The sequence below is a fragment of the Cottoperca gobio genome, chromosome 14 (assembly GCF_900634415.1).
Source record: "Cottoperca gobio chromosome 14, fCotGob3.1, whole genome shotgun sequence".
NCBI lineage: Eukaryota > Metazoa > Chordata > Actinopteri > Perciformes > Bovichtidae > Cottoperca > Cottoperca gobio.
In genome coordinates, this window is record NC_041368.1 from 18,768,102 (window position 1) to 18,828,129 (window position 60,028).

A 60,028-nucleotide genomic window follows, 5' to 3' on the forward strand; every position below is an offset into this window, starting at 1 on the left:
TAAATTCTAAGATAAATGAATATCTACTACTAGAGGTAATAAAAGCCTCAATTAATATCACATTTGTAGTAACACAAATTATTTAAAATCCAATACAGCTTTGCTCAACAGGATTTGGTTTACTCCATATGCCCAGATAACAACCATCATTTTAATATCATCTTTTTGTTTTGTCTGTTTTTAGCTGCCTTCACCAAACATCACTTCCCACAAGCCAAACACCTTTGTGGGAATATCCATGTATCTAGAATATGGAAGAAGGGGAATCCAGATTTAACAAGTGAAATACATCGTCTACCCGAATACGTGTTACAAATCAATTCAAATTACAGTTCATTTAGCTGATGCTTTTGTCCAAAGTGACGTACAAAAAGTGCAAACAATCATGGAGATACAACTCCGAACAGCAAGAATCTTGTAAGTACAATAGCCTCAAATAGGTACAATCGTATAAGTGAACACTGTCTTCAAATAGCCAGTTTAAAGTGCAACATACAGAAACAATAGAATAGAAATTCAACTATTAGCTATAAATAAGCCAAACCAATATAAGTGCAACATACAAAGAACAGTTATTAAGTTTTCTTCATTCGCCGAGGTGCAGCTGAAACAGGTGAGTTTTCAGTCTGCGACGGAAGGTGTGAAGACTCTCTGCTGTCCTGACATCAATGGGGAGCTTGTTCCACCATTTTGGAGCCAGGATAGCAAACGGGCGGGTTTTGTTTGTGGGAAATCTGGGTAAGGAGTGGCGAGCCGATTGGTCGACGCAGAGCGAAGTGAACGTGCTGGGGTGTATGGTTCGACCATGGCCTGGATGTAGGAAGGGGCTGATCCATTCAAAGCACGGTAGGCCAGCACCAGAGTCTTGAAGCAGATTCGTGCCGCCACTGGTAGCCAGTGAAGGGAGCGGAGAAGCGGTGTAGTGTTAGAGAACTTGGGTAGATTGAAGACCAGTTGGGCTGCTGCATTCTGGATGAGCTATATAGGTCGAATGGCACATGCAGGCAGTCCGGCGAGGAGGGAGATGCAGTAGTCAAGGCGTGAGATGACAAGAGCCTGAACAAGAACCTGCGTCGCCTTCTGATTCAGTAGGGGACGTATCCTCCTGATGTTGGACAGAGTGCATCTGCAGGAGCGGGTTGTTGCAGCGATGTTGGGACCGAAGGACAGTTGGTTGTCCAGCGTCACACCCAGATTCCTTGCAGTCCGAGTCGGGGAAACAACAGAGGTGCCGATGTTAATGGTAAGGTCTTTGATGAGAGAGCCCTTACCTGAAAAGGAAAAAAAAAGGAAAAGGAGCTCGGTCTTGTCAAGGTTGAGTTTCAAGTGATGTGCGGCCATCCACCGAGAGATATCAGCCAGACAAGCCGAGATCCGTGCCTCCACCTGGGTTTCAGATCTGGGAAAAGACAGAATCAGTTGAGTGTCATCTGCGTAGCTGTGGTAGGAGAAACCATGACAGTGAATGACAGAGTCAATTGAGTTGGTGTACAGTGAAAAGAGGAGAGGCCCCAGGACAGAGCCCTGAGTCCTGGGGTCCTGGAGTCCAAATGTATTTATATAGCGCAAAATCCCAAATTACACATTTGTCTCAGTGGACTTTACAGACTGTACAGCATCGGACACCCTCTGTCAAACAACAAACAACTGTAAAGCACTCTGACGATGGCTGGATTACTGATCGGGCCTACAAGGCACAGAGGTACAAAGTCTCAGGGACTTTCCCGGCCTTCCCCTACAAAATGTCACTCGAGACACGTACCAACCAGGAAGAGACCCAAATGACCACAAGGAGACATAAAGGAACTACAAAAGACACAAAAAGACTGAAACAACAACAAAGTTACACAAAACAAATACAAAACCACAGAGAGATGTGTAAGGCCAGTGGCGGGCCGTCAGGGCCAGCAAGGCCTTCTCTGCTGGCCTAAACATCACCAGAATATAAATTTAATTTTGAAATATTTTCACCACAAATATGTATTAAGTTACTCCCCATAGTCTATTCTCTTCATTTCATAGCTTTCCTCTTGGTTGCGCTGCTTCCAGCCTCAGATGGAGATTTGGAGGTCTGGCCTTTATGTTAGAGCTTTTATCCAATCATATTTCAGCCATCATGTGTTGCCAGGGTCCAAGAAATCTGCCCTGAGGCCTTCAGAATCAACAGTGTGGGCGCCTGTAGTTTAAAGTGAACGGAGACCAAACTGTGGCGTTAACCAATCAGATTTCGAGTTGGGTACATCGGCGCCAGCTAGAAGGCGTACGATAACGTCAGCACGTGCACGTCTTTTGATTGGATACGCACTATTGAGAGGCAGAGCTATGCAGTGCTAGCAACCATGAACGAGTTAATTTGTGTAGATTTCTACAAGCTGTTTTTTCAACCCACAATGGCTGAAGGAGGAGAAGAGATCGATTTGGTCGCAGATATAATTACAACGCCATTTTCAAGACAAACTTTTCAAGAAATGCTAGATATCGTTAGAAGAGAAAGGCCAACCACGACGCTAGCGAGTCTATCCCTGTGTCCACTGCTTCTGCCGAGCGGTCATTCTCGGCCTTAAAGCGAATTAAAACTTATGGCAGAAATGCTACTGGACAGACTCGGCTTTCAGCATTAGCCTCCATGTCTATAGAAAAGGACTTATTGGTGGAACTGAAACGCACAGATAAACTGTACAACAGTCATTGAAGTCTTCTTGAGGAAAGAAAGGAGGATGGATTTTGTGTTCAAATAATCAGTTGTTTTGGTAACAAGCATTTAGTTTTTTGACAAATATATAAAATGTTTGATGCTTCTGCAAGAGATGTAGAGATGTGTGTGGTGCACTGGCTCAGCTGTGCAGTAAAAGTACTCAAGGAGACTTCTTGAATTGTTTTGGTTTAACCTTTATCAAAGTGGACATTCAAGGCTAGGAATACACTTTCACCACTGTCGCAAATATATCCTCATGAACAAATGCAAATTATTTGTTTGTTTTCTTTTATTTTCAGTGAATAGTTTATGTGTCTTTATTCTTTATCGTCACGTTTCTTAAATGAAACTGCTTTAGGTGCTACAATGCGCTGTTTAGTGAACACACTTGTTAAAGCTCACATACTTTTAGTGGACTTAATAAAACTTTGTAGACTAATCCCTTAAAAACGCCTTTTATTTTTAAGTTTTGACAGTATCCTAGCTGGTAGTTTAACACTCTTAATTGTAAATGCGGATTTATTGATTATAAAAGCTTCGGAAATATTAATATAACTCTGTTATACTTGAATATGTTAAGGGGATGCAACGCCCGGTTATACTGCGTTTCTGTCTAAATGTATAGTTTCTAGAGCCATGGCGTCATAATGATGGTATTAAGAGGGGGAATAATTCAGGTAGGACTGTGTAGGACATCACTGAAGGCCTAGGTGTGAAATGCACGGCCCGCCACTGTGTAAGGCATACCTGTCAACCCTCCAGTCTTTCCCGGGATTATCCCGTATTTTTCCTTCTATCCCGCTGTCCTCCCGTTTAAATATGTTCCAGTAATTATCCCGTATTTCTAACCTTTCAAAAATAAAAATAAGCCTAATTTAAAAAAAGTGTACAGTGGTAAAGTGGCTTCCGGTACAGCAGGTGGCAGTATTATGTTCAACTTTAGCTGAAAAACGTTATCCGGCATTAAACACAGAGAAGAAGAAAACAGGAACAATAACACAGAGAAGAAGAAAACATATGGCTGAGTCACAGTGAACGGGAGAGAGATGGAGACGCGGTTTAACCTGCCAAACAAGTTAAAACTTGATGCAAGTACCTAGACAAATGGGAGGAGACCTTCCCTCATTTAATAAAAAGCAGAGTCGGGTAAACTCGTGCTTTTTGTAAAGTGTGCCATTCAGATGTTAGCAGTCGCACACGGCGGAGAAAGCGTCCAAGCACAAGCACGCCCAAGAGGACACAAACATACACTGTCAATGACTTCATGTGTGACAAGAACTGTGTCGGAGGCAGACCAAGTGACCAAAGCTGAGGGAAAGAAGTCAATGCTTTGTGCCAGAGATAATGTAGCCTTCAGCTTCTGCGATGATTTCAGTCGCAGTGTAGCGGACATGTTTCCCGACTCTGAAGTAGGCTACTCGTCGGGGAAACAAAAGCCACACAACTCATCAACCATCAAATACATTGATGATAATAACTAATAAATAAAATACATACATCTTGTAACATGTATGTACAAGTATTATATACTTTAAATAGACATGTATTTCCTGAATGTATAAACCCGTCCTTTATGTGTTTACATGTACATGATATGGGGGCTGGGGGCTGAGAGCTGTTAAGGCAGGGGTCGGGAACCTTTTTGGCTGGGAGAGCCATAAAAGCCAAATATTTGTTTATGTATTTCCTTGAGAGCCATATATTTAATCAATTTGAACGCAACGTTATGCATGCATTTTTTTAAGAATAACACGTCTCCGAGTACTAATAGCAGGTATCAGTGTTGCATTGAACACGTGCTCTTTTATTAAATAAACTAAACGCTTACGTTATTTATCTCATATTTCAGTGTTTACTGCACGGGTGTCAAACTCAAGGCAATTATGACCTATTTAACCTCTTATGTCTGTTGTTGTTGGTGTTGTTTTTGTTGTTGTCCTGCATTTTAGCGCCTTGAGATTATTATTATTATTATTATTATTATTATTATTATTATTATTATTATTATTATTATATATCGGACCCGCGAGAAAATATCATGTCTGTCATAACTGGCCCGCCGGTTCTGGTAATTAAATCAATGCATGGCACAACCACGGGAAAAGATATTTGAGGAAGAATCTAAATGTGTGAATGAAATGAAAGTTTTTGGAAAGCAAAGGGAAACACACCACAGATCTCTGGGACGATGTGAGCTGGACTGTTTGTGCGACATAACGAAGCATCTCACTGTTAAACCTGCAGCTTCAGTGTGATCACGGACATGTGTGATGCCGAGCTGCCTGTGGGAGACTCTGATGCAGAAGGAAACTTTGGTCACTACATGTTTCCAAACACTGACAAACATCTCCACCTCTGTGTTCCCGACAGCATTCTGCTGATCAACTGAGAGCATGTGCCGACTTTGCTGCTCAGATATTTTAATTGAACTGCTCAGCAATCCGTTTGCAGTTGATTTAAATATGTTCCATATCTTTTTGCACTTTATGTGTACCCTGTTCAATACATGTGGACCGTGTCTGGCCCTCGACGTAGTCCCAGTTTTTAATGTTGGCCCTCTCTGTGAATGAGTTTGACCCCCCGGTCTACTGCTTGCTTTGCGCAGTTTCTCCTCAGCTGTTTTGCGAAGGGCAGGGCCACACACACACACACACACACACACACACACACACGTGTGTGTAAGTGTGTGCGCTGTGCAGTCAGAGACAGAGCGGAGGAAAGGAGAGGGGAGAACTAAAAACAAATCCACTGCTAAATGTTTTACTTTAAAATGACACCGTATAATTGTTTATTACTTGTTAATCATGTTAAAAAATGTCAGCTCAAAATTGTCTGCGAGCCATATCGCGTCATCAAAAGAGCCATATATGGCTCGCGACCCATAGGTTCCCGACCCCTGTGTTAAGGTATGGACAGAGTCCGCCAGAAAACTTTCCAATGTTGACAGTTAATTTATTCTGTAGTTATCTGAAAGGCAGACTAACTGAGGGCTAAAAACAGACTGCAACTCTCAAACCACTCCTCTTCCTGGAATGAAGGACAACTTCGTAAAACCCCACCCAGAGTTGATCTACTGGCTCAGCGAGGCTCCTCCTGCTCAGACATGTGTTGTTCCCTCCCCTTTAACAGATTTGAAAGTTTAAAGATGGGTGTAAGCACCATGTGATTACATGTAAGAGCTGTAACACACACACTGCAGATCAGTGAACACACAATGAGGAAATGAGCACAGCATTTATCTGAAAGCCGAGAGTGAAACTAACTGATACTCACTGTTGTCTACAGAAGAAATGGCGCAGCAAGTGATTCTGGATCGAGAACAACTGAGCTGTTCAATCTGTCTGGATCTTCTAAAGGATCCGGTGACTATTCCCTGTGGGCACAGCTACTGCATGAGCTGTATTACAGACTGCTGGGATGAAGAGAATGAGAAGAAAACCCACAGCTGCCCTCAGTGCAGGCAGAGCTTCACACCGAGGCCTGTCCTGGGGAAAAATACAATGATGGCAGAGTTAGTGGAGGACCTGAAGAAAGTAGGACTTCAAGCCGCTTCACCTGATCTTACATATGCAGGACCTGGAGACGTGGCCTGTGATTTCTGCTCTGGGATGAAACTGAAAGCTTTCAAGTCCTGTCTGGTGTGTATGGCCTCTTACTGTGAGCAACACCTGCAGCCTCACTATGAAGTAGCTCCATTAAAGAAACACAAGCTGGTTGAAGCCACCTCAAAGCTTCAGGAGAACATCTGCTCCCGTCATGACGAGGTGATGAAGATTTTCTGCCGCACTGATCAGCAGTGCATTTGTTATCTTTGCTCCATGGATGATCATAAAGGCCATGACACAGTCTCCGCTGCAGCAGAGAGGGCTGAGAGGCAGAAGGAGCTCGGGGTGAGCCGGGGAAAAGTCCAACAGAGAGTCCAGGACAGAGAAAAGGACGTCAAGCTGCTTCAACAGAGGGTGGAGGCTATCAATCATTCTGCTGATGAAGCAGTGAGGGACAGTGAGAAGATCTTCACTGAGTTGATCCATCTCATTAAGAAAAGAAGCTCTGAAGTGAAGCAGGAGATCAGATCCCAGCAGGAAACTCAAGTGAGTCAAGCTGAAGAGTTTGAGGAGAAGCTGCAGCAGGAGATCACTGAGCTGCGGAGGAAAGACACTGAGCTTCAACAACTTTCACACACAGAGGATCACCTGCATTTCCTAAACAACTACCCCTCGCTGTCACGTGTGAGTGAGTCTAAAGACTTACCCAGCATTGATATCTGTCCTCTGCGCTCTTTTGAGGATGTGACCGCGGCGGTGTCAGAGGCCAGAGATAAACTGCAGGCTGTTCTGAGTGAGGAGTGGAGACACATCTCACTGGCAGTGACTGAAGTGAATGTTTTAATGCCTCAAGCAGAGCCCAGAACCAGAGCAGAATTTATGAAATATTCTTGTCAAATCACACTGGATCCAAATACAGCACACAGGAGTTTGTCATTGAGTGACAGGAACAGAAAAGCAACATTAATGGCAGTAGAACAGTTATATTCAGATCATCCAGACAGATTTGATCAATGGCGGCAGGTTCTGAGTAGAGAGGGTCTGACTGGACGTTGTTACTGGGAGGTGAAGTGGAGCGGGTTTGTTTGTATAGCAGTTGCAAATAAGGATATTAGAAGAACAGGGACCATAGAAGAATGTGTATTTGGATTTAATGACAAATCTTGGTCATTACAATGTAACATTGGCAGTTATAACTTCAGACATAACAATATTTCTACTTCCATCTCAGGGCTTCAGTCCTTCAGAGTAGGAATTTACCTGGATCACAGGGCAGGGACTCTCTCTTTCTACAACGTCTCTGAAACCATGACTCTCCTCCACAGAGTCCAGACCACGTTCACTCAGCCTCTCTTTCCTGGATTCTGGCTTCAATCATCATATGGAGACACTGCTGAGTTGTGTGAGCTCACAGGAGTTTAAAGAGTGACTCGTCTCTATACAGTAAATGTTGAGGTGTGTCTGCTGCAGAGATCAAACGTAATAGGTGGGCCTGTGATGTTCTTTCTTATATTTTCAGTTTTTAATGTGTCAATTCAGTAAAATTGTGAAATGGAAAACAAATAATTTCTCTTTTTATTTGGATTAAACAATGTTGTTTATTTAAATTTGATTCTATTATATATATTTAGTTATATTTACTAAACATTTCCATTATATACTGTGCATGGAAAAACATTGCATATACAAAATATCTAATCAGTTTTATATATACAGACGTGATTATGTAAGATAAACGAAAGAAATCAATAAAACAAAATCATGTATGTAAAAATGTATCAATGGATTTGGATCTTTGAGCTTCTGTCAAATTAATGTCATAATGTCATGTTTTTAAAATGTATTTTTATTATGACATATCTTCATAATATGTATATTTAATGTTTACTTTGTATTACTCTACATAATGCTGTTTGTACTGCACACTGTGATGCTGTTGTACCAATATTACAAAATCACATCACTTTTCTTTATTGTACTCAAAAAGTGCTAACATCATAAAACTGGTAAAAATGTAAATGTAACCTTGTGAAGAAGAGTTTGCTCATCATCCTTTTAAGAGTGAATTTAACTCTTTACATGTTAACAATCTATAGGAAACATTTATGAAAAGTCAATGTTCAAAACTCTACAAATAAATAAATAAATTGATTGTGAGAATCACAAAAATCTGTTGTTTTCTTCTTTAATTTCTTTCCAATCAATCAGTTATTTAAAGATATTTTCTAACAAACACACGGGGAGATTAATGCAGAGATCAGATTATCCTCTTGGCTCGTTTGCAAAGAAAAACATTTAAAGACAATGTTTCAGCAGAATGTGTTACTTTCAGATTTATTACACAACCTTTGAACGTTCCACAACAATCATGCAGGAATAAAATGTGAACTATAGAAAGCTTTACAGGCTTCACGTCGTCTCAAAAACACTCAACATGTGAGGTCAAAGTTTAGGAAATCATCGTGTACAGACAACAGACCACGTGTTGATTAAACGCTGATGATGGTGAGAGAAAGAAATCACTTAAACAATGAAAATAAAGGAAATATAACATAAACTATCAACTCCTGTGCACTGATTTAACTTGAAATATTACAGATAAAAACGACAGTAGTGTCAATAAATTAACCACATTATTGAGTCTATTTTAGGTGATCCACCTTCCATAATCATCCATTAATCTCTTGTTCCTTCTGCAGTGTCCTCCTTGGAGGGTCATGATTACAACATGTCAGTGCTGTCCATCAAGTAAACAAAACTCAAGAAAGAAACAGCATTTTGCAACATATAAGTTCTTACACCTTGTCCTACATTTAACAAAGCATGTGAAACAGATGTACACGGGGTGCTCTGAGGTTACACTTCACATGCTGGCAAACACATCAGTCATTACACTGTTATCATGTGAAGGTCTTTACTGTTTAAAACAAGTCTGCTAACAGTGAGGAAAGACAAATATCTCAGATGATATGACACAAAACTGTCGTGATGTTCAGACATTCTTATGGAAAAGGAAGTCCTGCTTAAATTCTTACCCCAATCTTAACAAAGTCAAACACTTCCATCTCTAATCCTGGTCGCAACCATGTTGTGCTTCAAACCAAAGTTGATCCATCTCAGGAGAGCAGGTGTCATCACTAGTCTTTCTAAAAAGATGAAACATTCATTTGGGTTTCTTTCTAAATTCTGAGATAAATGAATATCTACTACTAGAGGTAATAAAAGCCTCAATTAATATCACACTTGTAACACAAATGATTTATAATCCAACACAGCCTTGCTCAACAGGATTTGGTTTACTCCATATGCCCAGATAACAACCATCATTTTAATATCATCTTTTTGTGTTGTCTGTTTTTAGCTGCCTTCACCAAACATCACTTCCCACAAGCCAAACACCTTCGTGGGAATATCCATGTATCTAGAATATGGACCAAGGACCGCTAGTGAAACACGCCTTCAATGACAGATTGCATGGGTTTACAGAAGTTGGTGGTAGAGACGCTACAGACTGTTCTTTCAGGGAGCTGTTGAACGTTGACAAAATAATATTTTTTTCCACGTTAGTTTAAAGACAAGGTGCTCTTCAGTACAAGAGTAAATACCCAGTTGGCCTAGAATATGGATATACAAACCCCAAAACATGTTTCAGCTAAAATAACAAACATTAAGTTGCAGAAGCTAGTGGAGCAGAGGCTACCTAAAAGATGGAGCGGGACAACAGAAGGCCTTTTTCACAGAGGACATCTTGACTAGTAACATTAAGGGTATATTCAAATGTCTCAGTAAGCCGTGACTGTGATTTCTGTACTGTGACGTGTCAAAACGTCTTCTGTGAAAAAGGTTTTGCCAGCTGACAGTGCATTCAGCCAGCATGTATATCTCATCAGACTCCACCTCATCATAGGCATCAAAAAGACTGAACAACTAAATGAGTAATAACAAAAACTTAACAACCATTCAAACACAAACACTGTAAATAAAACGTAAGAATGTAAAACAGCCATAAACTCCATACATGTGAATTATATATAAAAAGAGAACTACTTTAAAGGTTGAATAACAGATGATATAAATACTATAAGATGCAAGGAACTAAGTTTACATTGTCAATGTATATCAATTTACAATGCATTCAAGAAAGTGGCATTTTAATGGCTGCAGATGCAACAATTTAAAGGTTTCTTTTACTAATTCAAACAATCATACTATCTTTGATGGGATAGTGGTCTCCAAGTGCTTTTACATTTACATTTTACATCTTAACTTTCATGCTTAGGTTCTTTTGTGAGGTGTCGGATTATTATTTTCAAATCAAATAGCGAAGTGCCTACAGTTAGATCACGTCATAGTCTTTGGTAAAGGAGGGTGAGAAGGATGTTTGTATGTGACATTTGGGTAACCTGTTTACACGACACACATCAACAAAAGAAGTGATAGAAGGCCTTGTACACAAGTATAAAAATACAACGATAATAAAAAGTGATAGTATCAAAGTTTCCACAGTACAATACAAACATACAACAGATTATTGCACCAAATTTAACCATTTTATATTTCACCATGACACAGATACGACATTTTGAATATCCCGCTGCTCATTTTCTTGAGGACAAATGTAACCTTAAAGCAAAAATATATCTTTATTTGTACTTAAATTTTGCTTTTTAGACAAGTTTCAAATAATGCAACCAGTGGTTTTAATGGATTAAAGATAAGAAGTAATTCTTTGGGTGACAGACTTTCCCTACAATGTGAAAAGACAATGTTAAAAACTCTCTTTAAATATATAGTAATCGTGGTTGCAAGGTGAAGTGCAAGGTAGCGTCAAACGTTACTTCGGCAGAGAGGTTCACTTGGAAAATAAGGACTATTATTTTCCAGCCATCCAAGTGAAAAAAACAAAAAAAACATTATTTCCTTTTTTGTTCTCCTGTCTGGTACTGGTACTGGTACTGGTACTGGTACTGGTACTGGTACTGGTCTTTCTCCCACCCCCCTAACAAAGGAAAAACTACACACATATATATAGGCATAGAGCCCGCCCTCTCAGTTCAAACCGGCCAATCAGATCAGCACTACAGAACAGAGAGTTTACAAGTTTACAAAAATATACATTGTTTAAACTTCATCTTAAACATCACAAGGCCTCAGTACATCCTTCAACATGTTAACACAAATACTGCACCCTCAAAACAACAAAACTACCAATACATCTTTCAGTATTTTAACCTAATTAGCTGCCAACACATCAATCAACTAATTACCTCATAGAGCCCGCCCACTCACACACCACATAAAATGCCTTCAGCTGAGGGCGCTTCCTCTTTAGGCACTGGCACAAGACGGCTTCCAAACAGGACTCTAATTCAGGTTATGCTTTCCTGACAGTTTATCTATTAATATGTTTAACTGACACCGCTCCTCTTCTTGGAATGAAGGACAACTTTATAAAACCCCACTCAGAGTTGATCTACTGGTTAGACAATGATCCTACTGCTCAAAGTCTATTCAGCTCAGACATGTGTTGTTCCCTCCCCTTTAACAGATCTGATAGTTTAAAGATGGGTGTAAGCACCATGTGATTACATGTAAGAGCTGTAACACACATACACTGCAGATCAGTGAACACACGATGAGGAAATGAGCACAGCATTTATCTGAAAGCCGAGAGTGAACCTGACTCATACTCACTGTTGTCGAGAGAAGAAATGGCGCAGCAAGTGATTCTGGATCGAGAACAACTGAGCTGTTCAATCTGTCTGGATCTTCTAAAGGATCCGGTGACTATTCCCTGTGGGCACAGCTACTGCATGAGCTGTATTACAGACTGCTGGGATGAAGAGAATGAGAAGAAAACCCACAGCTGCCCTCAGTGCAGGCAGAGCTTCACACCGAGGCCTGTCCTGGTGAAAAGTACAATGATAGCAGAGTTTGTGGAGGAACTGAAGAAAGTAGGACTTCAAGCCGCTTCACCTGATCTTACATATGCAGGACCTGGAGACGTGGCCTGTGATTTCTGCTCTGGGATGAAACTGAAAGCTTTCAAGTCCTGTCTGGTGTGTATGGCCTCTTACTGTGAGCAACACCTGCAGCCTCACTATGATGAAGCTGCATTCAAGAAACACAAGCTGGTTGAAGCCACCTCAAAGCTTCAGGAGAACATCTGCTCTCGTCATGACGAGGTGATGAAGATTTTCTGCCGCACTGATCAGCAGTGCATTTGTTATCTTTGCTCCATGGATGATCATAAAGGCCATGACAAAGTCTCCGCTGCAGCAGAGAGGGCTGAGAGGCAGAAGGAGCTCGGGGTGAGCCGGGGAAAAGTCCAACAGAGAGTCCAGGACAGAGAAAAGGACGTCAAGGTGCTTCAACAGAGGGTGGAGGCTATCAATCATTCTGCTGATGAAGCAGTGAGGGACAGTGAGAAGATCTTCACTGAGTTGATCCATCTCATTAAGAAAAGAAGCTCTGAAGTGAAGCAGCAGATCAGATCCCAGCAGAAAACTCAAGTGAGTCAAGCTGAAGAGTTTGAGGAGAAGCTGCAGCAGGAGATCACTGAGCTGCGGAGGAAAGACACTGAGCTTCAACAACTTTCCCACACAGAGGATCACCTGCATTTCCTAAACAACTACCCCTCGCTGTCACGTGTGAGTGAGTCTAAAGACTTACCCAGCATTGATATCTGTCCTCTGCGCTCTTTTGAGGATGTGACCGCGGCGGTGTCAGAGGCCAGAGATAAACTGCAGGCTGTTCTGAGTGAGGAGTGGAGACACATCTCACTGGCAGTGACTGAAGTGAATGTTTTAATGCCTCAAGCAGAGCCCAGAACCAGAGCAGAATTTATGAAATATTCTCGTCAAATCACACTGGATCCAAATACAGCACACAGGTGTTTGTCATTGAGTGACAGGAACAGAAAAGTAACATTAATGGCAGTAAAACAGTTATATTCAGATCATCCAGACAGATTTGATCAATGGCGGCAGATTCTGAGTAGAGAGGGTCTGACTGGACGTTGTTACTGGGAGGTGAAGTGGAGCGGGGAGGTTTGTATAGCAGTTGCAAATAAGGATATTAGAAGAAAAGGGAACACAGAAGAATGTTTATTTGGATATAATGACAAATCTTGGTCATTAGAATGTGACAGTGGCAGTTATAACTTCAAACATAACATTATTTCTACTTCCATCTCAGGGCTTCGGTCCTTCAGAGTAGGAATTTACCTGGATCACAGGGCAGGGACTCTCTCTTTCTACAACGTCTCTGAAACCATGACTCTCCTCCACAGAGTCCAGACCACGTTCACTCAGCCTCTCTTTCCTGGATTCTGGCTTCCATTATCATCTGGAGGCACTGCTGAGTTGTGTGAGCTCACAGGAGTTTAAAGAGTGACTCGTCTCTATACAGTAAATGTTGAGGTGTGTCTGCTGCAGAGATCAAACGTAATAGATGGGCCTGTGATGTTCTTTCTTATATTTTCTGTTTTTAATGTGTCAATTCAGTAAAATGGTGAAATGGAAAACAAATCATTTCTCTCTTTATTTGGATTAAACAACCTTGTTTGTTGAAATTTGATTCTATTATATATATTTAGTTATATTTACTAAACATTTTCATTATATACTGTGCATGGAAAAACATTGCATATACAAAATGTCTAATCAGTTTTTATATATACAGGCGTGATTATGTAAGATAAACAAAAGAAATCAATAAAACAAAATCATGTATGTAAAAATGTATCAATGGATTTGGATCTTTGAGCTGTCAAATTAATGTCATGTTTTTAAAATGTATTTTATTATGACATATCTTAATAATATGTATATTTAATGTTTACTTTGTATTACTCTACATAATGCTGTTCGTACTGCACACTGTGATGCTGTTGTACCAATATTACAAAATCACTTTTATTGTACTCAAAAAGTGCTAACATCATAAAACTGGTAAAAATGTAAATGTAACCTTGTGAAGAAGAGTTTGCTAATCATCCTTTTAAGAGTGAATTTAACTCTTTACATGTTAACAATCTTTAGGAAACATTTATGAAAAGTCAATGTTCAAAACTCTACAAATAAATAAATTGATTGTGAGAATCACAACATTTTTTTGTTTTCTTCTTTAATTTCTTTCCAATCAATCAGTTTTTTAAAGATATTTTCCAACAAACACACGGGGAGATTAATGCAGAGATCAGATAATCCTCTTGGCTCGTTTGCAAAGAAAAACATTTAAAGACAATGTTTCAGCAGAATGTGTTACTTTCAGATTTATTACACAACCTATGAACATTCCACAACAATCATGCAGGAATAAAATGTGAACTATAGAAAGCTTTACAGGCTTCACGTCGTCTCAAAACACTCAACATGTGAGGTCAACGTTTAGGAAATCATCGTGTACAGATGATTTGATTAAACGCTGATGATGGTGAGAGAAAGAAATCACGGAGGCCGGGCAGGGTGCGGGCGGAGCCGCTCAGGAGGTCGGCGGGGAGGCCGGGCTGGAAGCTGGCGAAGCCGCTCAGGAGGCCCGGATGGAGTCCGACGGAGTAGTCGCTCGGGAGGCCGGGATGGAGTCCGACGGAGTAGTCGCTCGGGATGGAGTCCGACGGAGTAGTCGCTCGGGATGGAGTCCGACGGAGTAGTCGCTCAGGAGGCCGGGATGGAGTCCGACGGAGTAGTCGCTCGGGAGGCCGGAATGGAGTCCGACGGAGTAGTCGCTCGGGAGGCCGGGATGGAGTAGTCGCTCGGGAAGCCGGGCTGGAGTAGTCGCTCGGGAAGCCGGGCTGGAGTAGTCGCTCGGGAAGCCGGGCTGGAGTAGTCGCTCGGGAAGCCGGGCTGGAGGCCGGGACTAGGGGCCGGAGGAGCCGCTCAGGAGACCGGGTCGGAGTCACTGGGGTCTCGACAGTCGGGGGGGAACAAGGGGGATCTCGAGCGTCAACAGGGACACGGGGGTCTCAGGAGTAAAGGGGAGCACAGGGTTCTCGGGAAGAGATGGGAGCAAAGGGTCTCGGGAAGAGGTGGGAGCACAGGGATCTCGGGAAGAGGTGGGATCACAGAGGTTGGGGTATCGAGGGACAGAGGGAGCACAGGGGCTGGGGTCTCAAGGGGTAGCTGGGATACAGCTGGGACGGATGTCAGCAGAGATCCGGCAGCAGGAACTGGAGCCTGTAGAGGTTCAGCAGGGGGGGTTCTGCGGAGGTCCAGCAGCGGGGACTGAAGTCTGCGGAGGTCCGGCAGTGGGAACAGGTGGCTGTCATGGCCCAACAGCTGAAACAGGAGGCTGTTGCGGCACGGCAGCAAAAGCTGGAGGCTGTCGCAGCCCAACAGCAGAAACAGGGGACTGTTGCGGTCCAGCAGCAGAAACAGGTGATTGTCGCGACTCGCGCAGCAGGAACGGAGGGTTGTCGTGGCCCAACAGCAGGAACAGGGACTAGGACCTTGAGGGGCAGCTGGAGAACAGCTGGGGCCCCAAGGGGCAGCTGGGGAAGAGCTTGGACCTTGAGGGGCAGCTGGGGAACAGCTGGGGTCTGCAGAGGCGGCACGTAGATGGCCGGGGGTCTGCAGAGGCGCCAAGTAGATGGCCGGGGTCTGCAGAGGCGGCAGGGAGACGGCCGGGGTCTGCAGAGGCGGCAAGTAGACGGCCGGGGTCTGCAGAGGCGGCAAGTAGACGGCCGGGGTCTGCAGAGGCGGCAAGTAGACGGCCGGGGTCTACAGAGGCGTCAAGTAGACGGCCGGGGGTCTGCAGAGGGGTCAAGTAGACGGCCGAGGTCTGCAGAGGGGTCAAGTAGACGGCCGAGGTCTGCAGAGGCGGCAGGGAGATGGCTGGGGTCTGCAGAGGCGGCAGGTAGCCGACCGGGGTCTGCAGAGGCGGCAAGGAGACGGCCAGGGTCTGCAGAGGCGGCAGGCGGACGGCTGGGGTCTGCAGAGGCGGCAGGCGGACGGCCGGGGTCTGCAGAGGCGGCAGTGGGACGGCCGGGGTCTGCAGAGGTCCGGTTGCAGGAACGGAGGTCTGCCGAGCTGTCACAAAGGCAGAATGATTGGGAAAGTTCCTTACTACCTCAGGCAGAAGACTCCTCAACCAAGGCTTCTAGCTGCCTCGCTAAGGGTCTCTTGAAGAAGGGGCTGCTGGTCCCTTCTACATGCAACCTCTTTCCATTCCCGCATAATAAGTCTTAGCTCGACATAAAGATTTAGATAATCCTCGTCGTCAAGCACTGCTGGGTCCATCTTTGGTGGGATTGTACTGTCACGGTTCGGTGAAGGTGAGGCCCCAATTGTAGGATGCAGATGATGATTTAACCAAAATAGATCTTTATTTACAAAAACTAATAAACATACAGAAATACAAAGTAACCAAACAACACAAACAAATCAGGGGACGAGCAGGACACGAACAGACTGAGCAGAACAGGCAAACATGGGCAGGTAACAAACACGTAACATGAAATTACAATCCCACAAAACATACTGGGGCAGACAGGGCTAAATACACAGACACCAAACGAGGGAACAAGACACAGCTGGGGAGAAAGGCAGAAACACAAGAGCAGAGTAATGGACACAGGAGAAACCAATCAACAATCACAGAGTCAAAACACACAGACAGGAATTACAACTAGACATGAAATTAGGGGGAGTGAACACTTCAAATAAAACAGGATATACAAATATCCAGACTGTGACAAATATAACATAAACTATCAACTCCTGTGCACTGATTTAACTTGTGCCAATTTAACCAAATGTGCTCCAAGTACCAAAACTGTTGCATATTAAAAAGCTGGAAGTGAATGCTTTCTCAGAATTTTGTTAACTTAATCTTTAATCAGATATTTACTGATTCACATCAACATTTTGCTAATTGTACACTGTATTTTATTCAAGCAAAGTTCTTCTTCAGCTGCTTTGTGTTGAGTCTAAATTAAACACTAATGCTTTTGAGAAATTTGGTGTATTTTGCTAAATAATGTAGCAAAACAAAGTGATTTATCATTTTGGCACCCAGCCCCAGGCAAGCTGAGGAAAAATCTACTAGAAGTAGGATCACAAATATCCAGTTTCTGTAGAGGTTTTGAACTGTCGACATGAACCACCTCAAATAAAGAGCGAACCAGTACCAAGCAGAAAGTACAAACACCATTTATCCAAACGTTTATCCACAGACCGAGATCAGCCGCGGTCCACGTTGGTCAATTATAAGCAGGTTATAAGAAATTGCAGGAGATGAACTGAGTTGCTGTCAATGTTTATGCATTTTAGTTTTATACTTTTAGTAAAGAAAAACATTTGATGACATTGCATGCAAAGAATATGTAGACATTGTGCAATGTGACATTAGAGTGAACAGTAAGACATCATTAGCAGGAGTCATGTTTTTAAGTGTTCATTCTGGAGCCACGTGGAGAAAGTTGGAATTATTGGATTTCAGTTAAATGAAAAATCTTGGTCATTAAAATGTAACAGTGGCAGTTATAACTTCAGACATAACAATATTTCTACTTCCATCTCAGGGCTTCAGTCCTTCAGAGTAGGAATTTACCTAGATCACAGGGCAGGGACTCCCTCTTTCTACAACGTCTCTGAAACCATGACTCTCCTCCACAGAGTCCAGACCACGTTTTATATACTTTAAATAAACATGTATTTCCTAAATGTATAAACCCGTCCTTTATGTGTTTACATGTACATTATATGGGGGCTGGGGGCTGAGAGCTGTTAATGTATGGACAGAGTCCGCCAGAAAACCTCCCTTATTTTGAAATTCCATGTTGACAGGTATGGTGTAAGGTGCTATGTTTATTATTATGATTATCATTAGTAGTACTGTAGTAGTCGTCGTAGTATTAGGTATTCTTTAATTTATTCTGTAGTTATCTGAAAGGCAGACTAACTGAGGGCTAAAAACAGACTCTCAAACAGCTGCTCTTCCTGGAATGAAGCATCACTTTATAAAACCCCACCCAGAGTTGATCTACTGACTCAGCGAGGGCTCCTCCTGCTCAAACATGTGTTGTTCCCCTCCCGTTAACAGATCTGAAAGTTTAAAGATGGGTGTAAACACCATGTGATTGCATGTAAGAGCTGTGACATACACACACTGCAGATCAGTGAACACACAATGAGGAAATGAGTATTCAGCATTTATCTGAAAGCCGAGAGTGAAACTAACCTATATTCACTGTTGTCTAGAGAAGAAATGGCGCAGCAAGTGATTCTGGATCGAGAAAAACTGAGCTGTTCAATCTGTCTGGGTCTTCTAAAGGATCCGGTGACTATTCCCTGTGGGCACAGCTACTGCATGAGCTGTATTAAAGACTGCTGGGATGAAGAGAATGCGAAGAAAACCCACAGCTGCCCTCAGTGCAGGCAGAGCTTCACACCGAGGCCTGTCCTGGGGAAAAATACAATGATAGCAGAGTTTAGTGGAGGAACTGAAGAAAGTAGGACTTCAAGCCGCTTCACCTGATCTTACATATGCAGGACCTGGAGACGTGGCCTGTGATTTCTGCTCTGGGATGAAACTGAAAGCTTTCAAGTCCTGTCTGGTGTGTATGGCCTCTTGCTGTGAACAACACCTGCAGCCTCACTATGATGTAGCTCCATTAAAGAAACACAAGCTGGTTGAAGCCACCTCAAAGCTTCAGGAGAACATCTGCTCCCGTCATGACGAGGTGATGAAGATTTTCTGCCGCACTGATCAGCAGTGCATTTGTTATCTTTGCTCCATGGATGATCATAAAGGCCATGACACAGTCTCCGCTGCAGCAAGAGAGGGCTGAGAGGCAGAAGGAGCTCGGGGTGAGCCGGGGAAAAGTCCAACAGAGAGTCCAGGACAGAGAAAAGGACGTCAAGCTGCTTCAACAGAGGGTGGAGGCTATCAATCATTCTGCTGAGGAAGCAATAAGGGACAGTGAGAAGATCTTCACTGAGTTGATCCATCTCATTAAGAAAAGAAGCTCTGAAGTGAAGCAGGAGATCAGATCCCAGCAGAAAACTCAAGTGAGTCAAGCTGAAGAGTTTGAGGAGAAGCTGCAGCAGGAGATCACTGAGCTGCGGAGGAAAGACACTGAGCTTCAACAACTTTCACACACAGAGGATCACCTGCATTTCCTAAACAACTACCCCTCGCTGTCACGTGTGAGTGAGTCTAAAGACTTACCCAGCATTGATATCTGTCCTCTGCGCTCTTTTGAGGATGTGACCGCGGCGGTGTCAGAGGCCAGAGATAAACTGCAGGCTGTTCTGAGTGAGGAGTGGAGACACATCTCACTGGCAGTGACTGAAGTGGATGTTTTAATGCCTCAAGCAGAGCCCAGAACCAGAGCAGAATTTATGAAATATTCTCGTCAAATCACACTGGATCCAAATACAGCACACAGGTGTTTGTCATTGAGTGACAGGAACAGAAAAGCAACATTAATGGCAGTAGAACAGTTATATTCAGATCATCCAGACAGATTTGATCAATGGTGGCAGGTTCTGAGTAGAGAGGGTCTGACTGGACGTTGTTACTGGGAGGTGAAGTGGAACGGGTTTGTTTGTATAGCAGTTGCAAATAAGGATATTAGAAGAACAGGGACCAGAGAAGAATGTGTATTTGGATATAATAACAAATCTTGGTCATTACAATGTAAGAGTGGCAGTTATAACTTCAAACATAACAATATTTCTACTTCCATCTCAGGGCTTCAGTCCTTCAGAGTAGGAATTTACCTGGATCACAGGGCAGGGACTCTCTCTTTCTACAACGTCTCTGAAACCATGACTCTCCTCCACAGAGTCCAGACCACGTTCACTCAGCCTCTCTTTCCTGGATTCTGGATTCCATCAACACTATCTGGAGACACTGCTGAGTTGTGTGAGCTCACAGGAGTTTAAAGAGTGACTCGTCTCTATACAGTAAATGTTGAGGTGTGTCTGCTGCAGAGATCAAACGTAATAGGTGGGCCTGTGATGTTCTTTCTTATATTTTCTGTTTTTAATGTGTCAATTCAGGGAAAATGGTGAAATGGAAAACAAATAATTTCTCTTTTATTTGGATTAACAACGTTGTTTATTGAAATTTGATTCTATTATATATATTTAGTTATATTTACTAAACATTGTCATTATATACTGTGCATGGAAAAACATTGCATATACAAAATGTCTAATCAGTTTTATATATACAGACGTGATTATGTAAGATAAACGAAAGAAATCAATAAAACAAAATCATGTATGTAAACATGTATCAATGGATTTGGATCTTTGAGCTTCTGTCAAATTAATGTCATAATGTCATGTTTTTAAAATGTATTTTTATTATGACATATCTTCATAATATGTATATTTAATGTTTACTTTGTATTACTCTACATAAAGCTGTTTGTACTGCACACTGTGATGCTGTTGTACCAATATTACAAAATCACATCACTTTTCTTATTCTACTCAAAAAGTGCTAACATCATAAAACTGGTAAAAATGTAAATGTAACCTTGTGAAGAAGAGTTTGCTCATCATCCTTTAAGAGTGAATTTAACTCTTTACATGTTAACAATCTTTAGGAAACATTTATGAAAAGTCAATGTTCAAAACTCTACAAATAAATAAATAAATTGATTGTGAGAATCACAAAAATCTGTTGTTTTCTTCTTTAATTTCTTTCCAATCAATCAGTTATTTAAAGATATTTTCTAACAAACACACGGGGAGATTAATGCAGAGATCAGATTATCCTCTTGGCTTGTTTGCAAAGAAAAACATTTAAAGACAATGTTTCAGCAGAATGTGTTACTTTCAGATTTATTACACAACCTTTGAACGTTCCACAACAATCATGCAGGAATAAAATGTGAACTATAGAAAGCTTTACAGGCTTCACGTCGTCTCAAAAACACTCAACATGTGAGGTCAAAGTTTAGGAAATCATCGTGTACAGACAACAGACCATGTGTTGATTAAACGCTGATGATGGTGAGAGAAAGAAATCACTTAAACAATGAAAATAAAGGAAATATAACAAACTATCAACTCCTGTGCACTGATTTAACTTGAAATATTACAGCTAAAAACGACAGTAGTGTCAATAAATTAACCACATTATTGAGTCTATTTTAGGTGATCCACCTTCCATAATCATCCATTAATCTCTTGTTCCTTCTGCAGTGTCCTCCTTGGAGGGTCATGATTACAACATGTCAGTGCTGTCCATCAAGTAAACAAAACTCAAGAAAGAAACAGCATTTTTCAACATATAAGTTCTTACACTTGTCCTACATTTAACAAAGCATGTGAAACAGATGTACACGGGGTGCTCTGAGGTTACACTTCACATGCTGGCAAACACATCAGTCATTACACTGTTATCATGTGAGGTCTTTACTGTTTAAAAACAAGTCTGCTAACAGTGAGGAAAGACAAATATCTCAGATGATATCACACAAAACTGTCGTGATGTTCAGACATTCTTATGGAAAAGGAAGTCCTGCTTAAATTCTTACCCCAATCTTAACAAAGTCAAACACTTCCATCTCTAATCCTGGTCGCAACCATGTTGTGCTTCAAACCAAAGTTGATCCATCTCAGGAGAGCAGGTGTCATCACTAGTCTTTCTAAAAAGATGAAACATTCATTTGGGTTTTCTTTCTAAATTCTGAGATAAATGAATATCTACTACTAGAGGTAATAAAAGCCTCAATTAATATCACACTTGTAACACAAATGATTTATAATCCAACACAGCCTTGCTCAACAGGATTTGGTTTACTCCATATGCCCAGATAACAACCATCATTTTAATATCATCTTTTTGTGTTGTCTGTTTTTAGCTGCCTTCACCAAACATCACTTCCCACAAGCCAACACCTTCGTGGGAATATCCATGTGTCTAGAATATGGACCAAGGACCGCTAGTGAAACACGCCTTCAATGACAGATTGCATGGGTTTACAGAAGTTGGTGGTAGAGACGCTACAGACTGTTCTTTCAGGGAGCTGTTGAACGTTGACAAAATAATCTTTTTTTTCCACGTTAGTTTAAAGACAAGGTGCTATTCAGTACAAGAGTAAATACCCAGTTGGCCTAGAATATGGATATACAAACCCAAAACATGTTTCAGCTAAAATAACAAACATTAAGTTGCAGAAGCTAGTGGAGCAGAGGCCTACCTAAAAGATGGAGCGGGACACAGAAGGCCTTTTTCACAGCGGACATCTTGACTAGTAACATTAAGGGTATATTCAAATGTCTCAGTAAGCCGTGACTGTGATTTCTGTACTGTGACGTGTCAAAACGTCTTCTGTGAAAAAGGTTTTGCCAGCTGACAGTGCATTCAGCCAGCATGTATATCTCATCAGACTCCACCTCATCATAAGGCATCAAAAAGACTGAACAACTAAATGAGTAATAACAAAAACTTAACAACCATTCAAACACAAACACTGTAAATAAAACGTAAGAATGTAAAACAGCCATAAACTCCATACATGTGAATTATATATAAAAGAGAACTACTTTAAAGGTTGAATAACAGATGATATAAATACTATAAGATGCAAGGAACTAAGTTTACATTGTCAATGTATATCAATTTACAATGCATTCAAGAAAGTGGCATTTTAATGGCTGCAGATGCAACAATTTAAAGGTTTCTTTTACTAATTCAAACAATCATACTATCTTTGATGGGATAGTGGTCTCCAAGTGCTTTTACATTTACATTTTACATCTTAACTTTCATGCTTAGGTTCTTTTGTGAGGTGTCGGATTATTATTTTCAAATCAAATAGCGAAGTGCCTACAGTTAGATCACGTCATAGTCTTTGGTAAAGGAGGGTGAGAAGGATGTTTGTATGTGACATTTGGGTAACCTGTTTACACGACACACATCAACAAAAGAAGTGATAGAAGGCCTTGTACACAAGTATAAAAATACAACGATAATAAAAAGTGATAGTATCAAAGTTTCCACAGTACAATACAAACATACAACAGATTATTGCACCAAATTTAACCATTTTATATTTCACCATGACACAGATACGACATTTTGAATATCCCGCTGCTCATTTTCTTGAGGACAAATGTAACCTTAAAGCAAAAATATATCTTTATTTGTACTTAAATTTTGCTTTTTAGACAAGTTTCAAATAATGCAACCAGTGGTTTTAATGGATTAAAGATAAGAAGTATTCTTTGGGTGACAGACTTTCCCTACAATGTGAAAAGACAATGTTAAAAACTCTCTTTAAATATATAGTAATCGTGGTTGCAAGGTGAAGTGCAAGGTAGCGTCAAACGTTACTTCGGCAGAGAGGTTCACTTGGAAAATAAGGACTATTATTTTCCAGCCATCCAAGTGAAAAAAACAAAAAAACATTATTTCCTTTTTTGTTCTCCTGTCTGGTACTGGTACTGGTACTGGTACTGGTACTGGTACTGGTACTGGTCTTTCTCCCACCCCCCTAACAAAGGAAAAACTACACACATATATATAGGCATAGAGCCCGCCCTCTCAGTTCAAACCGGCCAATCAGATCAGCACTACAGAACAGAGAGTTTACAAGTTTACAAAAATATACATTGTTTAAACTTCATCTTAAACATCACAAGGCCTCAGTACATCCTTCAACATGTTAACACAAATACTGCACCCTCAAAACAACAAACTACCAATACATCTTTCAGTATTTTAACCTAATTAGCTGCCAACACATCAATCAACTAATTACCTCATAGAGCCCGCCCACTCACACACCACATAAAATGCCTTCAGCTGAGGGCGCTTCCTCTTTAGGCACTGGCACAAGACGGCTTCCAAACAGGACTCTAATTCAGGTTATGCTTTCCTGACAGTTTATCTATTAATATGTTTAACTGACACCGCTCCTCTTCTTGGAATGAAGGACAACTTTATAAAACCCCACTCAGAGTTGATCTACTGGTTAGACAATGATCCTACTGCTCAAAGTCTATTCAGCTCAGACATGTGTTGTTCCCTCCCCTTTAACAGATCTGATAGTTTAAAGATGGGTGTAAGCACCATGTGATTACATGTAAGAGCTGTAACACACATACACTGCAGATCAGTGAACACACGATGAGGAAATGAGCACAGCATTTATCTGAAAGCCGAGAGTGAACCTGACTCATACTCACTGTTGTCGAGAGAAGAAATGGCGCAGCAAGTGATTCTGGATCGAGAACAACTGAGCTGTTCAATCTGTCTGGATCTTCTAAAGGATCCGGTGACTATTCCCTGTGGGCACAGCTACTGCATGAGCTGTATTACAGACTGCTGGGATGAAGAGAATGAGAAGAAAACCCACAGCTGCCCTCAGTGCAGGCAGAGCTTCACACCGAGGCCTGTCCTGGTGAAAAGTACAATGATAGCAGAGTTTGTGGAGGAACTGAAGAAAGTAGGACTTCAAGCCGCTTCACCTGATCTTACATATGCAGGACCTGGAGACGTGGCCTGTGATTTCTGCTCTGGGATGAAACTGAAAGCTTTCAAGTCCTGTCTGGTGTGTATGGCCTCTTACTGTGAGCAACACCTGCAGCCTCACTATGATGAAGCTGCATTCAAGAAACACAAGCTGGTTGAAGCCACCTCAAAGCTTCAGGAGAACATCTGCTCTCGTCATGACGAGGTGATGAAGATTTTCTGCCGCACTGATCAGCAGTGCATTTGTTATCTTTGCTCCATGGATGATCATAAAGGCCATGACAAAGTCTCCGCTGCAGCAGAGAGGGCTGAGAGGCAGAAGGAGCTCGGGGTGAGCCGGGGAAAAGTCCAACAGAGAGTCCAGGACAGAGAAAAGGACGTCAAGGTGCTTCAACAGAGGGTGGAGGCTATCAATCATTCTGCTGATGAAGCAGTGAGGGACAGTGAGAAGATCTTCACTGAGTTGATCCATCTCATTAAGAAAAGAAGCTCTGAAGTGAAGCAGCAGATCAGATCCCAGCAGAAAACTCAAGTGAGTCAAGCTGAAGAGTTTGAGGAGAAGCTGCAGCAGGAGATCACTGAGCTGCGGAGGAAAGACACTGAGCTTCAACAACTTTCCCACACAGAGGATCACCTGCATTTTCCTAAACAACTACCCCTCGCTGTCACGTGTGAGTGAGTCTAAAGACTTACCCAGCATTGATATCTGTCCTCTGCGCTCTTTTGAGGATGTGACCGCGGCGGTGTCAGAGGCCAGAGATAAACTGCAGGCTGTTCTGAGTGAGGAGTGAGACACATCTCACTGGCAGTGACTGAAGTGAATGTTTTAATGCCTCAAGCAGAGCCCAGAACCAGAGCAGAATTTATGAAATATTCTCGTCAAATCACACTGGATCCAAATACAGCACACAGGTGTTTGTCATTGAGTGACAGGAACAGAAAAGTAACATTAATGGCAGTAAAACAGTTATATTCAGATCATCCAGACAGATTTGATCAATGGCGGCAGATTCTGAGTAGAGAGGGTCTGACTGGACGTTGTTACTGGGAGGTGAAGTGGAGCGGGGAGGTTTGTATAGCAGTTGCAAATAAGGATATTAGAAGAAAAGGGAACACAGAAGAATGTTTATTTGGATATAATGACAAATCTTGGTCATTAGAATGTGACAGTGGCAGTTATAACTTCAAACATAACATTATTTCTACTTCCATCTCAGGGCTTCGGTCCTTCAGAGTAGGAATTTACCTGGATCACAGGGCAGGGACTCTCTCTTTCTACAACGTCTCTGAAACCATGACTCTCCTCCACAGAGTCCCAGACCACGTTCACTCAGCCTCTCTTTCCTGGATTCTGGCTTCCATTATCATCTGGAGGCACTGCTGAGTTGTGTGAGCTCACAGGAGTTTAAAGAGTGACTCGTCTCTATACAGTAAATGTTGAGGTGTGTCTGCTGCAGAGATCAACGTAATAGATGGGCCTGTGATGTTCTTTCTTATATTTTCTGTTTTTAATGTGTCAATTCAGTAAAATGGTGAAATGGAAAACAAATCATTTCTCTCTTTATTTGGATTAAACAACCTTGTTTGTTGAAATTTGATTCTATTATATATATTTAGTTATATTTACTAAACATTTTCATTATATACTGTGCATGGAAAAACATTGCATATACAAAATGTCTAATCAGTTTTTATATATACAGGCGTGATTATGTAAGATAAACAAAAGAAATCAATAAAACAAAATCATGTATGTAAAATGTATCAATGGATTTGGATCTTTGAGCTGTCAAATTAATGTCATGTTTTTAAAATGTATTTTTATTATGACATATCTTAATAATATGTATATTTAATGTTTACTTTGTATTACTCTACATAATGCTGTTCGTACTGCACACTGTGATGCTGTTGTACCAATATTACAAAATCACTTTTATTGTACTCAAAAAGTGCTAACATCATAAAACTGGTAAAAATGTAAATGTAACCTTGTGAAGAAGAGTTTGCTAATCATCCTTTTAAGAGTGAATTTAACTCTTTACATGTTAACAATCTTTAGGAAACATTTATGAAAAGTCAATGTTCAAAACTCTACAAATAAATAAATTGATTGTGAGAATCACAACATTTTTTTGTTTTCTTCTTTAATTTCTTTCCAATCAATCAGTTTTTTAAAGATATTTTCCAACAAACACACGGGGAGATTAATGCAGAGATCAGATAATCCTCTTGGCTCGTTTGCAAAGAAAAACATTTAAAGACAATGTTTCAGCAGAATGTGTTACTTTCAGATTTATTACACAACCTATGAACATTCCACAACAATCATGCAGGAATAAAATGTGAACTATAGAAAGCTTTACAGGCTTCACGTCGTCTCAAAAACACTCAACATGTGAGGTCAACGTTTAGGAAATCATCGTGTACAGATGATTTGATTAAACGCTGATGATGGTGAGAGAAAGAAATCACGGAGGCCGGGCAGGGTGCGGGCGGAGCCGCTCAGGAGGTCGGCGGGGAGGCCGGGCTGGAAGCTGGCGAAGCCGCTCAGGAGGCCCGGATGGAGTCCGACGGAGTAGTCGCTCGGGAGGCCGGGATGGAGTCCGACGGAGTAGTCGCTCGGGATGGAGTCCGACGGAGTAGTCGCTCGGGATGGAGTCCGACGGAGTAGTCCGCTCAGGAGGCCGGGATGGAGTCCGACGGAGTAGTCGCTCGGGAGGGCCGGAATGGAGTCCGACGGAGTAGTCGCTCGGGAGGGCCGGGATGGAGTAGTCGCTCGGGAAGCCGGGCTGGAGTAGTCGCTCGGGAAGCCGGGCTGGAGTAGTCGCTCGGGAAGCCGGGCTGGAGTAGTCGCTCGGGAAGCCGGGCTGGAGGCCGGGACTAGGGGCCGGAGGAGCCGCTCAGGAGACCGGGTCGGAGTCACTGGGGTCTCGACAGTCGGGGGGGAACAAGGGGATCTCGAGCGTCAACAGGGACACGGGGGTCTCAGGAGTAAAGGGGAGCACAGGGTTCTCGGGAAGAGATGGGAGCAAAGGGGTCTCGGGAAGAGGTGGGAGCACAGGGATCTCGGGAAGAGGTGGGATCACAGAGGTTGGGGTATCGAGGGACAGAGGGAGCACAGGGGCTGGGGTCTCAAGGGGTAGCTGGGATACAGCTGGGACGGATGTCAGCAGAGATCCGGCAGCAGGAACTGGAGCCTGTAGAGGTTCAGCAGGGGGGGTTCTGCGGAGGTCCAGCAGCGGGGACTGAAGTCTGCGGAGGTCCGGCAGTGGGAACAGGTGGCTGTCATGGCCCAACAGCTGAAACAGGAGGCTGTTGCGGCACGGCAGCAAAAGCTGGAGGCTGTCGCAGCCCAACAGCAGAAACAGGGGGACTGTTGCGGTCCAGCAGCAGAAACAGGTGATTGTCGCGACTCGCGCAGCAGGAACGGAGGGTTGTCGTGGCCCAACAGCAGGAACAGGGACTAGGACCTTGAGGGGCAGCTGGAGAACAGCTGGGGCCCCAAGGGGCAGCTGGGGAAGAGCTTGGACCTTGAGGGGCAGCTGGGGAACAGCTGGGGTCTGCAGAGGCGGCACGTAGATGGCCGGGGTCTGCAGAGGCGCCAAGTAGATGGCCGGGGTCTGCAGAGGCGGCAGGGAGACGGCCGGGGTCTGCAGAGGCGGCAAGTAGACGGCCGGGGTCTGCAGAGGCGGCAAGTAGACGGCCGGGGTCTGCAGAGGCGGCAAGTAGACGGCCGGGGTCTACAGAGGCGTCAAGTAGACGGCCGGGGTCTGCAGAGGGGTCAAGTAGACGGCCGAGGTCTGCAGAGGGGTCAAGTAGACGGCCGAGGTCTGCAGAGGCGGCAGGGAGATGGCTGGGGTCTGCAGAGGCGGCAGGTAGCCGACCGGGGTCTGCAGAGGCGGCAAGGAGACGGCCAGGGTCTGCAGAGGCGGCAGGCGGACGGCTGGGGTCTGCAGAGGCGGCAGGCGGACGGCCGGGGTCTGCAGAGGCGGCAGTGGGACGGCCGGGGTCTGCAGAGGTCCGGTTGCAGGAACGGAGGTCTGCCGAGCTGTCACAAAGGCAGAATGATTGGGAAAGTTCCTTACTACCTCAGGCAGAAGACTCCTCAACCAAGGCTTCTAGCTGCCTCGCTAAGGGTCTCTTGAAGAAGGGGCTGCTGGTCCCTTCTACATGCAACCTCTTTCCATTCCCGCATAATAAGTCTTAGCTCGACATAAAGATTTAGATAATCCTCGTCGTCAAGCACTGCTGGGTCCATCTTTGGTGGGATTGTACTGTCACGGTTCGGTGAAGGTGAGGCCCCAATTGTAGGATGCAGATGATGATTTTAACCAAAATAGATCTTTATTTACAAAAACTAATAAACATACAGAAATACAAAGTAACCAAACAACACAAACAAATCAGGGGACGAGCAGGACACGAACAGACTGAGCAGAACAGGCAAACATGGGCAGGTAACAAACACGTAACATGAAATTACAATCCCACAAAACATACTGGGGCAGACAGGGCTAAATACACAGACACCAAACGAGGGAACAAGACACAGCTGGGGAGAAAGGCAGAAACACAAGAGCAGAGTAAATGGACACAGGAGAAACCAATCAACAATCACAGAGTCAAAACACACAGACAGGAATTACAACTAGACATGAAATTAGGGGGAGTGAACACTTCAAAATAAAACAGGATATACAAATATCCAGACTGTGACAAATATAACATAAACTATCAACTCCTGTGCACTGATTTAACTTGTGCCAATTTAACCAAATGTGCTCCAAGTACCAAAACTGTTGCATATTAAAAAGCTGGAAGTGAATGCTTTCTCAGAATTTTGTTAACTTAATCTTTAATCAGATATTTACTGATTCACATCAACATTTTGCTAATTGTACACTGTATTTTATTCAAGCAAAGTTCTTCTTCAGCTGCTTTGTGTTGAGTCTAAATTAAACACTAATGCTTTTGAGAAATTTGGTGTATTTTGCTAAATAAATGTAGCAAAACAAAGTGATTTATCATTTTGGCACCCAGCCCCAGGCAAGCTGAGGAAAAATCTACTAGAAGTAGGATCACAAATATCCAGTTTCTGTAGAGGTTTTGAACTGTCGACATGAACCACCTCAAATAAAGAGCGAACCAGTACCAAGCAGAAAGTACAAACACCATTTATCCAAACGTTTATCCACAGACCGAGATCAGCCGCGGTCCACGTTGGTCAATTATAAGCAGGTTATAAGAAATTGCAGGAGATGAACTGAGTTGCTGTCAATGTTTATGCATTTTAGTTTTATACTTTTAGTAAAGAAAAACATTTGATGACATTTGCATGCAAAGAATATGTAGACATTGTGCAATGTGACATTAGAGTGAACAGTAAGACATCATTAGCAGGAGTCATGTTTTTAAGTGTTCATTCTGGAGCCACGTGGAGAAAGTTGGAATTATTGGATTTCAGTTAAATGAAAAATCTTGGTCATTAAAATGTAACAGTGGCAGTTATAACTTCAGACATAACAATATTTCTACTTCCATCTCAGGGCTTCAGTCCTTCAGAGTAGGAATTTACCTAGATCACAGGGCAGGGACTCCCTCTTTCTACAACGTCTCTGAAACCATGACTCTCCTCCACAGAGTCCAGACCACGTTTTATATACTTTAAATAAACATGTATTTCCTAAATGTATAAACCCGTCCTTTATGTGTTTACATGTACATTATATGGGGGCTGGGGGCTGAGAGCTGTTAATGTATGGACAGAGTCCGCCAGAAAACCTCCCTTATTTTGAAATTCCAATGTTGACAGGTATGGTGTAAGGTGCTATGTTTATTATTATGATTATCATTAGTAGTACTGTAGTAGTCGTCGTAGTATTAGGTATTCTTTAATTTATTCTGTAGTTATCTGAAAGGCAGACTAACTGAGGGCTAAAAACAGACTCTCAAACAGCTGCTCTTCCTGGAATGAAGCATCACTTTATAAAACCCCACCCAGAGTTGATCTACTGACTCAGCGAGGCTCCTCCTGCTCAAACATGTGTTGTTCCCTCCCCGTTAACAGATCTGAAAGTTTAAAGATGGGTGTAAACACCATGTGATTGCATGTAAGAGCTGTGACATACACACACTGCAGATCAGTGAACACACAATGAGGAAATGAGTATTCAGCATTTATCTGAAAGCCGAGAGTGAAACTAACCTATATTCACTGTTGTCTAGAGAAGAAATGGCGCAGCAAGTGATTCTGGATCGAGAAAAACTGAGCTGTTCAATCTGTCTGGGTCTTCTAAAGGATCCGGTGACTATTCCCTGTGGGCACAGCTACTGCATGAGCTGTATTAAAGACTGCTGGGATGAAGAGAATGCGAAGAAAACCCACAGCTGCCCTCAGTGCAGGCAGAGCTTCACACCGAGGCCTGTCCTGGGGAAAAATACAATGATAGCAGAGTTAGTGGAGGAACTGAAGAAAGTAGGACTTCAAGCCGCTTCACCTGATCTTACATATGCAGGACCTGGAGACGTGGCCTGTGATTTCTGCTCTGGGATGAAACTGAAAGCTTTCAAGTCCTGTCTGGTGTGTATGGCCTCTTGCTGTGAACAACACCTGCAGCCTCACTATGATGTAGCTCCATTAAAGAAACACAAGCTGGTTGAAGCCACCTCAAAGCTTCAGGAGAACATCTGCTCCCGTCATGACGAGGTGATGAAGATTTTCTGCCGCACTGATCAGCAGTGCATTTGTTATCTTTGCTCCATGGATGATCATAAAGGCCATGACACAGTCTCCGCTGCAGCAGAGAGGGCTGAGAGGCAGAAGGAGCTCGGGGTGAGCCGGGGAAAAGTCCAACAGAGAGTCCAGGACAGAGAAAAGGACGTCAAGCTGCTTCAACAGAGGGTGGAGGCTATCAATCATTCTGCTGAGGAAGCAATAAGGGACAGTGAGAAGATCTTCACTGAGTTGATCCATCTCATTAAGAAAAGAAGCTCTGAAGTGAAGCAGGAGATCAGATCCCAGCAGAAAACTCAAGTGAGTCAAGCTGAAGAGTTTGAGGAGAAGCTGCAGCAGGAGATCACTGAGCTGCGGAGGAAAGACACTGAGCTTCAACAACTTTCACACACAGAGGATCACCTGCATTTCCTAAACAACTACCCCTCGCTGTCACGTGTGAGTGAGTCTAAAGACTTACCCAGCATTGATATCTGTCCTCTGCGCTCTTTTGAGGATGTGACCGCGGCGGTGTCAGAGGCCAGAGATAAACTGCAGGCTGTTCTGAGTGAGGAGTGGAGACACATCTCACTGGCAGTGACTGAAGTGGATGTTTTAATGCCTCAAGCAGAGCCCAGAACCAGAGCAGAATTTATGAAATATTCTCGTCAAATCACACTGGATCCAAATACAGCACACAGGTGTTTGTCATTGAGTGACAGGAACAGAAAAGCAACATTAATGGCAGTAGAACAGTTATATTCAGATCATCCAGACAGATTTGATCAATGGTGGCAGGTTCTGAGTAGAGAGGGTCTGACTGGACGTTGTTACTGGGAGGTGAAGTGGAACGGGTTTGTTTGTATAGCAGTTGCAAATAAGGATATTAGAAGAACAGGGACCAGAGAAGAATGTGTATTTGGATATAATAACAAATCTTGGTCATTACAATGTAAGAGTGGCAGTTATAACTTCAAACATAACAATATTTCTACTTCCATCTCAGGGCTTCAGTCCTTCAGAGTAGGAATTTACCTGGATCACAGGGCAGGGACTCTCTCTTTCTACAACGTCTCTGAAACCATGACTCTCCTCCACAGAGTCCAGACCACGTTCACTCAGCCTCTCTTTCCTGGATTCTGGATTCCATCAACACTATCTGGAGACACTGCTGAGTTGTGTGAGCTCACAGGAGTTTAAAGAGTGACTCGTCTCTATACAGTAAATGTTGAGGTGTGTCTGCTGCAGAGATCAAACGTAATAGGTGGGCCTGTGATGTTCTTTCTTATATTTTCTGTTTTTAATGTGTCAATTCAGGAAAATGGTGAAATGGAAAACAAATAATTTCTCTTTTTATTTGGATTAAACAACGTTGTTTATTGAAATTTGATTCTATTATATATATTTAGTTATATTTACTAAACATTGTCATTATATACTGTGCATGGAAAAACATTGCATATACAAAATGTCTAATCAGTTTTATATATACAGACGTGATTATGTAAGATAAACGAAAGAAATCAATAAAACAAAATCATGTATGTAAACATGTATCAATGGATTTGGATCTTTGAGCTTCTGTCAAATTAATGTCATAATGTCATGTTTTTAAAATGTATTTTTATTATGACATATCTTCATAATATGTATATTTAATGTTTACTTTGTATTACTCTACATAAAGCTGTTTGTACTGCACACTGTGATGCTGTTGTACCAATATTACAAAATCACATCACTTTTCTTTATTCTACTCAAAAAGTGCTAACATCATAAAACTGGTAAAAATGTAAATGTAACCTTGTGAAGAAGAGTTTGCTCATCATCCTTTTAAGAGTGAATTTAACTCTTTACATGTTAACAATCTTTAGGAAACATTTATGAAAAGTCAATGTTCAAAACTCTACAAATAAATAAATAAATTGATTGTGAGAATCACAAAAATCTGTTGTTTTCTTCTTTAATTTCTTTCCAATCAATCAGTTATTTAAAGATATTTTCTAACAAACACACGGGGAGATTAATGCAGAGATCAGATTATCCTCTTGGCTTGTTTGCAAAGAAAAACATTTAAAGACAATGTTTCAGCAGAATGTGTTACTTTCAGATTTATTACACAACCTTTGAACGTTCCACAACAATCATGCAGGAATAAAATGTGAACTATAGAAAGCTTTACAGGCTTCACGTCGTCTCAAAAACACTCAACATGTGAGGTCAAAGTTTAGGAAATCATCGTGTACAGACAACAGACCATGTGTTGATTAAACGCTGATGATGGTGAGAGAAAGAAATCACTTAAACAATGAAAATAAAGGAAATATAACAAACTATCAACTCCTGTGCACTGATTTAACTTGAAATATTACAGCTAAAAACGACAGTAGTGTCAATAAATTAACCACATTATTGAGTCTATTTTAGGTGATCCACCTTCCATAATCATCCATTAATCTCTTGTTCCTTCTGCAGTGTCCTCCTTGGAGGGTCATGATTACAACATGTCAGTGCTGTCCATCAAGTAAACAAAACTCAAGAAAGAAACAGCATTTTTCAACATATAAGTTCTTACACCTTGTCCTACATTTAACAAAGCATGTGAAACAGATGTACACGGGGTGCTCTGAGGTTACACTTCACATGCTGGCAAACACATCAGTCATTACACTGTTATCATGTGAAGGTCTTTACTGTTTAAAACAAGTCTGCTAACAGTGAGGAAAGACAAATATCTCAGATGATATCACACAAAACTGTCGTGATGTTCAGACATTCTTATGGAAAAGGAAGTCCTGCTTAAATTCTTACCCCAATCTTAACAAAGTCAAACACTTCCATCTCTAATCCTGGTCGCAACCATGTTGTGCTTCAAACCAAAGTTGATCCATCTCAGGAGAGCAGGTGTCATCACTAGTCTTTCTAAAAAGATGAAACATTCATTTGGGTTTCTTTCTAAATTCTGAGATAAATGAATATCTACTACTAGAGGTAATAAAAGCCTCAATTAATATCACACTTGTAACACAAATGATTTATAATCCAACACAGCCTTGCTCAACAGGATTTGGTTTACTCCATATGCCCAGATAACAACCATCATTTTAATATCATCTTTTTGTGTTGTCTGTTTTTAGCTGCCTTCACCAAACATCACTTCCCACAAGCCAAACACCTTCGTGGGAATATCCATGTGTCTAGAATATGGACCAAGGACCGCTAGTGAAACACGCCTTCAATGACAGATTGCATGGGTTTACAGAAGTTGGTGGTAGAGACGCTACAGACTGTTCTTTCAGGGAGCTGTTGAACGTTGACAAAATAATCTTTTTTTCCACGTTAGTTTAAAGACAAGGTGCTATTCAGTACAAGAGTAAATACCCAGTTGGCCTAGAATATGGATATACAAACCCCAAAACATGTTTCAGCTAAAATAACAAACATTAAGTTGCAGAAGCTAGTGGAGCAGAGGCTACCTAAAAGATGGAGCGGGACAACAAAAGGCCTTTTTCACAGCGGACATCTTGACTAGTAACATTAAGGGTATATTCAAATGTCTCAGTAAGCCGTGACTGTGATTTCTGTACTGTGACGTGTCAAAACGTCTTCTGTGAAAAAGGTTTTGCCAGCTGACAGTGCATTCAGCCAGCATGTATATCTCATCAGACTCCACCTCATCATAAGCATCAAAAAGACTGAACAACTAAATGAGTAATAACAAAAACTTAACAACCATTCAAACACAAACACTGTAAATAAAACGTAAGAATGTAAAACAGCCAGGCATCGTGTCAGCCATAAACTCCATACATGTGAATTATATATACAAAGAGAACTACTTTAAAGGTTGAATAACAGATGATATAAATACTATAAGATGCAAGGAACTAAGTTTACATTGTCAATGTATATCAATTTACAATGCATTCAAGAAAGTGGCATTTTAATGGCTGCAGATGCAACAATTTAAAGGTTTCTTTTACTAATTCAAACAATCATACTATCTTTGATGGGATAGTGGTCTCCAAGTGCTTTTTCATTTACATTTTACATCTTAACTTTCATGCTTAGGTTCTTTTGTGAGGTGTCGGATTATTATTTTTAAATCAAATAGCGAAGTGCCTACAGTTAGATCACGTCATAGTCTTTGGTAAAGGAGGGTGAGAAGGATGTTTGTATGTGACATTTGGGTAACCTGTTTACACGACACACATCAACAAAAGAAGTGATAGAAGGCCTTGTACACAAGTATAAAAATACAACCATAATAAAAAGTGATAGTATCAAAGTTTCCACAGTACAATACATACATACAACAGATTATTGCACCAAATTTAACCATTTTATATTTCACCATGACACAGATACGACATTTTGAATATCCCGCTGCTCATTTTCTTGAGGACAAATGTAACCTTAAAGCAAAAATATATCTTTATTTGTACTTAAATTTTGCTTTTTAGACAAGTTTCAAATAATGCAACCAGTGGTTTTAATGGATTAAAGATAAGAAGTAATTCTTTGGGTGACAGACTTTCCCTACAATGTGAAAAGACAATGTTAAAAACTCTCTTTAAATATATAGTAATCGTGGTTGCAAGGTGAAGTGCAAGGTAGCGTCAAACGTTACTTCGGCAGAGAGGTTCACTTGGAAAATAAGGACTATTATTTTCCAGCCATCCAAGTGAAAAAAACAAAAAAACATTATTTCCTTTTTTGTTCTCCCGTCTGGTACTGGTACTGGTACTGGTACTGGTACTGGTACTGGTCTTTCTCCCACCCCCCTAACAAAGGAAAAACTACACACATATATATAGGCATAGAGCCCGCCCTCTCAGTTCAAACCGGCCAATCAGATCAGCACTACAGAACAGAGAGTTTACAAGTTTACAAAAATATACATTGTTTAAACTTCATCTTAAACATCACAAGGCCTCAGTACATCCTTCAACATGTTAACACAAATACTGCACCCTCAAAACAACAAAACTACCAATACAGTATTTTAACCTAATTAGCTGCCAACACATCAATCAACTAATTACCTCATAGAGCCCGCCCACTCACACACCACATACAATGCCTTCAGCTGAGGGTGCTTCCTCTTTAGGCACTGGCACAAGATGGCTTCCAAACAGGACTCTAATTCAGGTTATGCTTTCCTGACAGTTTATCTATTAATAGGTTTAACTGACACCGCTCCTCTTCTTGGAATGAAGGACAACTTTATAAAACCCCACTCAGAGTTGATCTACTGGTTAGACAATGATCCTACTGCTCAAAGTCTATTCAGCTCAGACATGTGTTGTTCCCTCCCCTTTAACAGATCTGAAAGTTTAAAGATGGGTGTAAGCACCATGTGATTACATGTAAGAGCTGTAACGCACACACACTGCATATCCGTGAACACACAATGAGGAAATGAGCACAGCATTTATCTGAAAGCCGAGAGTGAACCTGACTCACACTCACTGTTGTCGAGAGAAGAAATGGCGCAGCAAGTGATTCTGGATCGAGAAAAACTGAGCTGTTCAATCTGTCTGGATCTTCTAAAGGATCCGGTGACTATTCCCTGTGGGCACAGCTACTGCATGAGCTGTATTACAGACTGCTGGGATGAAGAGAATGAGAAGAAAACCCACAGCTGCCCTCAGTGCAGGCAGAGCTTCACACCGAGGCCTGTCCTGGTGAAAAATACAATGATGGCAGAGTTAGTGGAGGAACTGAAGAAAGTAGGACTTCAAGCCGCTTCACCTGATCTTACATATGCAGGACCTGGAGACGTGGCCTGTGATTTCTGCTCTGGGATGAAACTGAAAGCTTTCAAGTCCTGTCTGGTGTGTATGGCCTCTTACTGTGAGCAACACCTGCAGCCTCACTATGATGTAGCTCCATTAAAGAAACACAAGCTGGTTGAAGCCACCTCAAAGCTTCAGGAGAACATCTGCTCTCGTCATGACGAGGTGATGAAGATTTTCTGCCGCACTGATCAGCAGTGCATTTGTTATCTTTGCTCCATGGATGATCATAAAGGCCATGACACAGTCTCCGCTGCAGCAGAGAGGGCTGAGAGGCAGAAGGAGCTCGGGGTGAGCCGGGAAAAGTTCCAACAGAGAGTCCAGGACAGAGAAAAGGACGTCAAGGTGCTTCAACAGAGGGTGGAGGCTATCAATCATTCTGCTGATGAAGCAGTGAGGGACAGTGAGAAGATCTTCACTGAGTTGATCCATCTCATTAAGAAAAGAAGCTCTGAAGTGAAGCAGCAGATCAGATCCCAGCAGAAAACTCAAGTGAGTCAAGCTGAAGAGTTTGAGGAGAAGCTGCAGCAGGAGATCACTGAGCTGCGGAGGAAAGACACTGAGCTTCAGCAGCTTTCACACACAGAGGATCACCTGCATTTCCTAAACAACTACCCCTCGCTGTCACGTGTGAGTGAGTCTAAAGACTTACCCAGCATTGATATCTGTCCTCTGCGCTCTTTTGAGGATGTGACCGCGGCGGTGTCAGAGGCCAGAGATAAACTGCAGGCTGTTCTGAGTGAGGAGTGGAGACACATCTCACTGGCAGTGACTGAAGTGGATGTTTTAATGCCTCAAGCAGAGCCCAGAACCAGAGCAGAATTTATGACATATTCTTGTCAAATCACACTGGATCCAAATACAGCACACAGGTGTTTGTCATTGAGTGACAGGAACAGAAAAGTAACATCAATGGCAGTAAAACAGTTATATTCAGATCATCCAGACAGATTTGATCAATGGTGGCAGGTTCTGAGTAGAGAGGGTCTGACTGGACGTTGTTACTGGGAGGTGAAGTGGAGCGGTAATGTTCATATAGCAGTTGCAAATAAGGATATTAGAAGAAAAGGGAACACAGAAGAATGTGTATTTGGATATAATAACAAATCTTGGTCATTAGAATGTCACAGTGGCAGTTATAACTTCAGCCATAACAATATTTCTACTTCCATCTCAGGGCTTCCGTCCTTCAGAGTAGGAATTTACCTGGATCACAGGGCAGGGACTCTCTCTTTCTACAACGTCTCTGAAACCATGACTCTCCTCCACAGAGTCCAGACCACGTTCACTCAGCCTCTCTTTCCTGGATTCTGGCTTCCATCATCATATGGAGACACTGCTGAGTTGTGTGAGCTCACAGGAGTTTAAAGAGTGACTCGTCTCTATACAGTAAATGTTGAGGTGTGTCTGCTGCAGAGATCAAACGTAATAGGTGGGCCTGTGATGTTCTTTCTTATATTTTCTGTTTTTAATGTGTCAATTCAGTAAAATGGTGAAATGGAAAACAAATAATTTCTCTCTTTATTTGGATTAAACAATGTTGTTTATTTAAATTTGATTCTATTATATATATTTAGTTATATTTACTAAACATTTTCATTATATACTGTGCATGGAAAAACATTGCATGTGCAAAATGTCTAATCAGTTTTATATATACAGACGTGATTATGTAAGATAAACGAAAGAAATCAAAACAAAATCATGTATGTAAAAATGTATCAATGGATTTGGATCTTTGAGCTTCTGTCAAATTAATGTCATAATGTCATGTTTTTAAAATGTATTTTTATTATGACATATCTTCATAATATGTATATTTAATGTTTACTTTGTATTACTCTACATAATGCTGTTTGTACTGCACACTGTGATGCTGTTGTACCAATATTACAAAATCACATCACTTTTCTTTATTGTACTCAAAAAGTGCTAACACCATAAAACTGGTAAAAATGTAAATGTAACCTTGTGAAGAAGAGTTTGCTCATCATCCTTTTAAGAGTGAATTTAACTCTTTACATGTTAACAATCTATAGGAAACATTTATGAAAAGTCAATGTTCAAAACTCTACAAATAAATAAATAAATTGATTGTGAGAATCACAAAAATCTGTTGTTTTCTTCTTTAATTTCTTTCCAATCAATCAGTTATTTAAAGATGTTTTCTAACAAACACACGGGGAGATTAATGCAGAGATCAGATTATCCTCTTGGCTCGTTTGCAAAGAAAAACATTTAAAGACAATGTTTCAGCAGAATGTGTTACTTTCAGATTTATTACACAACCTTTGAACGTTCCACAACAATCATGCAGGAATAAAATGTGAACTATAGAAAGCTTTACAGGCTTCACGTCGTCTCAAAAACACTCAACATGTGAGGTCAACGTTTAGGAAATCATCGTGTACAGACAACAGACCACGTGTTGATTAAACGCTGATGATGGTGAGAGAAAGAAATCACTTAAACAATGAAAATAAAGGAAATATAACATAAACTATCAACTCCTGTGCACTGATTTAACTTGAAATATTACAGATAAAAACGACAGTAGTGTCAATAAATTAACCACATCATTGAGTCTATTTTAGGTGATCCACCTTCCATAATCATCCATTAATCTCTTGATCCTTCTGCAGTGTCCTCCTTGGAGGGTCATGATTACAACATGTCAGTGCTGTCCATCAAGTAAACAAAACTCAAGAAAGAAACAGCATTTTGCAACATATAAGTTCTTACACCTTGTCCTACATTTAACAAAGCATGTGAAACAGATGTACACGGGGTGCTCTGAGGTTACACTTCACATGCTGGCAAACACATCAGTCATTACACTGTTATCATGTGAAGGTCTTTACTGTTTAAAACAAGTCTGCTAACAGTGAGGAAAGACAAATATCTCAGATGATATGACACAAAACTGTCGTGATGTTCAGACATTCTTATGGAAAAGGAAGTCCTGCTTAAATTCTTACCCCAATCTTAACAAAGTCAAACACTTCCATCTCTAATCCTGGTCGCAACCATGTTGTGCTTCAAACCAAAGTTGATCCATCTCAGGAGAGCAGGTGTCATCACTAGTCTTTCTAAAAAGATGAAACATTCATTTGGGTTTCTTTCTAAATTCTGAGATAAATGAATATCTACTACTAGAGGTAATAAAAGCCTCAATTAATATCACACTTGTAACACAAATGATTTATAATCCAACACAGCCTTGCTCAACAGGATTTGGTTTACTCCATATGCCCAGATAACAACCATCATTTTAATATCATCTTTTTGTGTTGTCTGTTTTTAGCTGCCTTCACCAAACATCACTTCCCACAAGCCAAACACCTTCGTGGGAATATCCATGTGTCTAGAATATGGACCAAGGACCGCTAGTGAAACACGCCTTCAATGACAGATTGCATGGGTTTACAGAAGTTGGTGGTAGAGACGCTACAAACTGTTCTTTCAGGGAGCTGTTGAACGTTGACAAAATAATCTTTTTTTCCACGTTAGTTTAAAGACAAGGTGCTCTTCAGTACAAGAGTAAATACCCAGTTGGCCTAGAATATGGATATACAAACCCCAAAACATGTTTCAGCTAAAATAACAAACATTAAGTTGCAGAAGCTAGTGGAGCAGAGGCTACCTAAAAGATGGAGCGGGACAACAAAAGGCCTTTTTCACAGCGGACATCTTGACTAGTAACATTAAGGGTATATTCAAATGTCTCAGTAAGCCGTGACTGTGATTTCTGTACTGTGACGTGTCAAAACGTCTTCTGTGAAAAAGGATTTTTCCAGCTGACAGTGCATTCAGCCAGCATGTATATCTCATCAGACTCCACCTCATCATAAGCATCAAAAAGACTGAACAACTAAATGAGTAATAACAAAAACTTAACAACCATTCAAACACAAACACTGTAAATAAAACGTAAGAATGTAAAACAGCCAGGCATCGTGTCAGCCATAAACTCCATACATGTGAATTATATATAAAAAGAGAACTACTTTAAAGGTTGAATAACAGATGATATAAATACTATAAGATGCAAGGAACTAAGTTTACATTGTCAATGTATATCAATTTACAATGCATTCAAGAAAGTGGCATTTTAATGGCTGCAGATGCAACAATTTAAAGGTTTCTTTTACTAATTCAAACAATCATACTATCTTTGATGGGATAGTGGTCTCCAAGTGCTTTTTCATTTACATTTTACATCTTAACTTTCATGCTTAGGTTCTTTTGTGAGGTGTCGGATTATTATTCTTAAATCAAATAGCGAAGTGCCTACAGTTAGATCACGTCATAGTCTTTGGTAAAGGAGGGTGAGAAGGATGTTTGTATGTGACATTTGGGTAACCTGTTTACACGACACACATCAACAAAAGAAGTGATAGAAGGCCTTGTACACAAGTATAAAAATACAACCATAATAAAAAGTGATAGTATCAAAGTTTCCACAGTACAATACATACATACAACAGATTATTGCACCAAATTTAACCATTTTATATTTCACCATGAGAGCAACTCAGTGAAGCTACGATACTATTTCTTCACTCAGGATTTAAAACGCCTGAATATGAAGAATACAAAGTTTTACATTTCAAAAAACAAAAGAAAATACAATACAGCGACACGTATCAGTCATATCGGATCTAAATCATATTTGACTGATTTACTGTATTTACGGAACATTAAGCATGTTGAGAAATGACATATATTAAACTAATAAAAGCTACTGCAGCTTTCATTTCTGTCTTGGGGCCTGTTTGCACTAAATTATTTCACATTTCACAAAAACACCAGCTTCCCCAACAGTCAGACTCAATCTAAGGGCGATGGTAATGTTCCTGAAACAACATAATAAATAACATAAAAAAACAGACACGATTTGACCTTGTCATTGTTGAACTCAACACTTGAAAGTTTGATTTACGATGTATGAATGATAACATCAATACATAATCATTCAAATGTAAACAAATGAGACCATGACTGAGAAGATGTGCAGTCTGTCTCACAGCTGTGGAAGCAGTTTCTACGTGATCCATAAGGGACTATTTGTTGTTCTTTTCTCTGCGTATTTATTAAAAGCAATGGATGTAATGGAAGTGATCTGTTCCAAAGGTTCCCTCTGATTCTGATGTAACTCCTACAGCTTTGGCTGTTTGCTCTGAAGGAACAGCGCCACCTGTCTGCAGAGTCCCCACAGTGTAAGAAGGCAGAAGAGAGGCCGGCAGTGAAGCATCAGTGATGGTCTCACTTGTTCATGATTCAGCATTAAAATGCAAATCAAAACATGTAGCTTAAGTTTTTTTTAAATCTGTGAGCAAGAATACCAATTCGATATTTGAGGCTTTAGTTGGGAGTAAATGTCTGTCACACAAATATCACATCAAATAAATGCTTTTTGTTTTAAAAGATAGTTAAGTTAACTACAATATAACTGGCACATCAGTCAGTGCATCCAGCAACACAGTCATGACACAGATACGACATTTTGAATATCCAGCTGCTCATTCTCTTGAAGACAAATGTAACCTTAAAGCAAAAATATATCTATATTTGTACTTAAATTTCGCTTGTTAGACAAGTTTCAAATAATGCAACCAGTGGTTTTAATGGATTAAAGATAAGAAGTAATTCTTTGGGTGACAGACTTTCCCTACAATGTGAAAAGACAATGTTAAAAACTCTCTAAATATATAGTATACGTACTATATGTATGCATTTTTAAAAAGTCACAAAGGTACAACACAGACTGATTAGGCCCCATTTTGTTGTAGGAGTTGCACATTAAAACAAAATCACACATTTGAATCAGATTTGATGATTTTAACCACAAAATGAACTCTTTATAAATAATGCAAAGAGACAGAGCTGGGTGTCCAAATGTGCTCCAAGTACCAAAACTGTTGCATATTAGATATAGGTTGTTTTCCTGAGCTGCTATTGGGGAGTTGAGGGCTGGTAAATAATTTGAAACCCTTATTCCTGTTAGGCATAAGCAATGTGACACACTGGCTGTCTCTATTGATCTCTTTTTTATTTTTGTTTGTTGTTTTTGTGCAGTAAGTGGTTAGAGCATTGCTCGGGGGCACTTCTAGGACTGTCTAGGTGATTTTCAGCATGCTGGAAGTAAACGGGTTGCTGGTTTTTGTGCTTAATCCATCCCGCCACAATCCTGCATGAAGACTAGGGTTGAGTGAGTCAGTTAGTATTGGTTAAAGGCTTAGACTGCCGGGGGACACCTCCCTGCTCTCTTCCTTCTCTTCCTCTCTCCTCCCCTCCATCTCTTCTTCTCCCTCTCTATCTGTATGCATTTATGTAAATGTATGTTACTAACTCACCATCCGAATGTATCATCCCCGGAGTGTCTGTCTCTCATGTGGCAGGTTGCCACTGATAAAGTTTACGTCAGGATCATGAATCGTGACAGCGCCTGCTGACTTGGTCCTGCTGGACAACGGGAAGCCTTATTGACATTTTCCTGGATTCATCCATACTTTCTATTTTGTTTTGTTTTTTTCCAACACAACATAATTTCTGTCAAATGTTGTATTTGTACTATGTTGTTTATCCTGTACACACGACATCTATTGCACGTCTGTCCGTCCTGGGAGAGGGATCCCTCCTCAGTTGCTCTCCCTGAGGCTTCTTCCATTTTTCCCCCTTTAATTTTGGGGTTTCTTTTAGGAAGTTTTTCCTTGTGCGATGCGATCTAAGGCGATCTAAGGACAGAAGATGTCGTAACCTGTACAGTCTGTAAAGCACACTGAGAAAAATGTATAATTTGTGATATTGGGCTATACAAATACATTTGATTTGATTTGAATACACCTAGTGGCCACTATGAGTATCGTGTAATGCCTTTTGGACTATGCAATGCTCCAGCAGTGTTCCAGGCCTTTATAAATGAGGTTCTGAGGGAATTCTTGAATGTCTTCGTATTTGTGTACCTCAATGACATTTTGATTTTTTCCCCAGACCCAGGCACTCATACTAACCATGTTCTTCAGGTGTTACAGAGACTACTAGAACATCAGTTATACGTCAAGGCGGAAAAGTGTGAGTTCCACGCAGAATCTGTGTCCTTCCTAGGGTACATCGTCACGGCGAACCAGATTCAGATGGACCCTGCCAAGGTCAGTGCAGTAGCCAATTGGCCGACACCGGACTCGAGAAAGAAGGTTCAGCAGTTCCTAGGATTTGCTAATTTCTACAGGAGATTCATTCGGAATTTCAGTTCGGTTGCAGCCCCATTGCATGTGCTTACCTCCTCAAAGGTCCTCTTCAGATGGACCCCCCAGGCCGACACTGCCTTCCAGAGCCTCAAGGAGAGGTTCACCACAGCTCCCATTCTCACCATCCCGGATCCTCTACGCCAGTTTGTGGTCGAGGTTGACGCCTCCAATGAGGGCATTGGGGGGTTCCTGTTGCAAAGGTCTGCGGAGGACAACAAGATGCATCCGTGTGCCTACCTGTCACGTAAGCTAACACCAGCTGAAAATAATTATGATGTGGGGAATAAGGAACTGTTAGCAGTGAAAGCTGCACTTGAGGAATGGAGGCATTGGTTAGAGGGGGCAGAGCAGCCTTTTTTAGTCTGGACGGACCATAAAAACCTGGAGTACATCAGGAAGGCTAAACGCCTCAACTCTCGCCAGGCCAGGTGGACATTGTTTTTTAGGGTTAGGGTAACCCTAACCCTAACCCTGGTTCCCAGAACTGCAAGCCAGATGCTCTGTCTCGTCTTTATGACCCAGAACCTCTTGCCAAAGAACCCGAGACAATCCTTCCACTGAACCGTGTGGTCGGAGCAGTTTCTTGGCAAATAGAATCAGACGTGAAGCAGGCTAATGTTGTGAGCCCGGCACCTAGTGAGTGCCCAAGCAACAGGTTATTTGTTCCCTTGTCTCTCCGCTCCAGGGTAATCCACTGGGCTCACACGTCTATGCTCACGTGCCATCCAGGGGTTAGGCGGACTATGTTTGTGATCAGACAGCGCTTCTGGTGGCCTGCCATGGAGAAAGAGGTGGCAGAGTATGTGGCAGCCTGTCCGGTGTGGGCCCGGAGCAAGACCTCCTCCTGGGCCCAGGTGGGCCTGTTACAGCCGCTACCTGTGCCCCAACGCCCCTGGTCCCACATTTCTATGGACTTTGTGACTGGACTCCCTCCTTCTAAGGGAAATACCACCATTCTGACGGTGGTTGACCGCTTCTCCAAGATGGCTCACTTCATTCCTCTCGCCAAACTCCCCTCTGCCAAGGGAGGACGGCAGAGGTCATGATGAACCAAGTGTTCAGGATCCATGGTTTTCCCTGCGACATTGTGTCCAACAGGGGTCCACAGTTTGTCTCCTCATTTTGGAAAGAGTTTTGTCAACTCTTGGGAGCCACCGTCAGCATGTCTTCCGGCTACCATCCTCAGTCAAACGGGCAGTAGGAGTGGCTCAACCAAGAGCTGGAGACCACCCTTCGCTGTCTAGTCTCACAGAACCAGGCCACCTGGAGCGACCATCTCACCTGGGTGGAGTACGCACACAACACCCTTCCCACAGCTGCCACGGGCCTCTCTCCCTTTCAGTGTACCAATGGCTACCAGCCTCCACTGTTTCCTGCCAATGAGGGGGCCCTGGTTTACAAGGTCCGGAATCTCCTGGCGGTCCGTAACCGGGGACGGGGCAAGCAATTCCTGGTGGACTGGGAAGGCTATAGCCCGGAAGCACGCTCCTGGTCGGCCTCGAGCTTAATAGTGAACAAGACTCTCATTAAGGACTTCTATGCACTTCATCCGGCTACTAACACTAACACGTGGTTGAGGACATGTTTACCGTCAGATCTGAGAAAAGATCTACACTTCCAAATAGCTCCAAAATCATGGACAACCCCAAAAGCATACCTAGAATCTGTGTAAATATTTACGGATTTTCCTTTGGCTGTAGAGCATGCTTCAGTTAGGGCCACAAGCTCAGCTGCCTGTGCTGAGAGGTGACATGGAAGAGGACCAGAACAGAGTACAGCAGAGTCTGAAACAACAGAGAAACCAACACGATTAGAACCATCTGGGTTACGAGATGCGGACCCATCAACATACAGAACAAGATCAGGATTAGTCAAAGGTACAGTATATCTCAAAAGTGAGTACACCCTTTAGATTTTTGCAAATATTCTGTTATATCCTTTCAGGGGATAACATTATCCTACTGAAACTTTGATATAACTTAAATTAGTCAGTGTGCTGCTTGAATAACAGTATAGATTTATTGTCCTTTGAAAATTACTCAGTACACAGCTGTTAATGTCTAAACAGCTGGCAACAAAAGTGAGTACACCCCATAGTGAACATGTCTAAATTGTGCCCAAAGTGTCAATATTTTGTGTGACCACCATTGTTATCTAGCACTGCTTTAACCCTCCTGGGCATGGAATTCACCAGAGCTGCACAGGTTGCTTCTGGAATCTTCTTCCACTTCTCCACGACGACATCACGGAGCGCACGGATGTTGGACACCTTGCACTCCTCCACCTTCCTCTCGAGGATGCCCCACATGTGCTCAATTGGGTTTAGGTCTGGAGACATACTTGGCCAGTCCATCACCTTAACCTTCAGCTTCTTCAGCAAGGCCGTTGTCATCTTGGAGGTGTGTTTAGGGTCATTATCATGTTGGAAAACTGCCCTACGGCCCAGTTTCCGAAGAGAGGGGATCATGCTCTGCTGCAGGATGTCACAGTATATATTGGAATTCATGTGTCCCTCAATGAAATGCAGCTCCCCAGTGCCGGCAGCACTCATGCAGCCCCAGACCATGATGCTGCCACCACCATGCTTGACTGTAGGCAAAACACATTTGTCTTGGTACTCCTCACCAGGGTGCCGCCACACACGCCGGACACCATCTGACCCAAACAGGTTTATTTTGGTCTCATCAGACCACAGGACATGGTTCCAGTAACTCATGTTCTTGGATTCATTGTCTTCAGCAAACTGTTTGCGGGCTTTCTTATGCATCGGTTTCAGAAGGGGCTTCTGTCTGGGGCGACGGCCATACAAACCGATTTGATGCAGTGTGCGGCGTATGGTCTGGGCACTGACAGGCTGACATCCCACTTCTGCAACCTCTGCAGCAATGCTGGAAGCACTCGCACGTCTATTTTTGGAAACCAACCTCTGGATATGACGCTGAGCACGTGGACTCAACTTCTTTGGTCGACCCTGGCGAGGCCTGTTCCGAGTGGAACCTGTCCTGGAAAACCGCTGTATGATCTTAGCCACTGTGCTGCAACTCATTTTCATGGTGTTGGCAATCTTCTTATAGCCAAGGCCATCTTTGTGAAGCGCAATAATCCTTTTTTTCAGCCGCTCAGAGAGTTCCTTGCCATGAGGTGCCATGTTGTCCAGCATTCAGAGAGAATTGTGCCCAAAACACCAAATTTAACAGCCCTGCTTATCATTTACACCTGAATCCTTGTAACACTAACGAGTCACATGACAACAGGGCGGGAAAACAACATCATTGGGCACAATTAGGACATGTTCACTATGGGGTGTACTCACTTTTGTTGCCAGCTGTTTAGACATTAACAGCTGTGTACTGAGTAATTTTCAAAGGACAATACATCTATACTGTTATTCAAGCAGCACACTGACTACTTTAAGTTATATCAAAGTTTCAGTAGGATAATGTTATCCCCTGAAAGGATATAACAGAATATTTGCAAAAATCTAAAGGGTGTACTCACTTTTGAGATATACTGTATGTCTTTAAGGTCAGGTCGTGGTGTGCACACAATGTGTAATTCGGCAACACAGTCGTATTCATCGCCGTCATTAGGTAAGGGCATAAGAGATGCAGGATTCAGAGTAGTACAACCTTTGACTACAACATTTGACATGTCCAAAAGACATGTGTGATATCTTAAATAGCGAGCAGCAGAGAGGTGTGAAGTTCTCTGTTCACACAGGATGAGAGACACAGCATGAGGCACCAAAAGAGTCAATGGAGCATAGCCGTCAATGGAGCATAGCCGTCAATGGAGCATAGCCGACAATGTCACGTGAGGAAGTGAGTGCTTTCTCAGCAGCAGCTACAGCACGAAGACATTTAGGGAGACCTGCAGCCACAGCATCTAATTTGGAGGAGAAATAGGCAACAGGCCTCAGTTTTCCCCTATGATCCTGCAATAGTACAGAAGTCATACAGCCATCACGTTCATCAACCGCTTGGGTGAAAGGTTTAGTAGGATCAGGCAGCGTAGGAGGGGATTGAAGGGCTAGCTTCATGTTTAAAAATGCAGCATCAGCCTCAGGTGTCCATTGTAACCGATTGGCAGGTTTTAACCCAGACTCGTGAGTGATTAGTCTGAGTGGTTGTTCAAGGGGAGAATAGTTAGGGATGAATGATCTGCAGTATGAACACATACCCAAAAATGACATCATCTGTCTCTTAGTGACAGGTTTTGGTAATGCAGCTAATGATGCAATACGCTTGCCAGAGAGAGCTTTACCAACCCCTGAAATGATGTGGCCCAGAAAAGTGACAGACTTCTGTACATACTGAAGTTTAGACAGGCTAGCTTTATGAACCTCAGCAGCCAAATGTTTTAGTCAGTTTCAGTTTGACATTGGGCTTCGGTTGGTGAGCAGATCATAATGTCGTCAACATATTGAATAAGGGCCGTTCCCTTAGACATCTGTAAAGAAGACAGACGAGAACATAATGCCATATTATAGACTGTGGGTGATTCACAATACCCTTGACACAGACGTGTGAATGTGTAGGGCTTTCCATCAAACTCAAATGCAAACCAAAATTGGCTGTCCTTATGAACAGGGACACTGAAAAAAGCATTAGAGAGATCAACAACTATGAAGTAGATTGCGGAAGCGGGAACCTGAGAGAGAATGATGTAAGGGTTGGGCACGAGCGGAGCGCGTGCATGTACGGCCTCATTTACAGCACGTAAATCCTGTAAAAATCTCCATTCATCAGGTGGCTTGTCCCGAATCTTTTTCACAGGAAACACAGGTGTTCGTACTGGAGAGTCTTTGCATGGAATAATAATGCCTTGCTGTAACAGAGAAGTGAATACAGGTCTAATGCCGTCAATAGCTTCGCGTTTAAGTGGATACTGAGGTCGATTTGGGCGATACGATGATTTGGGAGTGATAATCACAGGATCAGCGGAGCGAATTAAACCTACATCATATTTGTGAGCTGCCCATAATGTTCTTGGAACATCTGACAAAGCCAGTGGGAGATCAGAAACATGTGCAAATTATGTACCTTATGTAGGAGGCACTCCTGGAGTGTCTTCAGAGTCAATGTATATTACAGAGCGGAGTGTGTGTGCTGTACAGTTGATGTCATTTTTATAGACGTCTTTAGAGGGAGAGTACATAATAAATGATGTGTGTGTGGGTTGCCAGTCATCAACTGACTCCCAATCTTTAACGAGAGGGCCCAAATCTTGCCATTTGTCTGCAGGAGCTTTTGCTAGAGAGACATGTGGCACCTCCCCTGACACTTGATGCAATAATGATTGGCGGGGTGTGAGAATAACAGAAATAGCGCTGCGCAGCGAGCTCCAATACATAGTCTTCAACATTATCTCATCATTAATGTCATCCACAAGAAAATCCTGCTGAAAGCATTGATATGCACCTCCTTCAGCCACATGAACAGTACAATGCAAATGATCATTAGGCATGAATACAGCATTGGAAAGAACCCGCTGATGAGTCAAATGTATCAGTTTTTCTGATACAGGAACATTTAGGAGCCAAAGATACACAAATGATGTATCAGGTTGCCATAATGCAGTGTTGAGCATTATGGGAGATGAACGTCTGAACCTTCATCGGTGGAGATGAGGTTGAGACCAAACTGTAATATCAAATCTCTTCCCATCAAATTTATGGGACAGACTGATAATAGAAAACTGTGTTTAACAGATGAGGGAAAGGGGTGGCTGTTATTACCGATATCTGTGCATTTTACTGGCATGGAGAATCTTTCTTTAACAGTAACACCCGCAGCTCCAATAGAATGGATGTATCTGCCACTCAACTTGCAGTCAGGCAGATCACTAATTTTAACAACACAGTGAGTGGCACCTGAATCAACCAAAAATACAATCTTTTTTGCTAGGATGTCCAAAGACAGAGTGGGGAACTTTTCATACGAATTCTTAGCATTGTATTTTACATATGTGCCCACTGGTTTCATAACTTCTCCCTGCAGCTGTTCAATAGCATTGACAATTTGTGTGTATGTGTGTGTTTCACTTCCCTGTTCTGTAGCTTCGGGCGGCGCGTGTTCCTCTCCTGTCAGGCTGTGTTCACTGAACTCTCCAATGTCTGTTTGGCGTCAGTTTCCAGCTGTGTAGTCACGACTGAATTCCTGTTGTTCGCGTCCCTGTTGTCGGTTGCGTCTTTCTGGACAGTCTTAAACCCAGTGAACTTGTTTATTGCGGATGAAACAGGCACTGTTATTCTGTGGAGGCCTTTTCTTCATTAATGTTCTCTGGTGGGGGCAGCAGACGATGTCCTCCTTCCGCTTCTTGTGGTGTAGCGGAATCTTGTGGTCCTGGTAGAGGATCTGTTTGTGCAGGTTGCGCAGCAGGGGCAGGTTGCGCAGCAGGGGCAGGTTGCGCAGCAGGCGCAGGTTCCGCAGCAGGCGCAGGTTGCGCAGCAGGCGCAGGTTGCGCAGGAGGCGCAGGTTGCGCAGGAGGCGCAGGAGGGAGAGGTGGGAACGGACAGCTATCCAAGAGGGAATCACGCCGGCCTTTGACAGAGGGATACAAAGAAGCCGTGACAGTGTGTGTGTTAAGTGGGTTATGTGGATTGAGACTGAGAGGGACATATGGTGGGGGAAGCGCAGGGGTGAACATCTGACTTTTTACGTCTTTCTTATCTTTCTCAATACCAAAAAACTATTTTTCACAATCATTCACATCCAAACATCCTTCTAATTTATATTTTTTTGCAGTGAAGCTCTTTCGGCTGCAATTCGTAAATCTCTTCACACCTCTTCTAGGGAGGGGGAGAAATGCATGCAGCAGCTGCAGCATCTCCAGCGGTGCCTTGTGGCCTTTGCACTTTTGTGAAACTTAAACTTAAACATTAAACTCTTATAAGTCCTTTGCTTAAAAAAAAACCACCCTTTGGAAATCCGAACATTTCCATCCAAATTGATAAATTTGACAAACTCTCTTCACCATATTTCTTTTTTCCTCATGACATTTACGATTGGACCCTCAGGAGACTCGAACTCCTTACTTTGTTTAGTACCCATACTAAAATATTGTAGCTAAAATAATACCGCACTGTTAACCTTCAGAAGACTCGAACTTCCTTCTCCCAGGAGACTCAAACTCCTTTTGTTGCAATATTAAAATGATACCGCACTGTTAACCTTCAGAAGACTCGAACTTCTTACTTTCAGGAGACTCGAACTCCCTACTATTCGTCCGTCAACGATTATGATATTTGTTTTCCCTTAGTACAAATTACACAAAAACTTTCCCGTGTCCAACACGTCGAATAATGCTATTATTCTCTTTATAGTCTTTCACAAAATGTCATGAGGTTTGCTTACTTTAGTTTTAAAAATAGAATATATTAAAAGTGGAAATATAACATCTCACCGAGTTTATGGAGGAGTTTGAGTTCGTTGGATCATGCGTAGTTAGGTCAGTTCCAGTCAGGCGCTAGTCCTCTCTTCTTTTAATTTTGATGTCGAGGTAGAGGAGAATTTCAAGAATTCCGGCGCGACCACCAGCGTCCTGCTGTTCCAGACGAAACTTGCGATGATCCCACTTCTGACACCAAGTTGTTGTGGAAGTTTTCCTGCTTTACTCTGGAGAGATGTATATAAAGTCAAATAAATGGTGATAGAGACAGGGTCGTCTTTATGCATTTATTTGAGGTCCCAAATGGCACCAGTTCTACAGAATACAACGTAGTCTGTAGGAGGGCACAGTTTGAATGAAAATACATAGACAATTTATACACACACTTGTTCCCTTGACTCTAGTGACTGAGTCATAAACACAGCAGAGGACAGGGGACAAACTGCTGATGACCTATAGGACAATAACACAGCAGTCAATAGGTGATTGATCAGCACATCTGTTATTCACTGTAAACAAGCAATAAACTGATCTCTGATCTCTGTTAGATTAGTTCCTTTTGATGTTTGTAAGGTCGTTCCCTCCAATCTGATGAACCCAGTCCTGGGAAACTCCATCCTTTTATCTTTGGGTATACATACATAGACATTTGTTTCTTGGAGCAACATAGTATCCTGACCGTCTCCTTGATAACAGTTATGTAAACACTAAAGAAAATGGCACACCCAAGATTCTTTCTCAGAGAGTTAATCAGTATGTAAATCTAAAGAGAGGATATTTTGTGTCCTCCCCCATTACGACAAGAAAAGGCAGTTGACCCTGGCTTGCTAAGGGAACTTGTAAAGTTGTGCAAATGCATGAAAAGAGAAATAGACAGATCATCACTTGTAACATTATTAGAACATTATTTAAACAGTAGACATTTAAATTGCGGAGGAGGAGAGCTTGTTTTGCACGACTCCACATCAGACGACAACGACGAACCATAGCTTGGGCTGAAGGAACACTGGCTTCCAAGTCCTGATCCGGAAACAGAGGTGACTGATACCCATACGCACACTGGAAAGGGGACAAACCAGAAGAAGAGACAGGTAAGGTATTATGGGCATACTCAATCCAGATTAGGTGCTTGCTCCAGGTTATGGGGTTCTGGGAGATGAGACACCGTAGACAAGTCTCTAACGGACGGACAGTCTGAGAGGATGAACCAGGAGTTAGAGTCTAACTCCTGGTTCATCCTCTCAGACTGTCCGTTCGACTGGGGATGTAAGGCTAACCTTGGCTCCCAAAAGTTCACAAAAATCTTTCCAAAAACAAGAAACAAATTGAAGACCCCGATCGGAAACCACATCCCTCGGGAAACCAGGATCCGGAACACCTGAGAGAGAAGTACCTCCGCCGTCTCTTTCGCCAACGGAAGTTTAGGCAATGCAATGAAATGTGCCATTTTACTGAACCTGTCAACCATGGTTAGGATAGTGGATTGTCCTTCCGAAATGGGTAGTCCAGTGACGAAATCCAAAGAAATCTCTGCCCAAGGACGATGTGGCACTTGAAGGGGTCATAGAAGACACGATGGCGATTGACGTGAGGACTTGTTGCGTGCACATACCGGACAGGCAGCCACGTACTCCCTGACCGGCCACCAAAATCGCTGCCGAATGGCGAACAGGGTCCTCCGAACCCCGGGATGACAGGAAACAAGGGATGTATGGGCCCAATGAATCACCTGTGGGCACAACTGCTCTGGCACAAAGACAATTATCGGGACCCCCCTCAGGAATCTGAAAATCTATATTGACCTTTCTTACCTTCTCCTCGCCACTGAGTGACCGCACTGACCTTCGCGTCATCCATTCGAATGCTATCCTCAGCGATGATAAATCCCAGAAACGAAACAGTCTTGACGTGGAACTCACATTTCTCCGCCTTGACAAACAGCAGGTTGTCGAGAAGGCATCGTAACACTTGACCGACGTTCTGTATGTGGGTCTCCTCATCTGGTGAAAAAAATGAGGATGTCATCCAGATACACGGACACAAATCGATTAAGCATATCCTGGAGAACATCATTAACCAGGGCCTGGAACACTGCTGAAGCTTTGATTAGTCCAAAGGGCATTACAAGGTATTCGTAGTGTCCACTGGGAGTATTGAATGTGGTCTTCCACTCATCCCCCTCCCTTATCCTCACCAAATGATACGCATTGCGTAGGTCCAGTTTGATGATTATCTTGGCCCCTTGTAACAGCTCAAATGCCGAAGAAATAAGTGGAAGGGGATACAGATTCTTCACAGTGATTTTGTTCAAACCCCGATAGTCAATACAGGGTCGTAGGGACTTGTCCTTCTTCTCCACGAAAAAGAATCCCGCACCAGCAGGTGAAGATGAAGGATGAATAATCCCAGTTTCCAAGGCTCCCTCGATGTACTCCCCATAGTCTCTCTCTCTGGCGCAGACAGGGAATACAAATGACCCTTCGGAGGTGCAGCGCCCGGAAGTAGTTCAACCGGGCAGTCATACTCTCAGTGAGGTGGCAGAGCCGTGGCCCGGGTCTTACTAAAGACCTCTTTAAGCCCCAAGTAGCACGCCGGAACCTTGGCCAAATCCGGAAAGTCCCTCTCCAGTCTTCCACTTGGTCTTTTGTCCAAAATAGTAATTCCCAGACCTCCTTCCTTGCAGTCTGGAAAACACGTGGTAGAACACCTCTGGTGCCATCCCAATACCTCTCCTCCGGCCCAGTCCATGTGTGGGTTGTGCTGGACTAGCCACGGATACTCCAGAATTATTGGGTGTGTGGGAGCTTCAAACACATGGAACTCAATCTGTTCCGAATGTCCATCAGCCATGACCAGTTGCACAGGTTGAGTGATATGGGAAACTCGACACAGTATTCTGTCGTCCAGAGCCTTGATTTCCAACACCTCGGGTAATAAGTGTAACTTCAAACCCAACCTCATAGCCATTCCCTCATCCATAAAACTCTCGTCTGCGCCGGAATCGATCAGCACGAGATGAATCATGGTCTCTGACGACGAGATGAGCGTGGCAGATGTCAGCGCTCGAGAGGGTCCTCCTCCAGAAACTCTGTCCCTCGTATCTGTGATCTGCGACCGTCGATAGTCCTCGTTCCCATTCTCTCTCCCGGAATCGGTTGTCGATTCGGATGCACTGGGCAATAAGAGAGTCCAGACCTGTGGGCAATTCCAATGGTGCTAGCTCATCCTTGATACGATCCGATAGTCCACTCCTGAATGCGTCGAACAACGCCTGCTCATTCATCCACTGTCGGCCGCCAATGTCCGGAATTCCACAGCATAGTCTGAAGTCAGCCGGTTCCCCTGTCGAATAATGGTGAGTGCACGGGTTGCCTCTCGACCCAGAGCAGTGTGGTCGAAGAGCTTCCTTAGAGTCTCTGTGAAGGCTCCTAAGGATTGACAAATTGGTGCCTCCTTGGCCCATTCTGCCGTAGCCCAAGCCTCCGCCCGTCCTAACAGGTAAGAAATCACATACGCCACCTTGGAAAGCTCAGTTGGAAAAGAAGCAGCTTTTAATTCAAAATGTAAATAACATTGGGTTAAGAACGCTCTGCAATTCTCCAAATCTCCGGAGAAGTGTTCGGGTCTGGAGAGACGAATCATTGGCTGGGGAGTAGCCGTGGTGACGGGAGGGATGACCGCCGCCCCTTGACCGGTAGCGGCCTGCCCCCGAGGCGTGGCCATCGCAGAACATAGTGACTGGACGCATGTCCTCGGCTGTTGGAGCTGCATCGCCAGCTGGTCCACTTGACCACCTATGTCGCTATGGAATGCCGTCTGATTGTCTCTCAGAGACCTCACTCCCACGCACAGGGATGACAGCTGCTCATCCAGATTGTGGAGGCGAATGCCTTGAGCACCGAGCGCCGTCTTAACCTTCTCTGAGTCAGAGGTACAAAGTCTCAGGGACTTTCCCGGCCTTCCCCTACAAAATGTCACTCGAGACACGTACCAACCAGGAAGAGACCCAAATGACCACAGGGAGACATAAAGGAACTACAAACAGACACAAAAAGACTGAAACAATAACAAAGTTACATAAAACAAATACAAAACCACAGAGAGATGTGTAAGGCATACCTGTCAACCCTCCAGTCTTTCCCGGGATTATCCCGTATTTTTCCTTCTATCCCGCTGTCCTCCCATTTAAATATGTTCCAGTAATTATCCCGTATTTCTAACCTTTCAAAAATAAAAATAAGCCTAATTTTAAAAAAGTGTACATTGTAAAGTGACCTCCGGTAAAGCAGGTGGCAGTATTATGTTTGACTTTAGCTGAAAAACGTTTTCCGGCAGTAAACACACAGAAGTAGAAAACAAGAACAATAACACAGAGAATAAGAAAACATATGGATGAGTCACAGTGAACGGGAGATAGATGGAGACGCGGTTTAACCTGCCAAACAAGTTAAAACTTGATGCAAGTACCTAGACAAATGGGAGGAGACCTTCCCTAATTTAATAAAAAGCAGAGTTGGGTAAACTCGTGCTTTTTGTAAAGTGTGCCATTCAGATGTTAGCATCGCACACGGCAGAAAAAGCATCCAAGCACAAGAACGCCCAAGAGGCACAAACATACACTGTCAATGACTTCATGTGTGACGAGAACTGTGTCGGAGACAGACCAAGTGACCAAAGCTGAGGGAAAGAAGTCAATGCTTTGCGCCAAAGATAATGTAGCCTTCAGCTTCTGTGATGATTTCAGTCGCAGTGTAGCAGACATGTTTCCCGACTCTGAAGTAGGCTACTCGTCGGGGAAACAAAAGCCACACAACTCATCAATCATCAAATAAATTGATGATAATAACTAATAAATAAAATACATACATCTTATAACATGTATGTACAAGTAATACATACTTTAAATAAATATGTATTTCCTGAATGTATAAACCCGTCCTTTATGTGTTTACATGTACATGATATGGGGGCTGGTGGCTGAGAGCTGTTAAGGTATGGACAGAGTCCGCCAGAAAACTTCCCTTATTTTGAAATTCCAATGTTGACAAGTATGGTGTAAGGTGCTATGTTTATTATTATCATTATCATTAGTAGTACTGTAGTAGTCGTAGTAGTATTAGGTATTCTTTAATTTATTCTGTAGTTATCTGAAAGGCAGACTAACTGAGAGCTAAAAACAGACTGCAACTCTCAAACCGCTCCTCTTCCTGGAATGAAGGACAACTTTATAAAACCCCACCCAGAGTTGATCTACTGGCTCAGCGAGGCTCCTCCTGCTCAGAAATGTGTTGTTCCCTCCCCTTTAACAAATCTGATAGTTTAAAGATGGGTGTAAGCACCATGTGATGACATGTAAGAGCTGTAACGCACATACACTGCAGATGAGTGAACACACAATGAGGAAATGAGCACAGCATTTATCTGAAAGCCGAGAGTGAAACTAACTGATATTCACTGTTGTCTAGAGAAGAAATGGCGCAGCAAGTGATTCTGGATCGAGAACAACTGAGCTGTTCAATCTGTCTGGGTCTTCTAAAGGATCCGGTGACTATTCCCTGTGGGCACAGCTACTGCATGAGCTGTATTACAGACTGCTGGGATGAAGAGAATGAGAAGAAAACCCACAGCTGCCCTCAGTGCAGGCAGAGCTTCACACCGAGGCCTGTCCTGGTGAAAAATACAATGATGGCAGAGTTAGTGGAGAAACTGAAGAAAGTAGAACTTCAAGCCGCTTCACCTGATCTTACATATGCAGGACCTGGAGATGTGGCCTGTGATTTCTGCTCTGGAATGAAACTGAAAGCTTTCAAGTCCTGTCTGGTGTGTATGGCCTCTTACTGTGAGCAACACCTGCAGCCTCACTATGATGTAGCTCCATTAAAGAAACACAAGCTGGTTGAAGCCACCTCAAAGCTTCAGGAGAACATCTGCTCTCGTCATGACGAGGTAATGAAGATTTTCTGCCGCACTGATCAGCAGTGCATTTGTTATCTTTGCTCCATGGATGATCATAAAGGCCATGACACAGTCTCCGCTGCAGCAGAGAGGGCTGAGAGGCAGAAGGAGCTTGGGGTGAGCCGGGGAAAAGTCCAACAGAGAGTCCAGGACAGAGAAAAGGACGTCAAGGTGCTTCAACAGAGGGTGGAGGCTATCAATCATTCTGCTGATGAAGCAGTGAGGGACAGTGAGAAGATCTTCACTGAGTTGATCCATCTCATTAAGAAAAGAAGCTCTGAAGTGAAGCAGGAGATCAGATCCCAGCAGAAAACTCAAGTGAGTCAAGCTGAAGAGTTTGAGGAGAAGCTGCAGCAGGAGATCACTGAGCTGCGGAGGAAAGACACTGAGCTTCAGCAGCTTTCACACACAGAGGATCACTTGCATTTCCTAAACAACTACCCCTCGCTGTCACGTGTGAGTGAGTCTAAAGACTTACCCAGCATTGATATCTGTCCTCTGCGCTCTTTTGAGGATGTGACCGCGGCGGTGTCAGAGGCCAGAGATAAACTGCAGGCTGTTCTGAGTGAGGAGTGGAGACACATCTCACTTGCAGTGACTGAAGTGGATGTTTTAATGCCTCAAGCAGAGCCCAGAACCAGAGCAGAATTTATGAAATATTCTCCTCAAATCACACTGGATCCAAATACAGCACACAGGTGTTTGTCATTGAGTGACAGGAACAGAAAAGTAACATTAATGGCAGTAAAACAGTTATATTCAGATCACCCAGACAGATTTGATCAATGGCGGCAGATTCTGAGTAGAGAGGGTCTGACTGGACGTTGTTACTGGGAGGTGAAGTGGAGCGGGGAGGTTTGTATAGCAGTTGCAAATAAGGATATTAGAAGAAAAGGGAACACAGAAGAATGTTTATTTGGATATAATGACAAATCTTGGTCATTAGAATGTGACAGTGGCAGTTATAACTTCAAACATAACATTATTTCTACTTCCATCTCAGGGCTTCGGTCCTTCAGAGTAGGAATTTACCTGGATCACAGGGCAGGGACTCTCTCTTTCTACAACGTCTCTGAAACCATGACTCTCCTCCACAGAGTCCAGACCACGTTCACTCAGCCTCTCTTTCCTGGATTCTGGCTTCCATTATCATCTGGAGGCACTGCTGAGTTGTGTGAGCTCACAGGAGTTTAAAGAGTGACTCGTCTCTATACAGTAAATGTTGAGGTGTGTCTGCTGCAGAGATCAAACGTAATAGATGGGCCTGTGATGTTCTTTCTTATATTTTCTGTTTTTAATGTGTCAATTCAGTAAAATGGTGAAATGGAAAACAAATCATTTCTCTCTTTATTTGGATTAAACAACCTTGTTTGTTGAAATTTGATTCTATTATATATATTTAGTTATATTTACTAAACATTTTCATTATATACTGTGCATGGAAAAACATTGCATATACAAAATGTCTAATCAGTTTTTATATATACAGGCGTGATTATGTAAGATAAACAAAAGAAATCAATAAAACAAAATCATGTATGTAAAAATGTATCAATGGATTTGGATCTTTGAGCTGTCAAATTAATGTCATGTTTTTAAAATGTATTTTTATTATGACATATCTTAATAATATGTATATTTAATGTTTACTTTGTATTACTCTACATAATGCTGTTCGTACTGCACACTGTGATGCTGTTGTACCAATATTACAAAATCACTTTTTTATTGTACTCAAAAAGTGCTAACATCATAAAACTGGTAAAAATGTAAATGTAACCTTGTGAAGAAGAGTTTGCTAATCATCCTTTTAAGAGTGAATTTAACTCTTTACATGTTAACAATCTTTAGGAAACATTTATGAAAAGTCAATGTTCAAAACTCTACAAATAAATAAATTGATTGTGAGAATCACAACATTTTTTTGTTTTCTTCTTTAATTTCTTTCCAATCAATCAGTTATTTAAAGATATTTTCCAACAAACACACGGGGAGATTAATGCAGAGATCAGATAATCCTCTTGGCTCGTTTGCAAAGAAAAACATTTAAAGACAATGTTTCAGCAGAATGTGTTACTTTCAGATTTATTACACAACCTATGAACATTCCACAACAATCATGCAGGAATAAAATGTGAACTATAGAAAGCTTTACAGGCTTCACGTCGTCTCAAAAACACTCAACATGTGAGGTCAACGTTTAGGAAATCATCGTGTACAGATGATTTGATTAAACGCTGATG

The 60,028-nt window shown here is 42.4% G+C and overlaps 6 protein-coding genes, 1 long non-coding RNA gene and 1 pseudogene across 7 annotated transcripts; 7 read left to right on the forward strand and 1 right to left on the reverse strand.

Moving 5' to 3' along the window:
- Nucleotides 1–5,959: 5,959 nt before the first annotated feature.
- On the forward strand, nt 5,960–7,904 carry LOC115019150 (tripartite motif-containing protein 16-like). Its single transcript, XM_029448543.1, has one exon. It carries the CDS (start codon nt 5,986–5,988, stop codon nt 7,660–7,662), a length of 1,677 nt encoding a protein of 558 aa, XP_029304403.1. The 5' UTR covers nt 5,960–5,985; the 3' UTR covers nt 7,663–7,904.
- A 3,981-nt stretch (nt 7,905–11,885) lies between these two features.
- LOC115019149 (E3 ubiquitin/ISG15 ligase TRIM25-like) lies at nt 11,886–14,014 on the forward strand. The gene is made up of 2 exons (XM_029448542.1): nt 11,886–12,890; nt 13,532–14,014. Exons 1-2 carry the CDS (start codon nt 11,952–11,954, stop codon nt 13,601–13,603), a joined length of 1,011 nt encoding a protein of 336 aa, XP_029304402.1. The 5' UTR covers nt 11,886–11,951; the 3' UTR covers nt 13,604–14,014.
- Nucleotides 14,015–18,362: 4,348 nt separating this feature from the next.
- On the forward strand, nt 18,363–20,235 carry LOC115018498 (tripartite motif-containing protein 16-like; annotated as a pseudogene).
- A 4,108-nt stretch (nt 20,236–24,343) lies between these two features.
- LOC115018500 (E3 ubiquitin/ISG15 ligase TRIM25-like) lies at nt 24,344–25,469 on the forward strand. Its single transcript, XM_029447482.1, is given in 2 exon segments — nt 24,344–25,318; nt 25,320–25,469. Coding segments are annotated over 2 exon segments (1,059 nt in total). The 5' UTR covers nt 24,344–24,409.
- A 5,361-nt stretch (nt 25,470–30,830) lies between these two features.
- Nucleotides 30,831–33,340, forward strand: LOC115018497 (tripartite motif-containing protein 16-like). Its single transcript, XM_029447480.1, has one exon. The coding sequence runs from the start codon at nt 30,914–30,916 to the stop codon at nt 32,591–32,593; it is 1,680 nt and encodes a 559-aa protein (XP_029303340.1). The 5' UTR covers nt 30,831–30,913; the 3' UTR covers nt 32,594–33,340.
- A 3,532-nt stretch (nt 33,341–36,872) lies between these two features.
- Nucleotides 36,873–38,868, forward strand: LOC115018499 (tripartite motif-containing protein 16-like). Its single transcript, XM_029447481.1, has one exon. It carries the CDS (start codon nt 36,883–36,885, stop codon nt 38,557–38,559), a length of 1,677 nt encoding a protein of 558 aa, XP_029303341.1. The 5' UTR covers nt 36,873–36,882; the 3' UTR covers nt 38,560–38,868.
- Nucleotides 38,869–39,441: 573 nt separating this feature from the next.
- On the reverse strand, nt 39,442–43,607 carry LOC115018502 (uncharacterized). Its single transcript, XR_003833392.1, has 2 exons — nt 43,548–43,607; nt 39,442–42,047 (listed from the first exon to the last, which is right to left on the reverse strand). It is a non-coding gene; the product is annotated as an uncharacterized LOC115018502 (long non-coding RNA).
- Nucleotides 43,608–57,234: 13,627 nt separating this feature from the next.
- LOC115018848 (tripartite motif-containing protein 16-like) lies at nt 57,235–59,691 on the forward strand. The gene has a single exon (XM_029448079.1). It carries the CDS (start codon nt 57,303–57,305, stop codon nt 58,977–58,979), a length of 1,677 nt encoding a protein of 558 aa, XP_029303939.1. The 5' UTR covers nt 57,235–57,302; the 3' UTR covers nt 58,980–59,691.
- Nucleotides 59,692–60,028: the final 337 nt, after the last annotated feature.

Bases quoted from the DNA above. Each gene is read 5' to 3' on its own strand.
- LOC115018499 (XM_029447481.1), top strand. From the start codon at position 36,883: ATGGCGCAGCAAGTGATTCTGGATCGAGAAAAACTGAGCTGTTCAATC.
- LOC115019150 (XM_029448543.1), top strand. From the start codon at position 5,986: ATGGCGCAGCAAGTGATTCTGGATCGAGAACAACTGAGCTGTTCAATC.
- LOC115018848 (XM_029448079.1), top strand. From the start codon at position 57,303: ATGGCGCAGCAAGTGATTCTGGATCGAGAACAACTGAGCTGTTCAATC.
- LOC115019149 (XM_029448542.1), top strand. From the start codon at position 11,952: ATGGCGCAGCAAGTGATTCTGGATCGAGAACAACTGAGCTGTTCAATC. The intron at 12,891-13,531 runs GTGAGTGAGTCT...TCTCCTCCACAG, and splicing joins ACTACCCCTCGCTGTCACGT to AGTCCAGACCACGTTCACTC.
- LOC115018497 (XM_029447480.1), top strand. From the start codon at position 30,914: ATGGCGCAGCAAGTGATTCTGGATCGAGAAAAACTGAGCTGTTCAATC.